Source organism: Ochotona curzoniae, unplaced genomic scaffold (assembly GCF_017591425.1).
Source record: "Ochotona curzoniae isolate NIBS_2020 unplaced genomic scaffold, NIBS_Ocur_1.0 contig_430, whole genome shotgun sequence".
Taxonomy (NCBI): Eukaryota; Metazoa; Chordata; class Mammalia; order Lagomorpha; family Ochotonidae; genus Ochotona; species Ochotona curzoniae.
In genome coordinates, this window is record NW_024466219.1 from 22289458 (window position 1) to 22361232 (window position 71775).

The 71775-nt window shown below is 42.1% G+C and overlaps 1 protein-coding gene across 1 annotated transcript; it reads left to right on the plus strand.

The window, feature by feature from the left end:
- Positions 1-4229: 4229 nt before the first annotated feature.
- On the plus strand, positions 4230-57312 carry CENPF (centromere protein F). The gene is made up of 19 exons (XM_040985674.1): positions 4230-4310; positions 7698-7895; positions 9528-9724; positions 12036-12142; positions 12578-12669; positions 15105-15384; positions 16974-17176; positions 21016-21141; positions 23330-23458; positions 26539-26661; positions 33726-33861; positions 36157-39503; positions 40640-42607; positions 43700-44572; positions 46332-46484; positions 46888-47050; positions 48027-48497; positions 50772-50950; positions 56421-57312. Exons 2-19 carry the CDS (start codon positions 7734-7736, stop codon positions 56622-56624), a joined length of 8913 nt encoding a protein of 2970 aa, XP_040841608.1. The 5' UTR covers positions 4230-4310; positions 7698-7733; the 3' UTR covers positions 56625-57312.
- The last annotated feature ends 14463 nt before the right edge of the window (positions 57313-71775 follow it).

A 71775-nucleotide genomic window follows, 5' to 3' on the forward strand; every position in this document is an offset into this window, starting at 1 on the left:
CGGATCGGCATAGCATCGGCCTGTTGCGCTCACTTGGGGAGTGAATCATCGGATGGAAGATCTTCCCCTCTGTCTCTCCTCTCTGTATATCTGCCTTTCCAATAAAAAAATAATAAAAATAAATCTTAAAAAAAAAAAAGAACCAGTGCTGTAGGCCAAGGCTCAACTTGCTGGACCACAGCACTGGCCCCAAGAAAGTATTTTCTTATGAAGAAAGATTTGTACAATTTAAATACTCCTAGGAAGGCCTAGACAAGTGGAAACAGCTAATGATTCTTGTTTGCAAGTGCATTATTTGGGCAGTGAAATTTCTGACAAGCAGGGTATCAGAATAATTCTCTACTTGAGATGCTGGCATTCCATACAGGTGCTGGTTCAAGTCCCAACTGCTCTACTTCCAATCCAGCTCCCTACTTGTGTCCTGGGAAAAGCAGAAGAAGACAGCCCAAGAGCCCAGCATGCACATGGATATTGGGACAGAACACAGCATGACTGATCTAGGAAGTGTCAGGGAAGACTTGGGTATAGATTTTGGTGGGTTTGTAAATTTGAGAGGCAGGAAGTTAAAGAAGTTCCTTTTGCAAGTCTTACGTCTGTGAACCAACAGGTCAGTTTTTCCTCTGAAAAAAGAGAATGTGGAAATGTTGCTTAGAGGTTAAATGCCTTCCAAAATTGAAAGAAGGGGCAAGGGACCCACCTGAAGGTCCTATTAGAAGTCATACATTTAATCCTGGAGCTTTGCTTCAGCCTCAGATGCAACAACAGTGCATCCAGGGAGGGTAGGGACAGTAGTATGCACACAGATCCAGGGAGACAGAGGGAACAAAGCACAAGGAAGCAACAGACCAATATCCATGATACATCTGCCAGTCAAAGTTGGAGAAGTCAAGTTGGGAAGTAAGAGCTCTGACTCTCAGACGGAAAGTGGAGATGGTGGAAGAACATTCTAGAGCCAAGTGACTGTTTTTCTATGGAGTGGACTGGTAGCAGGGGAACCGAGAGGTGAAAATGGGCTCTCAGAGGTCAGCTGCATTTGGTTTGGTGGGGATTCACGTTCTGCTCTCCTCCCCCATTCACCCAATAAGCAAGTCTGGCAAAAAAAAAAAAAAAATAGAGCTGGGGAAAGGAACCACACAATGGAAGCCACAGAAATATCCCAGAAATTAGTAGACTATGTTACACCACATGGCTGCCTTTTTCAAGAAGGAAATGGACTTCCTTAATGTTTATTATAAAAGTATATAGGGCAAGACATGGTTATACAAGATCGCTGAATAGACAAATGCCAAGTAATGAGTAAACAGAAAATGCAAATTTCTCACTAGAACCTTAAAAATTCCTCTAATGCCTTTTTTAAAATTTATTTTTATTGGAAAGGCAGATATACAGAGAGAAGGAGAGACAGTGAGGAAGATGGTTTGATGGTTAACTCTCCTAGTGGCCACAGGAGGAGCCTATCTTAAGCCAGGAGCCAGGAGTTCTTCCGGGGTTCCTAAGGCTTTGGGTCATCCTGGACTGCTTTCCCAGGCCACAAGCAGGGAACTGGAGCATCTGGGATTAGAACCGGCGCCCATGTGGGATCCTGGCGTGTGCAAGGTGAGGACTTCAGCCACTAGGCCACCACGCCGGGGGCCTCTAATGTCTTTCTATTGTATTTTCTGCTCATTGTCCAGAGGCAGTCAAGTTGGTGCATGGAGCCGGTAGCAAGTGCGGACTACCAACTGATGGTGAACCGCCGCAGCTTACCAACAGCATCAGACTTTAAAGGACTGAGGGTCAGGTAGGCACAAATGTAGAAGGTCTGCGGTATTTGCATCTCAACAGCAAGAAGGAATCTCCTAATATACAATTCGTTCCTCTGGCAGGTTCCTTTCCACAGTCCTGTGGGGGGTGGGGGGGTTGGGGGAGAAGCACCTCTCTTTGATTTGTTATCTAGATCTGCTGACCAGTGAGTCTCTTCCTGTTCATTTCCATATTGACTGCTCATGGGGCCTCCCTGGAGGAATTGCAACTAGCTCTGGTTCCACACTGGCAAAGATTCACAATGTCCTTCCACAATTTTCCTTGGATAGCTAATAAGTAGTTGAATAATTACTCTGGGAAGCAATAGACCAATCATTAGTGTTGGAGTCAGAATTTTGTTGAAATTCCAACCGCTAACCAGATCATGGCAGTGTTCACAAATGTTCTCCCTGGGCTGGCATTTGCATAGCTGTTAAGACACAGCTCAAGATGCCAGCAACCCTTTGTCAGAGGGCCAGTACACACCGTAGGAGTAGAGAGTGGCTCCAGTGCTTGGTTCCTTATCTTAAGTGGGACATCCTGATGTATCTACTGGCTGCAGTATGGCCCAGCTAATGTCAGCCTTTCGGGAGTTAAAGAAAAAGAAAACCAAAAAAAGATTTTCTTCATCTCTTTGGGCATTCAAGGGCAACTCAGCAAGGCCTGTCTCCAGAAGGCAGTTTTACCCCTCCCAGAATGATCTATTTTTAAAATGACTATGCGCTATTTAAAAAAAAAAAAGACTGAACAATGACTGGGTCAGTGACTCACGGGCAAGTGCCAATATCCCGTATCAGTACCAGTTCATGTCCCAGCTGTTCCACTTCAATGCAGCTCCATGCTTATGGACACGGGAAGCAGCAGAAGATGGCTCAAATTCTTGGTCCAGTACACCCACGTGCGAGACTTGGAAGAAGCTCCTGGCTCTGGATTGCATCAGCTCTGACCATTGTGGCCATTTGAGGAGTAAACCAGAAGGTGGAAGGTCTTCCTCTCTGTCTTTTGTCCTCTCTGTAGATATGCCTTTCAAATAAAAAAAAAATAATCTTTAATAAAAAATAAAATCACAATGTGCAGAATCACCACAGAATTATTAAGTATGGAAAGATGAACTACAGATTTTATTGTAAACGAGTTTTTTTTTTTTTAGCTTGATTGTAGACATGAATATAAGACATGGCAAAAATTCTAACAGGCAGCTTAAACCAAGTTGAAGGAAGCAGCTAGGGAATAACTACTCCTAAGCGGTGGTCTGAGTAAGGAGCTGTGATGAAGGCAGCAGCATCTGGATTGGGCACTGAAGCATTCACAAAAAAAGAAACACACACACACACACACACACACACACACACACACACACACGCGCACACACAAAACTTCAATGAAAGGGCAGGAATGATTAGGTTGCAGGAATAGTCTAGTGGCCATTGGAGAGAACAGTGTGGAGTTTGCGATCCCATCAGGACAGCACCAGAGGTCACTTTTCTCACAACTCCTGCCTGCAGAACTTTGTTTAAAATTGAACAGGGAGAGTCAAAGTGCGGTAGCTTAGTGGCTAAAGTCCTTGTTTTGCATGTACCAGGATCGCCCAAAAGGCACCGCTTCATATTATCCCAGCTGCTCCATTTCCCATCCAGCTCCCAGCTTGTGGCCTGGGAAGGCAGTTGAGTATGGCCCAAAGCCTTAGGATCCTGCATCTGTGTGGAAGAGCTGGAGAAGGCTCCTGGCTTTGGATCAGTTCTGCTCTGGCCATTGCAGCCACTTGGGGAGAGAAGCAGCAGACAGAAGAACGTCTGTCTCCCCTTCTGTCTCTGGCAGTTGAGACTATGAAGCTCGCCTAGGAAGAACTTAAATCTGACTTTCCAATTAAAAAAAAATCTTAAAAAAATGAACAAGGAGTTAGAGCATCTGGAGCCACCCTTAAACCACTTGCGCTGCAGCTGGCCGCCTAACTCTCTGGGATACAACGCTGGTCCCTACCCCCTTAACTTCTAAATATGATGGTAATGAACAATAATTTCTCCGAGGAGTTGTTGAGAATGACACTGAACTGCGTGCAAGACAAGCACAGTACTAGTATCAGTGTCTTAGTATACCAACGTGCAGCTAAGGAGTCTGAGGGCAAACGCCAGACGGCCGGCTGAAGGGGAGCGGCCTTGCCACCCCAGCCCGCCCGCCCGTTCCCAGGCTCGCGGGGTTCTCTCGGGGTTCTCTCGGGGTTCACGCGGTCTCCGGCGGCAGCTGGGCACGGCGGCGCCCTTGTCCACCACAACAAAGACCGGTCCAGGCCCCGGCGCGCCGCCCCTCCCTCAGTCAAGCTTCGTTTTTTTCAAATCCATCCAAAAGGGCCAATCCGAGGAGACCATCTGAGGACGAGGGTGCGGATTGGTTCACAGCTGCCTGGCGTACCCCAATAGGCGCGCGGCTGGGTCGGTCGGGACCGGAAGCGGGAGTTTTGAACCGGCAGCGCTCCGCCCCAGGAGGACGCTGGACTCGGACTTCCTCGCGGCGGACCGGCTGTTTCCAAGGTGAGCGTCCTACCTGGTCCCGGCCCCGACTGCGGGCTTGGGGTGCGAGGAGGAGGAGAGAGAGCCGCTGGCTCTCTGCCCGCGGGCCCAGGTCGGGGACGTCCCTGGGGTGGCGCCCCTTGATGTGCCTTGGTCATCTCCTCCTATGGGGTGCGAGCGGAGAAGCTGCCGCGGGTGGGGTGCTTAGGGGTGTCCCGGCACCTCTCTGCCCGCCCTGGTCGGTCGCTGAGGGTCGGTCGCGAACTCACGTTTTCTTTTTGAGTCAGGTGAAATGACTGGAGATGCCCGCGCGGCCTCTCAGAGGTGCCTAACAACTCCGGGCCTCCGCGGCACCCGGGGACACGCACCTGTCTCCTGGCTTGTTGGTCACTCCCTCCCCGTGCTACAAGAAGGGAGGCAGGATTATCCCCTTCGGGCGCAGCCGGGCGGCAGTGGGGAATATTTGTTATTTATTTATTTAAGTGAGAGGAAAATGATTATAAAAGGGAAAGCACTTTGGTTGTACCTGTAGTGGTGAGGTGGGTGGCGCATTTAGTGGGGATGGGTGAGTGATGGGGGCATGAAGAGTGTCCTCGTATTTAGGATAAAAGGAGTGCTTTCAAGCCCCCTTGCAGGAACCATCACATCCAGAGCGTGATGGATCTTCAATACCTCCTCCCAGTTTCCTTTGGAATTGTCCCGCACCCTGAATCTTTAGCTGAAGTCTTGTGATGAGGCAGGAGCTTGGAAACCACTCCGCCCCGCCCCCTAGGTGTTCCCTCCTGCCCACCTGTGATGCTCGCCTACCCTCACCTGGATCCCATAAGGCCCGTGATAGGGAAGGGTTCTCTTGGTCGTGTGCTTCCGTCCGTTGCTCGTACACTCCAATTCTTGGCCTCCCCAGTACCTGCTTGCTCTCTGGCTTCCCGCGGACAGACTCTGAGGGCAGGTAGCCCCTGAGCATGGTCCCTGTGTGTCTGTATTCCTCACCCCCTGTTCATGCTTGGGCGGGACAGTGAAGATAGCAATGCTAAGATGCTTTCTATTTCCAGTTTGTGCACTATCAGGAGTTGCAGGAGAAGTGAGGCCTAGCAGTAATGCAATGTGGGCAGAGAAACCAGGGAAAGGTGAATGTCTGCAGCTTTGTAAGTGTGTCTAGGTTGTTCCCTGCACGTCTCTTACGATAAATTATATTGCTGGGGAAGCTGGGACATAGGTCTTCAGCTTAACGGATGGACTTCAGGGTAATGACTGTTTGTTCCTCTTGGGGTTTCGACTGACTGGGTTGCTATGTGGATTTGTGGTTTACTGTTACTAGTGGGCCCTGTAATCACCAAGTTTGGTTAATACAGACTCCTTGCTACACCCTAGACTTGCCTGGTGTGATCTCGCTTGCACCCGGCAACAGTCTGAGCACGTTCATGTTGGCTTTGAGTTGGGGACACATTTGACTTGCCAGTCTTCTGTTTATTTCCCTGGTTTCCAGCATCCTAGTAAGGTTGCTGTGGCTTCTTGGTTGAATGCTTCCGGAGTCTGGCCAGACTGTGTATGGCAATGTCCTTGTGTGCCTTTGAGATTCTGGGTTCCCACTCTTGAACGAAGAAGCCAGAGGGATGGATGTTGGTTGTTCTGACTGGGAACGTTTGTCTTGTCAGTCGGGAGATGGGAGATTCCTCCCAGTGTTGTATTGTTTGGCAAATTAGAGTGGGGTGTAAGATGCTGTCTCCTATAACTAAGACTATCCCTCTCCACCACCCTGTCATAAAAAGCTAACAGCAGAAAACGGATTTTCTCTAACTTATATGTTGCCTAAGGTTTTTGCTTCATCTTCTAAAAATCTGTTTACCATTCTTAGTAAAACATGCTTTCTCACCCTGTTGCCAAAATAGTACAAAAAAAAAAAAAGATTTTTCTTTCATTTATCTTCAAAAGGCTGAGATAAAGAACAATTGTCATATTTTACTCTCAAATGATTTATTGCAAGATGTGTCTGGGTACCACAGCCTGAAACCTCTGAAGGTATTTTCAGTAACTAATGTAATGGATAATAGTTGTAGAAAACTCACAGGAGATACTGTTGGAAGAGGCTTTAAGAGGTACTTTACTGGTGTTTTAAAATGAGGCAATTGAGCCCCGCATGGTAGCCTAGTTGCTAATGTCTTCATCTTGCATGTGCCTGGATCCTATTTGGGCACCGGTTCGTGTCACTGCTGCTCTACTCCCATCCAGCCCCCTGCTTGTGTCCTGGGAAAGCAGTCAGGGATGGCCCAAAGCCTTGGGACCCTGCACCCACGTGGTTTACCCCCCTCCCCCGTGTGGGGGACCTGGAGGAGGTTCCTGGCTTCCTCAGCTCTGGCTGTCATGGCTACTTGAGGAATGAACCAGCGGATGGAAGGTCCTTCTCTGTGTCTCTTCTTTCTGTAAATCTGACTTTCCAAGAAAAAAAAAAATCTTAAGAAAATAATGAGGCAATTAAGGTACAAGCAGATGAATTATCTTGTGGGAAGTCACACATCTTGTAAGTGATCAGGCTGGGAGTTGAATCCTCTTTGAATTAGTAAGGCTGTTGACCTCCTTTCTGCTTTATGTCTGCCCAGAGCTTGGGTTTACCACTTTCTGGAATGGTTGCAGCAGTACTAATGGCCTTCATTCTTGGCTGTGTTTGCATTTAAGTGACCTTGGCTTGGAAGGGGGTGGGGACACTGGCAGGGAGTGCAGGAAGGCGGGCAGGATCTCTGGGGAGATATTCCAGAGGAAAAGGGACAGAGTACCAGTGGTGATGTGACAAGCATACAGAGGATTCGCTAAATGTCTTGTCATGCATCTAATTCCAAAAATTAGACCTATTTTACATGAACACTTTAGAACAACAATATTCATGTTTTTTATGAGAGAGAAAAAAAAAATCCAACTCTATGTATAGTATAAAGTAGGTAGGAAGTCAAAATAGAAACAAGAAAAAATAGTAAGGGGAAACCAAGCCAGGTATGTTACATCCTTTATGATGTTAGTATTGGTGGTTTCTCTTTTTAGGAAAAAAAAAGTGTTTGATATTTAATCACTTAAAAGCCAGAGAGAGATTTTCCATTTTTTGATTAATTCCTCAAACATCCTCGACATCCAGGCCTGGGTGTGTGTGAAGCCAGGAGCCAGGAACTTCATGTGACTCTTCCACTTGGGTGGTGGGAACCCAAACATGGCTGCATCCCAGGATGTGTTGACAGGATGCTGGCTTGAAAATTGGGCAGCCGGGACTCAAACGGGTAACTCCCAGCGGCTGCACGACAACCCTACTTCTCCTGAAATGGGATATTTTAGAACCTTCATGGCGGTGGTTAGGTAGACTGCTGAGCTTTCATGTTTGCTTTTATTGTAGCTGGACCAACAGTGTGTGGTTGTTCTTTGCAGTTTCTTTATAAATGTTGGAATAATAAAGAGAAGAAAATGAGCTGGGCTTTGGAAGAATGGAAGGAGGGCCTGTCTACGAGAGCTCTTCAGAAAATTCAAGAGCTGGAAGGGCAGCTGGATAAACTGAAGAAAGAGAAGCAGCAGAGGCAGTTTCAGCTTGAAACTCTGGAGGCCGCTCTGCAGAAGCAGAAGCAGAAGGTACGCTGGGAACACCTGCTCCCGGGGCCCCTGTCCGCTCCCCCATGCACAAAGTGCGGCAGCAACACCTGCTCCCTGGGCACTGCCCACTCCCCCGTTATGTGCTTTTGGACCTAACTCTTCACTTGCTTCTGTCTGTCTTCAGGTGATATCTTCTCTTTTTTTGTGTCATTTTTAACTGCCTAATTTTCTCCAACTTTTTTCCCTCTGTGCCTACTTACTAATCTAATTTTACTAATTCTAATCACATCTAGAACTATGAATTAGGAATGGAGTTTGCAACTAGGCCCAACCTTTTGGGTTCCCAATCTGGGGACTGCCTTTTTCAACTCAAATGGGCATCACTCTGAGAGGAGGCTCCCCACACCAGGGCTAGCACATGACAGTATAAACACCACTTTCTTGCCTCTGTTCTAACCAACAAAGTCATGATACAATTATGTTTTTAAATTGATTTTGTTTGTGGGAGGATTTTTCTTTAGAATAATCAGCTTTAGCAGCCGAATTTGAGAATGAATTACTAAGTGAGATTTAGACAGTTTATTTATTTACTTAATTAAAAAAAATTGTTTGAAAGTCAGAGGTAGGAAGAGAGAGTGGGTGCTCCCATCTGCTGGTTTATGCTATAAATGCCTGCCGTGGCTGGAGCCAAAGCCAGGAACTGGAAACTCGACCCAGTTCTCTTACCAGGTGGCAGAAATGTGATTGCTGAGTGATTACCAATACTTCCCATAGTTTTCATTGGCCTTTTGATTGATTACCATTTATTTCAAATGTGGAGAGAGGGAACTTTATGTGTTAGTTTACGTCCCAGTTGATCCCAACAGTCTAGAGCAAAACCAGTAGTCCAGAATTCAATCTGGTCCTTTCATGTGGATTGGTAGTGACCCCAAAATTGGATCCATTTCCTTGCTTCCTCACAAAGTATGCATTGTCAGGAAGCTGGATTAAGAGTGGAGTAGCTGAGACTTCAACCAGGCATTCCCCAAACTGGTGCAGGCATCCCAAATAGTGTCCTAACCATTTGCCTATCCCCGATTTTTTATTTTCTTAAATGGTATTAATTTTTTTTTATGTGTAAGGTGGTTATGCACAACCCTGTTGAAAAACTGAGTAATGCATGACTTTATAAAGCCTTTTTCTCTATAGACTTTTAAGTGTAGTCACTTGGAATTTCTGTGTTTAGAAAGCATTGTTAGAGCCCGGCACGATAGCCTAGTGGCTAAATCCTCACCTTGAATCTAATAGTTCGATGATTCACATCCCAGTTGCTCCACTTCCCATCCAGCTCCCTGCTTGTGGCCTGGGAAAGCATTCCAGGGTGGCCTCCAAAGCCTTTGGATCCTGCACCTGTGTGGGAGACCTGGAAGAAATTCCTAGCTTTTTGGATTGACTCAGTTCCAGCCATTTTGGGAGTGAACCAGCAGACAGAATATCTTATTCTGTATATCTCCTTTTCTCTGTAAATCTGCCTTTCCATTAAAAAAATAAACCAAAAAAAGACTGTTGACATCTTGATTATTCCAATCATACCTCAGAAAATTATTATTTGGTGTTAGAGTCAAATTTGCAAATAATACTTGGTAAATTCACAGAATCAGGACGTGTTTCCTTCTGAATGACCCCCGTTAGGTTGAAAATGAGAAGTCTGAGGGCACAAATCTGAAAAGGGAGAATCAAAGATTGATGGAAATATGTGAAAACCTGGAGAAAGCAAAGCAGAAGATTTCCCATGAACTTCAAGTCAAGGACTCGCAAGTAAATTTCCAGGAAGGGCAACTGAATTCAAGCAAAAAACAAGTGGAAAAACTAGAGCAGGAGCTTAAAAGGTAACTTTGGGGAATGTTACTAACTTGGATGTTGTCTGTGCCAATATATAGCATCGGATGTATTTATCTTTTCCTTCACTAGTGTGATTATTATGCATTGCACAGTTGTGTCTTTTTTCTGTCCCCCAGCGGTTGGAAGAAACAGTGATTTGATTATATTGGTGTTTGGTTCAGTCCTCTGAAAACTCCTCAAGTACTGATAGCAGCTACTCTGTCCCCAAGTGTTGATCACAAATGTCCCCAGGCGAAGCCCAGTGTCTGTTGGGAGGGCAGGTGGTTGAGAACCTTGGTGAGCCTGGCTTACACGTTTTCAGCAAGAACCCGCAGAGAAGTCAATTTGTACTTTTCTCTGAGTCCAGTCGAGGGTCCCTTCTGAAAGAAAACTGGTCATGTGGATCCCTTAGTTAACTTTCTTCCTCTGTAAGTTAGTGTCCCTCCTTTGTGGGTGTCTGAGATCCTCCTCTGTGAAATTGCTGATTTTCTCTTTGAAGTTGGCAAATACTTGTAATATTTGAATATTTTCCTCTTGAGTAGTGATAATAATTTGAATTCTACCTATGCATAAAACTATTTTTGAAGAAGTTAAAGTATTTGGGCCTGGTGTGATACCTAGTGGCCAACATCCTCACCTTGCATGCACCAGGATCCCAAATGGACTCCGGTTTGTGGAGTCCTGGCTGCTCCACTTCCCATCCAGCTCCCTGCTTGTGGCCTGGGAAAGCAGTCGAGGACGACCCAAAGACTTGGGACCCTGCACCCACATGGGAGAACTAGAAGAGGCTCTGGGCTCTTGCCTTTGGATCGGCTCAGCTCCAGCCATTGCAGCCACTTGGGGAGTGATTCAGCGAATGAAAGAACTGTCTCCTCTCTCTGTATATCTGCCTTTCCAATAGATACACAGAGAAGGAGAAGGAGAGACAGAGAAAGATCTTTGGTTCACTGATTTACTCCCCAAGTGGCCGCAAACAGCCAGAGCTGAGCTGATCATATTCGTGTTCATTTTATTTTTTCTGTTAAGCTGAAGTCAAAGACATTAGAGACTTGTAAGAATTGAATCCTAACGTGATTTGTTTGATTCTGAGAGGTTTTCCGGTTACTTGAAAGATAGGGATGTCGTGTGTGTGTGTATACTTATGTATATGACTTCTATTTCTTTTAACTGTTTCCAACTCTATTTTCTATTAATTTTTATGTTTGTTAATGTCATGCTGTTTATGATTTGTGTATCAAATATGCTTTTGAAATAATTGAGTTCTGAGTTCTTGTGTTTTGCCTGCCTGTTTCACTGACGTCAGTTTTGTCCTGTGTTCTGAGCTGCTGTGTATTTCTTTAGCTTAGAGTAGAGCATTGTCTTGATATATTCCCAGCCCTCCAAGTCTGTGGTGCCACCATTGTTACTACAAATTTCCATGATAGCCATTATTAGATGATAATTATTGGTTTATGTTTTGCCGGAGTCCAGCTCCAGCTGAGTTCGGAACTCGCGAAGGGTGCGTGGATGAGGCGCAAAGAGGAAAGAAAGACGGACCACTAGGATTTCATGATCATAATGGACAATGCGGGAAAGCTGTCCATTTTATTTATACAGAAACAGTCAAACTCTGGCTCAGACTTTTTACGTCATGGTCAAGTGGGTATTTTTAAGGATAATTCTGCCATTAGTTTTACCTAGAAATAATAGGAGTTCCTACTACAATTTTTATTCTACAACTTAATCTTGTATCACAAAGAAAAGGAGAACTTAAAGATCAAGGAAAGAATAAAAGCCAGAATATAGATCCCTTGATTAGCATAAAGTCAATGGGGACAGCCAAGACAGTAGGAATAATAGAAGGCCCTTTTGCAAGACATTATTATTGACATTAACCTCCAAGCTCACATTGAGTAAAAGGCCAGCCTCACAGTAGCAAAAAATGCCTGGATGGATGAGAATTCTCCCACAGGGTGGTCCGGTGTCCATGCAAAAGAAGGTGGAGCTGCATTCAGGTGGTTGTAGAGACCGCCTGGCCCTGCCAAACAACAGGAAGTTCCTTGCGGTCCTGCCTGCAATGGAACAATACTCTTCACACCTTTGTGTCCCCCACATCCACTGCACGGACCCCAACAATGTTTGTTTTTCTGACTAGTCTGAGTCCCTTTGAAGAAGAGGCCTGTGTTGATGTATTAAGATTGTATTCAGTATTTCTTGGGTAAATGAAATGTTGCAGAATTCTTACAAATAGTTTGCTTTGTGGGCTTACTCATCTTTGTGGGTTTCTGGCATTGGTATTCTATAGCCTTTACTCTAAACTGACTTGTTTACCTCTAACAGGTGTAAATCTGAACTTGAAAGAAGCCAGCAGGCAGCACAGTCTGCAGATGTCTCCTTGAACGCATGCAGTACACCACAAAAAATTTTTGCGACTCCACTCACCCCAAGTCAATATTACAGTGGTAAAGGATTTTTTTCCCCTTGGGGGGTGGATTTCAATTCTGTGAGAGAAATGAACTCGGCTTGATTATAACTTTAAAATGTTAAAAACCGGAATTGTTTATTACTTGTTCATTTGTATATCTGTTGAATTTTGTTGAGCCTCTGGGTTAAGCCTTCCACTTCTTAACTTAAATATTCTGTGTAGTATGTTTTAAAAGAAATTCGGTATCCGAGTGTTAAAAATTCCCATATTTAAAATATTTTAATATTTGCGTAATTTGATCAGTACATGTTTGGTAGGTTGTCTCAACAGAAGTAGTCTTTCTGCTCAGTGTCTATTTAAACGACACTCATTTCTAGACTGTGATAATCATTATCAATCTGTGAATTTTTTAATGAAATCAGTTAATTGAAATAAAGCTTTTTTTTTGTCTGTTTAGGTTCCAAGTATGAGGATCTAAAAGAAAAATATAATAAAGAAGTTGAAGAACGAAAAAGATTAGAGGCAGAGGTTAAGGCCTTGCAAGCTAAGGTAGGCCAATGGTGGGTTCTGTAAGAGTGGGCAGGTAGCCAAGGACTTTGATATAGAACAAGGTTAGGGAGAAATGTGTTTGACACAGAGCTGATGTGCTTCTCTTACAGTGAGAAAGGGCTCCTGGTTCCTCGACGGTGATGTCTTCTGACTTTTAGAACGAGGCAAGAATGAGTACGTTAGAGTGGGCTGGTTATTTCATTCCCAAATATTACATATTTATAGAATTCTAGGAAGGGGCCAGTGCCAGGGCATCATAAGTTAAACCTTGGCCTACAGAACTGACATCCGCTATGGGCACCAGTTAAAGTTCCAACTGCTCCACTTCCCATCTTGCTCCCTGCTAGTGGCCTGAGAAGCAGCAGAGGATGGCCCATGTGCCTGGGCTTCTGCACCCACACAGGAGACCCAGAACAAGCTCCTGGCTTCACACTGGCTCAGCTGCCACCTCTGCAACCGTTTGGGGAGCGAACTGGCGGGTGGAAGACCTGTCTGTCCTCCTCACTCTGTAACTCTGCCTTTCAAATAAATGTAAATAAATCCATGAAAAAAAAGAAGTAGAATTCTGTAGCATATAATCATTCCCTGTTAAGATCTAGGGGTCGAAAGTGTGACAAGGTCAGGACTGGTGGGCTTGTGCAGGTGCTCCTGGTGATGGTGTGACTCGGAGGGAACCGCTGCCCTTTCACTCCCCGAGAGCGCAGTGCTCATTCTCCGGGGATGTAGGGTTGGAGGATGGCCATTTAAGAAGTGCTGCTTTCAAAGCAGATGTGTTGTCAGCACAATCTCCTGGTTCTTTGGTAAGTTGCTGGCAACTGATACACAAGCAGAGAAGTAAGTCAAGGGATTTATCTACCTTCAACAACAAAAGCAAAATTCAGGTTTCTAAAATAAAATCCTTGCTTTTATTTACTTACGTTTTTTAAAAAATTCATTTATTTAAATAATAGAAAGGGAGACAGCTGTTCTATTTGCTGGTTCACTTCCAAAATGACCCCAACAGCCTGAGTTGGGCTGGTCTAATGTTAAGAGTCAGGGCCTGTGGATTGGGGGACTCTTCTCTGCTTCTTTCCTAGGCACATTAGCAGGACTGGAGTGAAGGTGGAGCAGTGGGGGTGTGAATCAGTGTGATGGGAGATGCTTGTGCCTCAGGCTGTGGCTTCACCTGCTACAGTGCTGGCCCCTGTTCACATGATGCTATTTTCGAACAAGAAGTTTGGTACATTTCTGCTAACCCTCCATAATCCTTGGGGGAAGTGGCACAATTCAGGCAGTTTAACACTGAATTTATAAGTGAATACCACAAATATTGAGGATCAAAAAGTGCATTTTCATCCCTTTAACCCTCATTTTAAGGTTGCCAGGATTTAGATAGTGGCAAAGGCCTTACTTATTAAGATGTTTAGAAATTATTTTGTGGTTTGTGTTAGATCTCTGTGCTTTGCTATTCAGTGCAGTCGTTGGTATTGATTTTGCCGTGTCAGTAATGCCTACAGTACTTTATGGAGAAAGTCCTCAAATGTTTTCATAAACCTCTTCCTATGGCTGGGAAAGTGCTTGTTCTAGAACATTCAATGCAGCCTCAAAAGCTGTCTTGGGATTTGTCAGAGTGGAGGCAGAGCAAGAACAGGATAAATAGTTCATTGCAGATGACCTACTCATTTATTTTGTATTTAACACCCTGTGAGACACTGTTTTTGGATGAAAACTGAGATTTTTGAAAGAGTTCTTTAAGGCTAGGACTTAATTTTGATGGGCTTTCTGCGTAGACGTTGCCAGGTGAAGCCAGAGGAAAGCCGGCGTTGGTACTCATGATCTCAGTGGATACAAGATGGTAGAAAACAAGATTGATGAATGTTAAATACTGTGATAGGCTGTTTTTATTCAAAAATTTAACTTATTGATTTTGGTTGAAAGACAGAAACAGATCTTTAAGTTTTCATTCACCAAATGCTTGTAACAGTTGAGGCCAGGCCAGGCTGAAAGCAGGAGCCTGGAACTCAATCCAGATCTTCCACTCGAGTGTGAGGATCTAGGTTTTTAAGCAGGCGTCTGCTTGTTCCCAGGGTATATGTTCACAGGGAGATGGGATGCAAAAACACAGCCTGGACACAAACTGGGAATTTTGAGATGGGGTGCAGGTGTCTCAGGAGGTGGTTTAACTTGCTGTGCTAAACACTTGCCTCAAGACAGCCCATTGAAAAAGGGTTGGGCCGCCCATGGGATTGGCCTACATCTGTGATGCTAAGAAGTCTGATCATTAGAAAATGCCATCATTGGATATTGGAAATTATTACTTGCCTTGACTTGCTGAATGTTCTTGATATACAACGCAGGGGCTAGCTTTTTAGAATTATGACTTTGTGTTTCATTTGGAAATACAAAAACTTGAGTGTTGAGACTTCCAAAAGACTGTGAAGAATCTGTTCTTACAGAATGCCAGCCAAGCTGTTCCCCAATCCACGATGAATCACCGAGACATTGCACGACACCACTCTTCGTCATCTGTGTTCTCCTGGCAGCAGGAGTGGACTCCAAGTCGACTTGCATCCAATGCTCAGAACACTCCCGCTAGAAGAGACTTCATGTTTGGGGAACAAGAGGTGACTCCAAGTAGAACAACTTTGCAAAGAGGGAAGAGAGATGCTAACAGCAGTTTTTGTGATAATTCTAACAGTTCCCATCTTTTGGATCAATTAAAAGCCCAGAATCAAGGTAATTTTTAAGTTGAATTAAGTTTAAGTTAGATTTTCTTGCGATAATTCTAGAGGTGCTTCCAATGTTTTTGATCTAGGAAGTGCTTACATTTTATTAGAAACAACAGTGGTCAACATCCCAGACCAGCTGTCTTTTTGATAATGATAGAAGACATCACATTTTAAAAAAGATATTTTATTTTTACTGGAAACTCAGATATACAGTGGGGAGGAGAGTCAGAGAAAGATCTTCCATCTGCTAGTTCACTCCTCAAATGGCTGCCATGGTCACAGCTGAGCCAGTCTGAAGCCAGGAGCTTCTTCCCGGTCTCCCATGCAGGTGCAAAGTCCCAAGGCTTTGTGCTGTTCTCTACTATTTTCCCAGGCCACAAGCAGGGGGATGGGAAGAGGAGCGGAAGGGATAAGTAATTTCATTTGAATTGAAAAGCTGTCTTTTTTTTTTTTTAATTTTTATTGGAAAGGCAAAGAAAGATCTGTTTGCTGGTTCACTCTCCATATGGCCACAATGGTTTTTGCTAAGCTGATCCAAAGCCAGGGGTCAGGAGCTTCTTCTGGGCTTCCCACATGGGTACAGAGTCCTAACATGTTGGGCTATTCTCTACTGTCCCCCTAGGCCGTAAGCAGGGACCTGGATGGGAAGTAGAGAAGCTGGGATACGAACCAGCATCCATATGGGATCCTGGTGCTTAGAGGCAGAGGGTTAGCCAATTGAGCCATGGCACTTGGCCCTATCCTGAAGTCTTTTAAAGTATGCTGTTAGACTTTGACTTAAGTTCCTAGAAGCAGGGTGAGTTGGTTGGTTCTGGTCTGCACTGTCCATGCTGCCCATCTGGCTGTTTTTGTCCTGACCAGCTTTGGCCAGAGGTGTGGCATGTGTCTGCAGAATAGCTTTGCTCTGCATTGCCAGGTTGTCCATGAGGGAGCAAACCTGTGACCTTGGCTTCCATGCCTTGCTGCAGCTGACAGCCAAGGGTACCAGGTGGTGTTTTGGAATCTGCTCTGTAGAATATGAAAATTTCCAGTGCTGTGATATATTGAGAGTCATCGTCAGCGTTCACTTGTGAGAGCTGTCACACTGCCAGTGCCATTGGAACCAACATTGTGTGTACGCAGGGAACAAGGTCTTTGTTAATTTTGGCAATAAAAACATTCACACTGTCTTGGTCTGTAGTGGAGGTAAAGCTATGTGAAAATATAGAAGGATAAACTTTCATCGCTTGATGATATTTTTGGACACAAAACAAATAATTTGTCAGTTTATAAAACCAAGTGTTAATCTTAACAAAGGGTGTTGAACATGAAGTGTTTTTTTTGCAGCCTAAAACTCTGATTTTAGAAAATTGTTTCATCTCTGTTTCTCTGAAAACATAAGAAAATACAGTAGTCTGCCTTTTGTAGGTTACTTGAATATAAATGACAGTGGACTGAACCATTGAAATGGAATCTCACTGTAGTAGCTTCTGTGTCTAGTATAAATCGTTTGTGTTTGTCTCCCCAAAGCTTTCAGAGTGGGGTTAGATAAGTCGTAAGTTCTGAATATTCTGTGAAAACGTGTATGTAAATTGGCGTATGTTTTTTGTTCTTAAGAGCTGAGAGGCAAGATGAATGAGTTGGAACAACGGCTGCAAGGACAAGAAAAAGAAATAAAAGGCCAAGTGAATAAATGTCAAGAGCTACACCTTCAAATGGAGAAAACAAAAGTGGAATTAATGGAAAAAGAGAAGGCTTTGAACAAAAGTAGGGACGAACTGTTGAGAACAACAGCGCAGTATGACCAGGCAGAGGCCAAGGTATTTGACTTTTCTGGAATTATGAAGGAATCTATGTTTTTATATAAGATTTGGGCAAGGTGTTATAAAATAAAGGCCATTCATGATCTTGGCTGATATGTACTTGGCAGTGTTGTTAGAGCTGGGCAGGGCTTGAATCACTCTTGGCTGCATCCATTCCCAGCCGAGGACCTCTCAGGAAGGTGTCTGTGGTTCAGGGCTAGTGGAGGAGAAGGAAGTGTACATACAGTTTTTGGTGCAGGACACCTTGCTTGGGAGAGGAAATAACTCAGCTTTAGTGGCGTTTAGGACACGTGACATGGTGTCTGTGCTCTACTTGGGGATCCGTTGTATATACTTCTGACATTGAACGTGAAGGCCTAGACTCTGAGCCATGTGCTTGAGGGTTTTCTGTTCTTGTTCCTTTGGCCCTGAGCCCTCTCTCCATGCTCCCGTGCTGTACCCTTTCCGTTCACTCACTCACTCATGTCACAATATTGTTTGGGTGTTGTCTCTAAGAGATTATTTTGTAGAGCTGGGCATGTGAGAAACAGATAAAAACCATTGCTCTCTGGAGCTTCATCTTAACAGGGAGAGGCAGAAATAACCAATGTCAACAAGAAACATGGGCAGTGCCGTCTGCCGTAACGTGTGGTCAAAGATGTGGTTCTTTCTGAGGCCAGCTGGTGGTCTGATCGTCATGTTTTGGTTGTGTTTATCTCAGCCTGGCGAGTGCCTCCTCTCCTCTCCCACTGTGGTGGGCCATGTCCCCCTATCCTCCTTTTGAACCTTCTATTGTTATTGTAGCTTTTTCATTGACACCTTGGACTTGGGGGGTGAGAATGACACATGACCTTGCAAAAATGAACTCTCTTGGAGCCCTGGTCTCCCACGTTGTGTGCAAGGACAGAAGTACCTGCGCCATCCTTCGTTAGCAGGGATTCGAATCAGCAGTGGAGTGGCCAGGACTTGAATCAGTGCGCACATGGGGTGCTGGCATCATAGGCAGTGGTTTAACCGACTACATCGCAGCACCAGCCCCCTAAAAAACACTTTGAGCAATATGACTTGTGTGAAGGAGCACTGCCCTGCTTTGGTCTGTGTAACTATTCTTGCTTTCTGAGTTTGTAAAGGGTTTTTGGTGTTTCAAGTTGTAAGGACTTGAATTTGAGCCCTGGGTTTCACCACATCCCACTTGTGTTGGTTGTGAAACTTTTTATTACTATTTGAACCTAATCAAAAATAACGTTAACAATATGTTTGTCACAGGGTTATTATAAAGACCGTAGTCATTTTGTAAAGGCCTTAGCATAATGTTTGCCAAATGGTGAACGTAAAGCAATATAGATGTTATTGTCGTGGCTTATTGTCAATTTCTTAGTTAAACTGATTTTGGTTAAATTTTAGTCAGGTTGCCATTCCTATGAAATAATACATTTTTTTTCTTGAATTTTACATTGTTTGGGTGACAAGGTCACCCACTCCTGGTTCTATCTGGTATATTTGATGAGGAATGTTCTTATCAGATCCTTTGTTGCGATGTTTGCCCAGACAGTGCTGGAAACAAAGCTTTGCCTGCCTTGCTGTTGAAGACACTCCTCCACATTCTTATGATGCCTGCTTGGTATTTTCTGGATTCCTTTTATCTCAATCAGCTACAGATTCACCCAACTGAAAACTGATATCCAACTTTTTCTCTCATGTGCCTTGTAGATTGTCAAATGTGTTGCTGAAATAGAATTCTGTTCTGTTTGTTTTCTGAACTACCATCACAAATTATATGTTAAATGAAATAGAGCTATACAGCAAGAAACCAATAGTGTGTTCTTTTTTAAATTTTTTTTTTTAAAAATGTATGATAACAATCCCATAGGCTCTGTCAATAGCTTATTCTTCAGTGAGTGAATATACTTTCAGGATTTTTCTCCTCCCAAATATTCGTAAACTATGTGGAGTGTAAAGCTTTAATTCATTGTTGAAGTTGGGCACACATATTTCACAGATGAAGAACTGAGGTTCAGAAAGTCTGAGTGTCCGGGGTCATATGCCATCAACTTTCTGGGACTTGAGCTTTGTACGCTTTATAAACATTATGGAGCAATCATGACCCCTAGTGGTGAGCTGTTCATGCTTAGGTTGTGCATAGCTGGTATCAGAATATCACCTAACACAATTTAAAATAAACACTTTCTAAAGGCTCTTTTCAAACCACCAGGAAAGCATTAATTGATTTGAGGTTGGCTTGGAAAATGTGTTGCAGTTTGGAGCAATGCCAGTAGAGGGCGCCTAGGGCTCATTGATATGCCTTGGCAGTATGTGGTTGGATTTTTTCCCTCCGTGAGATTTGTATGCCATCAAAATTTTGGATCATTTTTTGGATAATGACTTTTGCCTGAGTTGTTTACCACGTTGCTCCCAGTGCATAGAACAGTACTTGAAATATAGTAGGCTTTTACTAAACACCTGTTGAATTCATACCTCTGTATTTTTTTTTTCTTGGACATTTATTTAAAAAGGGAGAATATGGATAATTGCAAAGGTGTCTTAATGTCTAAAGGAGTGTATTAGTTTGAACCGCTGGCTTGAAAATTCACCTTTTTCAAAAAATTTTTGAGAGGGGGGAAGGAGGGAATAGCGAAAGGTCAGATGAGAAAGCGTGTGTGCACAACTCGTCCCGTGGTTGACGCTTAGAGGTTCACGACGCACAGGGCTGAGTCAGGCTGAAGCCAGGAGCCAGGAGCTCAATTAGAATGTCCTGCATGGGTGGCAGGGACCCACCTGCTCGAGCCATCACCTCTGCCAGCCGGGGTGCACGTGAGCCAGCAGCTAAAGTTGAGGGCGTGGCTGGCACTCAGATGCCAGCCCAAAGTACAGGCCAGATGCCCTCTAGAGAACACTGCCCTTTGGTACTTGCAAAGCTTAGTATTTGTAAAATAATTGATAATTGGTCAACATGTTTCTTCTCATTTTTTTTTAAATGATCAGTTTCTGACTGGTCTTCTCAGAAATTGTTATATAGTATTTCCATTTCCTCTGGACTTCAGTTAAATTCTTACAATTTCTAATAGTTGAAAATAGATCCTTTAGGGGAGCGATTTGCCAAATCAGGGCACACTTCATTTGGAGCAGGGGCTTTTCCCCCACCAACCTGAAGTTGATTTATTATTCCTTGGGTTTCCACAGGAGTTTCATAGGGAAGTTTTAGGATTGAACCCATGGGGACAACTGTGGAGTTGAGCATTAACAGCGTTTTGTGCCCACCTGACTTTAGAAGCGTGCCTCAGAATGACTTGGGGATTAGCCAGCCGTAGCTGCAGGCCGAGGACTGTTCAGCGTGGCCCGTGGCAGCTTCGTTACCAGTCACCGGGATGGTTTCTGAGCAGTGCTGGGAAATTTCGGAGGCTGAAGTTGTCATAGTGGCACCTTGGTGGGAAGAAAGATTTTAATATTTAAAATTTCTCATAAAACTCATTGCAATCCTCTGGTTGTGCAACAGCCCCTCAGTGCCCTAGGCCAGCACCACTGCCTTGCACCCCCCTCAGTCCAGTCCAGCCAAGTAGTGGGGCAGCTCCTAGGTAGCTGTCTGGCTTCACAGCACAGATTATGAAATTTCTAATATTGGGCTAATGTGTTACATCCTTGCTAATAGAAATGCACATTTTATATGTGCCTTACAAGTATAGTGGTTTCAGTAGTTAGCTAATCATTTTTAAGTCCGCTTTTGATAAAATAGAAATACAAAAACAGTGATAAACTTGGAACTAGATTGGGGACTAAGATTTTTTTTATTAAGCATGACATCTTTGCTCCTTTTCTTGAATAATTTTTGTTTTGTATTGGACATTTTGGTCTTCTTTTAGTGTACTGCATTGGAACAAAAACTGAAAAAACTGACTGAGGATTTGAGTTGTCAGCGACAAAATGCAGAAACTGCCAGGTGTTCTTTGGAACAGAAAATTAAGGGAAAAGAAAAGGAGTTTCACGAGGTAAGGTGAATGTATTCCTGAGGACTGCTGCGAGGGCCTGTCCAGGCATGGTAGAGCTTCATTGTCTAAATGGGACTGAGAAATTCTGTTAGCGGGGGATGGGCTGAGGGCTTTATTTTCCTTCCTATATTTTTGTGACTTTTTTTAGTTGGAGAAGGTAATTAGTGTGAATTTTCACTTGTTTGTGGTTTGACACTGAGTAGGAAAGGATCATGTTTCTGTTTTCACTTAGTCTGCTGTGATGGAAAATGAGTCAGGTCTCCTAGTTGTTCTTACTTATTTGTTTACTTTTTATTTTATGATACAGTTTCATAGGCTCTGGGATGTCCCTTCCCTGCCTCCTGCCTTACACTGCTTCTCCTGTTATAGTAGTATAGTCCCACATGAGTAGTCCTAAGACAACCCCAAAGGACAGATATCATATGTTCTCCCTGATATAAAACAACTGACCTGCGAAATATCAATAGCCCTTTCAATACTGTTTTCGCTACATCTCATGAATTTTGATTTTTTAAAAAAATTTTTCATTTCTTCACTGACTTATAGTAGCATTATTTGCTTCAAGAAGGTTTTTTATTTTCTTTCCTTTCGTCAGTGACACATTGGCCATTCAGTAGTGTGTTAGCTAACTTCATGTTGTTGTACATTTCCTATTTTTCTTCCTGTTGATTTTGTTTTATGACTTTTCGTGTAAGGGGATGTATAGTAACTGTAACAGAACTTTATCACATCTAGATGTGAAGATACAATACAGTAATGCATCTCTAATTCCAAATCAAAGATGGACTCCCAATGAAACTTCAATATGTCTTGACAATAGGGTGGTGGACTCTCTGCCACTGTCCATTCCTACAGTGTCAGGACAAATCGGATTGTTTTTAGAAGCTGAGTTGACTAACAAAATACATTGTACCATGGTGGGGAAAGAAATTGGTAGTGAATTGAAAGTGTGAAATCCTAAGTACTGCTGCCAGTTTGCTTTTTTTTTTTTTTTAAGATTTATTTATTTTTCTTGGAAAGTCAGATGTACAGAGAGGAGGAGAGACAGAGAGAAAGATCTTCTGTCCATTGATTCACTCCCCACGCCGCTATGCTGTTGCTAGACTTCTTTCAAATGTATTGGGCTGAAAGTGTGTCAGACTGATTAAGGGGCTGTACTCTCAAAGAATGACTGGAAATAACTGGGATTCTTCCATGACTATCATGGATCATCCACTCATTTCCTGTCCCAAATTTAAGACCATTGGAAATGGTTTGTAGTGTTGATATTTTTAAGTTTTGTTTTAAAAGATTTATTTATTTTTTATTGCAAAGTCAAATATATAAAGAGAGAAGGAGAGACAGAGAGGAAGATCTTCCATCTGATGATTCACTCCCCAAGTGACTGCGATGGCTGGAGCTGCGCTGATCCGAAGCCAGGAGCCTGAAGCCTCCTCCAGGTCTCCCACACGGGTGCAAGGTCCCAAGGCTTTGGGCTGCCCCTGACTACCCTCCCAGGTCACAAAGAGAGCTGGATGGGAAACGGGGCTGCCGGGATTAGAACTGGTGCCCACATGGGATCCCGGCATGTTCAAGGCGAGGACTTTAGCTGCTAGGCCGCCCTCTGGGCCCTTAAGTTTGTTTTTAACTGACACATTAGAAATCATGTGTACTTGAGGTACCATGTGATATTTGCACTTGTGTAGATGAATAGTGTTCACATCATGTTAAATACATCTTCTGAAACAATTTTCTTTCTGACAAGAACATTGAAAATCGTTTTTTACCTTTTTTTAAAAATGAAAATATGCAGTATGTTGTCATTCTCTGTGCAATGCCTGCTGGGTGTTACTGTTTTAAACCTTGTGTTGGAGTGCTTGTGACTGTTGCAGCTCGGCTCTTCTCGCCTGCTTCTGACCCTCCAAGTGGAGTTGAGTAAGGTGCAGGTGGGGTGAGGAGGGACAGGCTGTTCCCAGATACTCAGCTGATGATCTTCTCCCCCCAGTCCAGAACCCTGGGTTGGGTTACTGATCGCTGGAACCAGGGCTTGGCCTGATAACATTTATCATTTGGTAGAGAAGTTGGCTTGCCTGCCTTCCTGTTGTCTCCTGCTCTTTGATTATGTTGTGTCTTAGTAGGGTGTTTTTGTCGGACCCTGGAATTCCTGTGTTAGCTTGGTTGGTCTGTGCATGTGTCCTTTGTTTTGTAGGAGCTCTGTCGTCAACAGCGATCTTTCCAAACTCTGGATCAAGAATACACTCAGATGAAGGCGAAGCTTACCCAGGAGCTGCTGCAAGCCAAGAAGACATACAACCTCCTGCAGGCAGAACTGGAGAAAGTATGGCTCTCGCTTCACCTCTGTCTCCGCAATACTCCCCTCTTTGCTTTATACTTGTTGTTTTGGCACTGTAGCTGACCTGTGATACCTTCAAAAACAAAGAGCTCTGTCATTTCCCTTGCTTGTCAGAGGAGGGCAAGCACATTGCCTTTGGCTTTTGGTTTTCTCATCTTGGGCAAAGCAGGGTGTGAGTTAGGATTGCACATCTGGAAGACTGTAGAGGGTCTACCCTGTTCTGGTAAGAGCCAATGGGAACTGACCCTAGTAACTTATGCCTCCAAATAGTTAAAGCACTAAATAGCTACTTTATGTATTAAATATCTCAAAAACAATCCTCAGGCTTCACCTTTCATCCACATGATGACGAGAGCTGTTTACACCACCAGCCTGGGTGCTGGTGCTGAACTTCAGGCCTGTGGCCATGTACTTGGTATTGACTTTGCATAGAAGAGACTCCATAGACTTGGCATGCTAATGTGTTTCTCAAACCTACTTCTCTATTACTCTTCCTAAATCAAATAAATGGCAGTCCCATTCTCCGTTAACCTAAGGTCAAACTATCATGTCATTTTCAGTTTTTTTCTCTTATGCCTTAAGCTAGTACATTAAAACTGCTGGCTACCTTAATTTGTTCATACATGCACAGCTTTGTGTATGCATATGTGTATCTGTGTATGTGTGTGTATGTGAAGGTATTTCAGAATTTTCATGGGAGGACCAGCAGTGTGACCCAGCAAATCAAGCTGCCTCTGATGATACTAGAATCCCATAAAGAGTGCCAGTTTGAGTTCAGGCTGCTCTGCTTCCCACCTTTTTTTTTCTTTAAAGATTCATTTTATTTATTTGAAAGTCAGAGTGTTATAGAGGGAGAGAGAAAGGGGTCAAGCTATCATCTACCCACTTGCTCATCCCAAATGACTACCATAGCTAAGACGGAGTCAGGCAGGAGCTAGGAGCTCCATCCAGGGCTCTCGTGCGAGTGACGGGAACCCAGGTTGATGGGCTCTCATCTGCAGTCTCTGAGGCATGTTAGCAGGAAGCTGGATCTGAAGTGGAGGCACTAGAACTTGATCTGGTACTCAGGTATGAGTGAGGTATCCCAAGTGAGAGCTTAACCATTGCCACAGTACCTGCTTGCAACATGTAAGCACCACTGGATATAGCTTTTGTTTAAAAGGCAGAGTTACATGGAGAGAAAGGGAGAGTCTTACCCATTGCTTCACTCCCCAGATGGCTGCAACGGTTAGAGCTGGGCTGGCTCAAAGGAGCCAGGAGTTTCTTCTGGGTCTCCCACTTGAGTACAGGGATTTAAAAACTTGTGCCATCCTCTGCCTCTTTCCCAGGTGCGTTATTGAGGAGCTGAATCTAAGTGGAGCAGCTGGGACTTAAACCAACATCCATATGGGATGCTGGCATAGCAGGCAGGGGCTTTATATGATATGCCACGACACTGTGTTTTCCCCTTTTCCACATTGTTTTTTTTTAAGATTTATTTGAACTGTGGAGTTAGAGAAAGCATGAGAGACAGAGGGCTCATTCTTTTCTTCACTTGAATCACTTTGCTGTAGAGGGTGACACATTTCATAGTCCACCTCAGTATCCCAGGTATTCATCTGTTGTTGGAATTCCATTTATTTTCTTGTTTTTTTGTTTTACATTATAGAATTTAAGATTTACTGCATAGTCACTTTTTTAAAAAAGAATTTTCTTAGTTGAAAGGCAGTCACAGAGAAGAGAAACAGTGAGAAATCTTCCACCTGTTGCTTTAGTTCTCACACAGTCACAGTGGCCTGCATTGAGCCAAACTGAACTCGGGAGCTTGGATCTTCATCTGAGTCTTCCCTGCAGATGGCAGTGGCTTGGGTATCTGGACCATCTTTCACTACCTGCCCAGGTGCATCTAGTGGGGAACTGGATAGGAAGTGGAACAACTGGGGTTCAAAGCAGCACTTGTTTGGGCTGCTGGCATCTTGTAGGTGGCAGCCTAACGGGCTGTTTCACAACTCCAGCACTGAGTCTCTTTAAATTTCAAAATAGCACAGATAACACTGATGTTGGGTATGCATGATGCTCTACCTGGAGTGCTTGGGGCAAAACTGCTCATCTCTCCAAGCTGCTCAGAATCTCTCCAGCTCCTCACACAGGACAAAACACTAATCATTTCATGAGTTTCATCCAAAGCCTTTCACAAATAATATTTACAAATGTTCAAGTGCAATTGAAGCTTGGTTTTTTGCTGCATTCTCCAAATTAGAGTTATTGTTTTAGCTAAAAGGGAATGCAATTTTGGGTGAGGATTTTTGTGGTTTGTTCAGCCATTCCCCTACTGATGGCATTTAGGTTGGTGGTACTGGTTGACCGTAGCACTGCCATCCTGAGGATGCCGGCAGGTGTCTGGGTGTGCATTGGAGTTGGTACAGGACTCATCTCTGGAGGTGAAACTGCTGGTTACATGAACCATCTGTGTTGGACATTTGGCACATCCTGCTGGAGTTCTCTACAGGAGTTCTAGCAGTTTATTTTTCCACCATGTGAACGAGGAGTCCTGTCTGCATCCCATCCTGGTTTTACTAGCTCAAAAATCAAAGTTGTCCTTTTTTAGTTGATTCATCTTTGGAATAATTCCTTTTAGTAGTCGTTTGTAGTTTTTGCGTAGTTTTGTTGCTAAATACTGTTCCCTCTCACTTCTTGAATTGTTTTGTAAGTTGAATTCTAGATGTCCTTAATATATTGTTGCATTAATGGTTATGATACTTTTATTCTTTCATGGATACAGAAAATGTGTTTTCCCAGTCTGTTAACTTCTAGAGTATTGTTTCTTATTTAACTTTTTTAATGGGTACATTTTTTCCTTTGTAGCTTCCTCTCCAAACCCAGCCTCTTCCATCTCCCGTGCTATTGCAAAGTAATGTCATAGGCTCGCATTACCCTGTTTTTAAATTTGATATTCAGCTGTTACAAATTTGTCTTAAGCAAAATCTCCTTAATTCTTAAAATCCCATGTGCTTTTTATTAGTCATAAATCAGTATTCATTTAAAAAGTAACGAACATTAAATGGCACTTTTGTGTTTCTCCGTAGGGCACATCAGTAAAGCGGGAGCTGGAAAAGCAGCTGGGCGAGTTGCAGCAGAAGGTCCTGAGAACTGAGCAGGCGCTGCAGGCAAGTCAGAGTCAGGAGGGCGAGCTGAGGAGAAGCAGCGAGGTGAGTAAGGGCCGCCCGTGTGTCTCGGCCTCCTTCTTTGCAGCACCAAGCATGGGCGGTGAAGAATTCTCGCAGTTTGCCAGGCTGTGTGTCCTCCTCTGTTTCCCAGAAAAAAGTTGATATTAATATTACAAAGTGTTCTGTGCATTCCTATGGCATAGGATGTGTTTATTTTTCCACTCAGCATTCTAATACAGTTACTATTAACTGGTTAGTGGTTATAGGAAAGCATGGCTTGGATTAAGAGCACATGCTCCTTAGATTGTTTTAGACCATCAGAGAGGTGCAAGGATGGAAGAAAGAAAGAATTTTCTCATGATTGATGGGTGTATTATTTAAAACCCTTTTCTCATGGATTTCTTAAGACTTTGTTTTAATGAAAGTCAGATTTTACAGAGAAGTCTTCCATGTACTGGTTTAGTCCCCAAAGGGCCACAACAGCCAGAGCTGAGTTGATCCAAAGCCAGGAGCTTTTTCCAGGTCTCCCATGCAGGTACAGGGTCCAAAGGACTTGGGTCATCTTCCACTGTTTCCCAGGGCATAAGCAGGGAGCTGAATTCGAAGTAGTACAACCAGACACAGACTGGTAGCCACATGAAAGAGTCTTCAGGCAGGGCTTAACCTGCTCTGCCATAGCACCAGCTGCATGGGTTTATTTTTTTAGGGTCATTCAAAAGGCTTTTGTAAGTGAACAAGAGAATGACTTAGATCAAGGATTTCTAGATTTAAAATTCTTGTGAAACATCAGATATCTGCGATTCTGTTATTCTGGTTTCACCAGTGAGCACTAATATTGATGCTCTATGTGTGAAAGCCCTTGTGGCATGGTTTTTGTATATTAGTTTTTATTCTGCAAAATGTGAGAGGCGGTCTCTCAAACTGCATGGATCTGAGAGGGTGCCCTGCTACTTCTATTGATAAGATTGTACCCCTGGCATTTTACTCTGGCTTGTCTCAGCATTGGTTCAGTGGCCTGGAGTTGGTATTAAAGGGCTTAACCAAGTAGCATTAAAGGACAGTTAATAGACTGAAACAATTTCAATAAAACCATCAATCAGCACTGTAATTTAGGAAGGGGCCCAATGGAGGAACCATGCAAGTTTCTTCTCCATTATATATTGCATGAAAGAATATTTTCCCACTTTAAATATTCTGCAGTCACTTCTTAGACCGTAAAAATTAAAGACAGTAAGGATTAGAAAAAAATATTGTCGGCATTGTGTTAAGTAGGTTAAGGTGCTCTGTGCACTGCTAGCATCGTGTACAGGTACTGGTTCATGTCCCGGTGGCTCCACTTCTCATCTGACTCCCTGCTAATGGCCTAGGAAAAGCAGTGGAAGAGGAATCATGAGCTTGGGAGATCCAGATGAAAATCCTGGTTTTGACCTGGCCCGATTTTGGCCACTTTGGCTACCTGGAGAGTAAACCATTAGATGGATGATTTTTCTGCCTCTCCCCCAACCTCCATAACTCTTTCTAAATACATAAATCTTTAAAAATTCTCTATAAAATGCAGATATTTATCCATGTGAGGAATGGCTAAATGTTCATCCTCATTTCTTTGTAGAGCGTAGCATGCTTGGAAACCAAGCACATCTGTTGCTAGCATGAAGTTTATTGCAAAGGGAGCAGGCTGCACTGGGAGATTTAGGCTGGAGTCAGGGGCCACAGCTCTACAACCAAAGTGACTCCCATCAGATGACGGTTCCATCAGCAAACGTTTTTAAATGGAAGTGTTTGTTTTAGCAAAACAAATGTTTGCCTTTTGGCCAGTGGGGACCAACCAACAGATGCTTCTGCTAACATTTCCACAGGCAGACTGGCATCGAGCTCTTCCCTCTGTGAGCCTCCCTTTCAGCCAGGAGCTCTCCTGCCACTCGACTGGCTGCCTCGTAGAAACATTTTGTCAAACAATCATCTGGTTAAGAGGGTCCAAACACTTGTAAAATTGCTTGCCTCGCCAGGGCGCAGTAGTGACCTGGTCATCATCTTGCAGGTGCGTTTGAAGATCTGTTTATCCCCTCAAATTCTGGTTAATCAGCTGTAGGCTATCCAGTAACTCCAGTCTCCACTGGGTCTCAGTTTTCAAATGAAGGCAGTTGACGGTGTCCCCGGCACAGGGCTTGGGAATGAATTTAGTGTTTGTCTTGTTTATGTTTCTGTTTGCATGTTTATATATATTTTTGGGAATAACATCAGTATTTCAAAGGGTTTAGCTTGTTTTTGCATTTTATATTGGGGTCAGATAAGTGATTTACCCAGTTTAGTTTAGTGTTAAAATGGTGGTGGTAGTTGTAGAAGGCACGTTTGCATTGCTTTTCTGCTACCAACTTGCTGTATAATTTTGAGTCAGTGACTTTGAGGCTGCCCCTTATCTGCATCCAATGTTTTGAGTCAGTCCCTTATCTGCATCCAGGCACAAATAAAATTCCCTCTATTCCAAGACCATGTCAATTATTAAATTAAATACATGCATGAAGTGTTGGGCATGAGTTGGTTATTGCAGTGTAACTGTTCATTGCTTTGGTCTTGGCAGCTGTTAGGATATTTTGCTAGGAAGCATTACCTACTGTCACCTACAGATAGAAAGTCATGACAGGCCATTGCGGATGTTTTGGGTTTACAATTTTGCCCTACCACTTCTGCTATCTTTACCTAATACAGACACAATGTAAAAGTAAATATAAACAAGTTCAGCACACTTATAGGATTTGCCAAAATAATGTGACGGTTGTCCTTGACTGCGTGTGGTAAACTAGTGTACTGGTCACAGTAAAAAAACGATCGCTATTGAGAATGTGCTTTACAAGTCCAATCAAGGATAAAGTTTAACATTTAATACCAGAGTGAATGGCACATCTAGAAAAGCTGCTCCTCCGATGTCGAGTGCCAGCGCCTGTAGTGTTGGGGTTTGGCAGGGAAACACCATTATTTGATGGGCAGGATGAGGGAAAAACTTGCTTGGGGCTCTTTCCAAGAATAGGACTCCGTGCTGCACTAAGTGTTCTCCAGGACTTGGCCTGGCGGGCAGCAATGATGAGGTAGAAGGAGGAAAATGCCTCCTCTGCATCTACCCTTGTTCATGCGTATAGGCTTGGCCCCGGCAAGGGACATATTAAGCTATATTCATGGATGGGATCATGAAATGCCACACAGTATCTGAAATTTGTTTTGTCTGGCCCTAGGAAATGATGCCTCCCTTGCTGCCCCTAAACAGAAGCTGATCTGTGTGGAATTACTTGCTAAGCTCTAGTGCTGGCTTGTGGTAATAGGGATTTTTGTTGTGTTTTTTCCAGAGAAGTGCCCAGTTTCACAAATCATATGATGATGCAGGAGATGCCTAGGAGAATATATCTTTGTATGCTTAACTCATTGTTGATAATGAGCTACCCAATCAAGTCTTAAGTGGCTGTAGCTTTGTGGAAAACTAATTGCTGATGGACGAAAGCCTGCACATCCATTTTCAGATGTTAATTTTCTGAATTCTGGCCTTTAAAAATTCTTGGGTTGGTTATAACTGTGGCATTATAAGCCTGCTGGTCCCAGGGTTGGCTGAATATTTCTTCGTTAGAGACAAATATTTACGAAGCTAATGCCAGACTAGAGAACGATGTTAATCTTTCCATTGAGCTTTCCATCCATTGAAATATCCTGTTATGGACAGAGATGGATAGAGACCAACAGATTCATGAACATCAATTTCCCCTCCTTCCTGATTCCTTCATCCCTTTTCTCCTTTTTCTTATGTTTTTGTCTGCTGGGATAAACCCAGCTTTGCACACAGTGTCTTGCTAGTTTTGACTTGATAGTTTTTTTTAAAGGTCAGCATACTTCTTATACTGTAAAATGCAGCATACCAAGTTAACCCAGTTCCATTGTAGTTACTCTTTGATGTTCTCATTTGCCTGATCTTAGCATTGTTCCTGGAGATCTGGTTACTACTAAATTTTGGGAAGAAATGCCTTTATTAATGCTCCATTACTCTTGTTAAAGTACTTTAAAGGTGTTTTTATTTGTGATCTCATTTGAAAGGCTGTTTTTCTGGGCCTGAATAAAATAAAGTTTCTATAGTTTAATAGTGGTGATTTAAATCAATAGTACTGTGGTGCCTTTTGTGGTCTTTCCTTGCAAAATTTGACACTAGCTGGTGTGTTCGCCACTCAGTTTTGAGATCATCTGAAGAGGCCCTTTAGTTTTGATTGATATCTTAATTTGATAGAGCATGGGTTTAGCTGTGCAAGGGAGGAGGCAGGATCAGGACACAGGAGGCCGAGGAGTATAATAGCTACAACGGACTCTGTCTTCTTTTAATGATGAAACGAATGTATATACACGAACAGAGCAGCTGCCAGCAAGTTTTCAAGTACATTCTACCAGCCAGATTCTCCCTCTTCTTGAATTTGGCTTTGCTGCATCAGTACCCATCTGCCGGTAGTAACCAGACTGATAATTGAAGGCAGCCTTCCAACAAGCGATGCCAGGGCCATCTGTTTTCTAACAGTGCAGTAGCATTTTGGAGGATGGGTCTTAATTGTTTCTTTAAGATTTAACATTTTCCCTGTATTTCTCAGAGAGATACTTGTAGCATTTTTAAGGTGCAGTTTTAAAAATAGGTAGCTTTATACATTTGTTTCCCTTCAAAAATGTGATCCACTTGTTTTGTCAGTTTTCAGTCATGTGGGCCAGTTCTGTGTGGTCCAGAGTGGGGTATGTGATGTTTTTGAACTATTACTTATCGGTGACTAAAGTGAATGAAAGTTTTAAGTCTGGATAGAATGGTTGTGATGTTTAGTCTGGGAGGTTTATGTGGTTAATAAACACAAATTTTTATTTGGAATGTTTACATGGCTTGGTTTAAGATTCAGAAAAACTCAGATTTCTCTACTGAATATGATGGAATTGCATATATGTTTCTGCTGCTTTGTTGAGCACTGATGCCTGGGTGTGGACTTGATGTGGTACCTGCAGAACCCGTTTCTAAGTCTAGTAAGCCCAGATTTCACACCTAGAGTTAGTTCTGGCGCCTTGACCGCAGCACGCCTAGTGTCACCTTGGTATTTTGCACATCCTGGTGTGCACTAAGTGATTGCTATGTCGTCATCCCTTGCTGGGGGTAGGTATTTTGATGGCAATGATTCTGTCTTATTTATATTTAAAACTTGCTAGTATTTCATTGCTGGTTAAAAAAATGTTTATTTGAAAGGCAAAGTGATAGCAAAAGATCTCTCTCTGCTTGCTCACTCCCCAAATATCTACAACAGCCAAAGCTAAGGCCAGGTGAAGCCAGGAGCCAAAAACTCCACCCGATCTGCCTGAGAGGCAGAAAGCCACAATGTAGGCTGTAGTGTGCCGTGTCTCGGACGCACTGACAGGAAGCAGAGTCAAAAGTGTAGAGAACCCAGGAGCTCATCAGCTCGGGCACTTGGGCCGTCTTGTGCTTTCAGCAGTTAGTTCCTGGCTGATCTGCTCTCTGTGGATGTCTCAGACAGCAAACTAACTCTATGCACCACATCAACACTACCATTGTAGATTTCCATTGTAGGTGAAGCTGAGTTTGACCGTAAAGATACCCCATAACGACAAACCTTAAAGTGGTTTTGTAATAAAAAATAAAATCTTGACATTTTTTTTGTTGTTGTTAATACACCAAATCTTCCCAAGTTTATGTTATATCATTCAAATCTGATAGGAACTTGGGAGATTTTGTTGTTCCTATCTTATAAATACACTTTTTCTTCTGTGCCTTATTAATGGACATATGTACTGTCAGAAGGTTTGTTTTTTATTTTATTAAAAAAAATCATTTGAGGACCTGGTACAATAGCCTAGTGGCTAAATTGTTGCTTTGTATACCTGGGAGCTCATATGAACACTGGTTCATATCCAGGCTGGTCCACTTCCCATCCAGCTCCCTTCTTGACCCTTCACCCACAAGGGAGACCCAGAAGAGGTTCCTGGATACTGGCTTTGGATTGGCTCACCTCTGGCTGTTTGTGGCCACTTGTGGAATCGATTTTTCTGTATCCTCTCTCTGTATTTCTGTCTTTCCAATAAAAAAAAAACTTCTCTCTGTATATCTGTCTAATAAAAAAAATCTTTTTTTTTAAAAAAAGATTTATTTATTTATTGGAAAGTCAGATATACAGAGGGGAGGAGAGACAGAGAGAAAGATCTTCCATCTGATGATTCACTCCCCAAGTGAGCACAACGGCCAATGCTATGCCGATCTGAAGCCAGGATCCAGGAACTTCTTCCGGGTCTCCCACACAGGTGCAGGGTTCCAAAGCTTTGGGCTGTCCTCGACTGCTTTCCCAGGCCACAAGCAGGGAGCTAGATGGGAAGTGGAGCTGCCGGGATTAGAACCGGCGCCCGTATAGGATCCCGGCGCATTCCAGGCGAGGACTTTAGCCGCTAGGCCACGCCGCCAGGCCCAATAAATCTTTTTTTAAAAGGCATTTGAAAGGCAAAGTTACAGAGAGAAATGGAGAGTTAATCTTCCAGCTGCTGATTTGCTCCCCAATCGGCTCAGCTCTGGCTGTAGCAGGCATTTGGAGTGAACCAAGCAGTTGAAACAATTGGTTCCCACACCCCCCTTCTATCTCTTTCATTCAGATTTACTTTTATTTTAAAAACAGAGTAACAGAGGAGAGAAGGAGAAAGGTTAGTTCGCTTCTCACATGGCTGCAGTAGCCAGAACTGACCTGATCCGAAGAGAAGAGATGGAACTTCTTCTGGGTCTCCTACATTGAGGCAGGGACCTGAGCTTATGGTTGCTTTCCAAGGCCATAAGCAAGGAGCTGGATCAGAAGTGGAACAGCCCAGATATGAACTGCCACCGAAACGGGACGTTGGTGCTGCAGACAGGCGAAGCCCACTGTGCCATGGCCCAGCTCCACTTTTTCTCTCCATTTCAAATCAATAAATGAAGAACAGTAACAAGAGAAAGGGACTGTGTGATCCTTCCCCTAATGAGATGTATAAACAGTTTTGCCAGGAACCCTTGTGAAGCCAGAATTTGTAGTTTGGTGAGCATTTGATTGTAACCAGTCTGAATGTTTTTTCAGGACTTGAAGAAGGAAAATGGGCTGCTGAAGAGCCAGTCTGAGCTGCAGGCGCGAGAAGCCTGCCACCTCGAGGAGGAGCTCAGGAAGGTCAAGCAGTGTTTAAACCAGAGCCAGAATTTGGTCGAAGAGATCAAAGGTGCGAAAACTTAGTGTTTCCGAGTTAACTGTGAGTTCTTCCCCAGGAGGGAAGGCGATGGCATCAGCACGAAAGAGAACGTAACTTGAATTCTCCACAGATTCACCCACAAGGACATTTGAAGTTGATGTGGAGTTCTCCCTCTTCCACACTTTAGTTTCCATCGTGATAGTTGGACATATTTTAATTGGAACATATTGAGTCCCCAAATGCCTGGTTTGCAGCACTTTGAAACCAGAGGGTAAATATTTTCCACACAAAGCAAAATTGTCATTCTGTCTCTCACCCGGGAGTGCTGTTCTTTGGGTCTCAAGTGTGTGTGTTGGGTATATCCAGACTGCTCATCCTGCTTGTTATTGTCTGCTTTATAATGGAAAAACCCTATATTAAATGCATGTTTTTTAGGCGCTTAATGGCCATTGCTTGTGGGTGACTTGCTTGACTGAGTGATTTTATTACCTTACTTTATTTCCAGAGAATTATGCTATGTGCACCAGATGACTCTACCATTTGTCCCATATTTATTTATTTGTGCCATATGTCTTTATCTTACATTGATTTTTCTTTCCTTGGGCATTTGCACATCCAGAGTGTCCTTTTTTTTTTTTTTGATTTAGAATGTCTTAATTCTGGCCTGTGAAGTGTGTGCCACACTTCCCTTATTTTGCTTTAAAAATTCCAGTCTCCCTTAGATAGCTTTGCATTTTTCCATGGCAACAGTTAAAAATGCCTGTATTTAGTCTCTGGAGGGAAACTGTAAGAGAAGGATTCAGTGTTGGTTACAAGTGTCATTGTTCGGGATCCTTGAAAGCAAAGTAAATTAAAGCCCCAGTGGCAGCGTGTCATTAAGTCTTCAGCTCTCAGTAGTGGACTGGGATGATTGGATTAGAAGCATGTACTGTTTTCATTGTTTGTGACATCTGAGATCATCACACATCCCACCCAGGTCATCTGTGGTTGGTGTTGTCAACTTGTCTTCTCTACTTGAAGGATATGAAGCCTTCCCCTCACTGTTGAATGCAAATGGTGTGGTTATTCCTGACAGGGAGGATCTGGTGGGTACAGGAGAGTTGTTGAGTAGAAAACCATTGGTTTGTGGTATTTGAGGAAATTTCAGATTTTCCTATTCAGACATCATCCCCACTCGAGGGGGTGAGATGATGGATGCTGTTGCTCCTCAAGAATATTCAAATGCAGACCTGAAGAGCTACTGTTAATATAACATCCTGGGTTTTTGGCTAAACTGATGAAAGAGCTGTTTCGTTTTCTGAGACGTGGGAATTTTCCAGAGGTTGGGCTGGCATTTGGCCTGTGAATTATCATGCCCATATCTCATGTTGGAGTGCCTGGTGTGAGTCCTGGTCCCACTTCCAATTCTTCCTGCTAGTGCTTACTCTGGAAGGTAGCAGGTGACGGCTCTGAGAGTTGAGTCCACGCCATCTGTGGAGGACATCTGGACTAATTCCTGAATCCCAGATATTTGAGGAGGGAACCAGTTCATGGGAACTGTCTGTCTGCTTTCAAATGCATGAAGAAAGAAAAAAAATCTTGTGAAAAATTACGATGGAGACAAGTGGGATATTCTCACTTCAGTGATGTTCTTGTCCTAGTTTTCTCTTTTTGAGTAAATATTCCCAAAGAATGGAAAAATGCACAAATGTAAGCATATACTAAGAGAGGAAAAATTCAAATGCTTAGGAAAAGAATCTCTTGGTATTTTATATGATAACATCTAAGCTTCTAAGAAGAAAATTAACCAATATGTTACTTCCTGAAAGTTACCGTTTTTAAATTTAAAACATTATAACTTTGTGTTTCAAATACATATTTTTTAAAGAGAAACAGAGATTTTGTATCTACTGATTCACCTCTCAAATGCTACAGCGGTTGAAGCTGGGCCAGGCTGAAGCCAGGAGCCAGCCCATCCTGGTCTGTCCACATGGGTGGTAGGGGGACAAGTACTCCGACCATTTTCTGCTTTCCCAGGTACAGTTGCAGGAAGCTAGGTTGGAAGCAGAGCCCTGGGATTCAAACTAGTGATCATATGCTATACTGGCATTGCAGGTAGCAACTGAATGTGCTGCACCGCAACATGGCCCCAAAGTAACCATTTTTTTTATTGTCTGTAAGTGCATGTAGTCAGGTGATCCCAGGGGCATCCTAGCAACCATGCTGATTTTACAGACAGCGCTACAGGAGCTGTTAGTTTGTTGGCATTTTCTTTTTTCTTTATTTTATTTCGAGAATTTATAATTCTCATACATTAAGTATTTAAAATTTTTTGTTTTTCAATAGCCAAAAATGCCTCTCAGGAAACCACAATAAGAAATCTTCAGGAAAAAGTAAATCAGCAAGAAAACTGTTTGACTTTGGATAAACTGAAGCTTACCCTGGCTGACCTGGAAAAGCAGCGAGATTGTTCTCAGGATCTCTTGCGGAAACGAGAGCATCACATTGAACAACTGAACGATAAGTTAGCCAAGATCGAGGAGGAGTCTCAAGCTTTACTGAGAGCTTTGGAGTTAAAAAAGAAAGAAAATGAAGACTTGAAACAGGAGAAAATAGTTTTCTCTAGTTGGAAAAGTGAACATGAGAAACTTGTCAGTCAGATGGAATCAGAAAGGGAAAGCTTGCAGAGTAAAATCAATCACTTAGAAAGCTGCGTCAAGACTCAGCAAATAAAAAGTGATGAGTATAATGAGAAAGTCAGAACACTGGAGATGGAGAGAGAAAACCTAAACGTTGAGATCAGAAACCTTCACAATGTGATAGACAGCAAGTCTATGGAGATAGAGGCTCAGAAGCAAGCTTATGTGGAACTACAGCAGAAAGCTGAGTTTTCAGATCAGAAGCATAAGAAAGAAATAGAAAATATGTGCATGAAGACATCTCAGCTTACTGGACAAGTTGAAGCTCTGGAACACAAACTTCAGTTATTTTCAAGTGAGATGAAGGCTGATGGCCAGTGCTACCAGCGCATGTGTGATGAGTATGAGAGCCTTCAGGATCCTTCGTTGGCAATAAGTGAGGATCATCGGATAAGTCTTCTAGCATTGGAACAACGTCCTGCAGTGAATAAGTCCTTTGAAAAGGTATTGGGAGAACGAAGAACTGTGCCTTCTGAAAAACATGAATGCCATTTAGAAGCAGAACAAAGTCCTAAAAATTCATCCTGCTTACAAAATAAAGTTATTTCACTTGAATTTTCATTAGAGTCTCAAAAGCAGATGAACTCAGATCTGCAGAAGCATTGTGAGGAGTTGGTGCACATCAAGGGAGAGATAGAAGAAAACCTCAGTAAAGCAGAACAGATGCATCAGAGCTTTGTGGCTGAAACAAGTCAGCGCATTAGTAGATTGCAAGAAGACACTTCCGCTCACCAGAATGCTGTGGCAGAAACTTTGGTCGCTCTCGCCAACAAGGAAAAAGAGCTGCAACTTTTGAATGACAAATTAGAAAGGGAGGAAGCAGAGATGGAAGAGTTGAAAAAGAGTAATCATTTACTTGAAGACTCTCTAAAGGAGCTGCAGCTCTTATCTGAATCCCTCACCTCAGAGAAAAAGGAAATGAATTCTGTCATTTCTCTAAATAAAAAAGAAATCGAAGTGCTGACCCAGGAGAATCAGACCCTCAAGGAAATTAATGTAACCTTGAGTCAAGAGAAGATAATCTTGTTCCAAAAAAGTGAGAATTTGTCAAACTGTTTAGAGGAAAGAGAGAAAACTCTGTCAGAGTTAGCTGCTCAGTACCAGCAAGAAAGACTTACTTTATTACAAAGGTGTGAAGAAACTGGAAATGCCTTTGAAGATCTTAGTGTAAAATACAAAGCAGCACAAGAAAAGAACTTGAAATTAGAATCCTTGTTAAATGAATGCACCATTGTCTGTGACAGCAGAAAACACGAGTTGGAACAGCTGAAGGACACATTTACAAAGGAACACCAAGAAATCTTGACACAATTGGCTTCTGCTGAAGAACAAAACCAGAAACTGATACTGGAATTGGAGATGGTGGAGCGGCAGCTGAGATCTGAGATGACAGATCTCCAAAACCGTTCTAAGAACGAGGCTGATGGATTGAAACAAGAAATTACGAGCTTAAGGGACAGACAGAGTCAGATGCAAAAGGAAGTTAATGACTTACTACAGGAGAATGAGCGATTGAGTAAGTTAAAACCTCTGCATGAGCATCAAAATTTGGAATTGGTCCCCGTTAGGGATTCTGTGAAAGAGAGAGAGAATGAAGTAGATAGCTGTGGTTTCCAACTTCCAATGGATCTTGAACTTAAAGACATTCCCCCAAACAGTGTGGACAGTTATAACACACAAATGATTCAGTTAGAAACTATTATAAGAAATCCAGATTTTGAGCTTCAGCAAAGTGAAAAGGAACAACAGTGCTTACAGCATGAATTACAGACAGTTAGAGGACCAGTAGAAACTGAGAATGTGCAGGGCTGTCAGTCACGAGAAATGAGTGACCTTCAAGACTGTGAAGTAAATGCAGAAGGAAAGTATATTTCAGTGCTCCATGAGTTGTCAACAAGTCAAAGTGGCAATCTAGACTTGCATTGCTCTCTGCAGACAGCAATGGACAAGCCAGGGAAGCTGGAAAAAATGAATGACATGCTGGTTGAGAAACATGAACTGTTATCAGAGCTGAATGATTCAAGATCGGAATGTGTCACAGCAACTACTGAAATGGCAGAAGAGACAGAGAAACCAGTAAATGAAGATAACATATTAAATGATGTAAATGGTTTTCTTCAAGATGAGTTAGTGCAAAAAAGGCCAGAAGGTGAGTTGAGTGATCAACCAAAGGAGCAGAATTGTATGTGCTTGAATCCTTTGGATAATTCCTTTGAGAACATGACATCGTCCAGCAAAGAAGTTCCAATACACTTTGCTGAATTACAGGATATATTCTCATCGCCGGAAAGGGAACGCAGAATTTCACATGGTCAGAACCGTCAAATGAGCTCTGAGATGTCAGAGCTCCAGTCCTGTGTTGACTGCTCAAAGACAGAAAGTTTGTTGCCAGTGAATCTGAGAAACTTTCAAGATAACTTGACAGAAGAGATGAAGTTGGGACCTAAGGAGAGGTCATTCTTTGGCCATAGCCCCAGGCTTAGCAATTTTGGAGAATTGTCTTTTTGTGAAGAACAGACAGGACAGTCATTTCATTTGAATAACTTGGATGGCAGTGTTTCAGCAAACCAGTTTAATGTGGATGAGGTATCCTGCTGCAGTGTGCAGGAGAACCTGACCAAGGGAGAAGCCCCTCTTGCCCCAGTGAAGACCGTGGAAGAGCTTGAAACTCTTTGTCACTTGCACTTGCAGTCCCTCAAGAATCTTGAAGGGAAAATCAAAAGTCAAGGGGTTATGGAAAATAAGGATATTCAAGAGCTTGAACAGTTACTGAGGGCTGAAAGGAAAGGACTTGCCTGCCTTAGGAAGCAGTGTCTGTCAGAAAATGAGCAGTGGCAACAGAAGCTGACCACTGTGACTTTGGAGATGGAGGCCAAACTGCTGGCAGAAAGGAAGCAAACGGAACACTTGTCCCTTGAACTTGAAGTTGCACGGCTTGAGCTACAAAGACTGGACTTGAGTTCTCGGTCTTTGCTTGGTACCGACCTAGAAGAAGTAAGTGCCTAAGATTAATGTGCTGTTTTTTCTGTTTACACATCTAGTGTATGTACTCAACACATGTTGAATTGAAATCCATATGAAACCTAAAATAGAGTATTTTTAGTGTTTAAGGAAATAAAAGGAAAACAAATCAAAACAACTTTTTCCCAAAGTAAACCAGAACTTTGGGGAAATAAATAATGTGATTTGAGGAATAAACTTTTTTTTATAGTAATCACATTTAAATGCTGTTATATGTACACTTCTTATGATATTTTCAAATTTTGGAGAAAATTTTATTGTGGAGTCAGAAGGTCTTTAGAATAGGTGTAGGTTCTTATTCTGGGTTAGTTTATGAATGATAATATGTTTTCAGGTTTTGTGTAATATTATAGTTACGAAATTGCAAGCTATATATTGAGTAATTTTATAATGATTGTGGTTTAGTTTGTGATTTAATATAAGTCATTTACAGAAAGTTTTTTTTTGCTTGAATATGTGATGAGTTGCTTATATAACTTTTTCATTTCTGATCCATCAGCTTAACTGGTAGTGATAATATTAATAATACTTGGCCATATTTGAGTTCCACTTGGTCCCCCTTGTCTACTGCAGTGGCAGTCTCACCCGCAAATCCCTGTTTACAGATGAGAAGAAAGTGAGACTCAAATATATAATTTTCCAAGAATGTACATAAATGCTGTGATGTCCCTGCATTGAGAATGTGGTCCTTCAATGTTACTACCTTCCTTAAGGCTGTTGTCATGAGTGTGATTACTGAAAATGGAAGATAAATGTTTCATGCAGAATTTGTTGGACTCCTATTTGGTAGTCATGAGATATTTCCTGTGTAGACTGATAACAATATTTCTATTAAGGAAGAAAATATGAGGAATATGTTACAATTTGGTTAACAAAATAATGGCAGGATTATCTTAATGATAAATCCTTTACCCAGTGCCTTGCATATGGGAGAGACCTACTGAATGTTTAATTGTGTTGAATGTCTGAGCAATGAGGATGGAGTAAGGATGCCATTTGAAAAGATAGTTTAACAGAGACCAGATGTCAGTTCTTTAATAATTAAGACATTTCTATCTTGATTCCTCTTAAAAAATGAAATACATTCTTACTGCATGTTATTTTTACAGGCTCTTCAAGGCCAAAGCAATAGCTGTGACATAAAAGAATCAGAAAAGAATAATCCTGAAACTATAGAAAGAATACCTAAGCAAAACACTCCTACTTGTGATCAAGATGGTCAGCAGGACCCAAGCCTAGAGACTGAGAAATTCCCTGGGACTGGTGTGGTCAGGCGTACACAGGAGTGGCCTGGGGAGCAGTCCTCAGGAGTCAGTTACGAGGCTCCAGGGGAAGACAACGCCCAGGACAGCTCAGGATGCGTTTCTGAATCCTCACTTTCTGTTCATGATGCTCTGGTACCTATGGATTTCCTAGAGAATCAGGTGACCATTGAGACCCTCCAACTGCAGATTACGGAGGTATCAAATGAGAATGTGAGATTACTTCATACCATAGAGGACCAAGACAAAAATGCTGAAAGTTTGATGAATGAAATTAAAGATTTAAATTCAAAGCTCAATTTGCAGGAAATACAACTAACAACCAATATTGAAACATGTACCCAATTGGAAAAAGTCGTTGAGGAACTCAAGAAAGAAAAGTCAGATTTAAGTGAAAAATTGAAATCCTTATCTTACAACCACGAGTTACCCCAGAGGGCAGAGACTTCTGAAGACCTCTGTTCTGATTTAGAAATAGGCACAGATAAGTCTTCACATGAAGTTATTGGAGATAAGGTGACTGTGGGCAGTAACTGGAAGGAGAAATGTTTTGATGCAGAAAATAAGCTGAACATGATTAAGGCTGAGAAAGTTAGCATTGAGCAGCAGGCCCTCTCGGTGAAAATGGACTTAGAAGTAGCTCAAGCAGAGAAGCTACAGTTAGAGAAAGATAATGACAGTAAACAGAAAGTTATTGTGTGTCTTAAAGAAGAACTCACTGTGGTCACTAGTGAGAGAAACCGGTTTCATGGAGAATTAGAAACTGTGCTGAAAGAAAAGAAAGCATTGGATCAGACGTCTGAAAAGATGAGGGAGAAAATGCAAGAACTGGAGGCTCACCATGCAGAGTGTCTCCACCCCATTCAGGTGGAGAAGGCCGAGGTCCAAGTCAAAACTGGCTGTGTTCCAACGTTGTCCTCTGACGAGAGTGAGTGGTTGAAAGATAAAGCTCATCTCCAGGAGCAGCTGCAGAGTTCAGAAAAAGGCTTACAGGCACTGTCTTTGATAAAGTGTGAGCTGGAACACCAAATTGGGCTTTTAGATAAAGAGAAAGAATCACTGGTCAGGGAATCTGAAAGCATGCAGGCCAAACTGAGTGAAGTAGAACAGGAAAAGCTGACTGCCTCCAAGGCCTTGGAGGTTGCTTTAATGGAGAAAGGTGAGTTCGCAATGAGGCTGAGCTCCACTCAAGAGGAAGTATATCAGCTGAGAAGAGGCATCGAGAAGCTGAGAGTCCGCATTGAGGCAGACGAAAGTAAGCACCTTCATGTCACAGAGAAACTGAAAGAAAGTGAACGCGAGAATGATTTGCTTAAGGATAAAGTTGAGAACCTTGAAAGGGAATTGCAGATGTCTGAAGAAAACCAGGAGCTGGTGATTCTTGATGCCGAGAATTCCAAAGCAGAGGTAGAGAACCTAAAAGCACAAATGGAAGAAATGTCTAGAAGCCTGAAAGCTTTAGAATTAGATCTTGTTTTAGTAAGGCGTGATAAAGACAGTCTCACAGAACAAGTGCAGGTAAAACAAGGTGAAGTGTCAGAATTAGGCAATTTGCTCTCTTCATTTAAAAGCCTGTTAGCAGAAAAGGAGCAAGCAGAAATAGAAATAAAAGAAGAGTCTAAAGCTAAAATGGAGATACTTCAGACACAATTCAAAGAGATCAGTGAAGAAGTGGCAGGCTTGTGTCATGACCAAGAGTCTTGGGAGGCTCAAGCACAAGGCCTGGACTCACCAAGGGAGGCAGTACAGCAGCTGAAGAGTTACATGGGAAAGCTGAAAGTACAAATAGAAGCTGGTGAAAAGAAACAACTTCAGGTCCTGGAACAACTGAAAGAGAGGGAGCTTCACATTGATTTGCTTAAGGGTCAGGTTGAGAACCTAGAGAAAGAGCTAGAGCTGTCAGCCAAAAATCAAGAGCTTGTGCTTCTTGAGGTCAAGAATTCCAAAGCAGAGGCCGAGGCCCTAACAGCCAAAGTAGAAGAGATGGCCTCAGAGCTGAGAGATTTGGAATCAGATCTTGTCCGTACAAGATCAGAAAAAGAAAGCTTGACCAAAGCATTAGAGAAGGAACAAGAGCGAGTATCAGAATTGGAAACACTCAACTCTTCCTTTGAAAATGCTTTGCAAGCAAAGGAGCAAGAAAAAACACAGCTTAAGGAAAAGTCTGAAATTGCATTGGAGATGCTACAGACACAATTCAAAGAGCTCAATGAGGAAGTGGCAGGCTTGTGTCATGACCAAGAAACTTGGGAGGCTCAAGCACAAGGCCTGGACTCACCAAAGGAGGCAGTACAGCAGCTGAAAAGTTACATGGGAAAGCTGAAAGTACAAATAGAAGCTGGTGAAAAGAAACAACTTCAGGTCCTGGAACAACTGAAAGAGAGGGAGCTTCACACTGATTTGCTTAAGGGTCAGGTTGAGAACCTAGAGAAAGAGCTAGAGCTGTCAGCCAAAAATCAAGAGCTTGTGCTTCTTGAGGTCAAGAATTCCAAAGCAGAGGCCGAGGCCCTAACAGCCAAAGTAGAAGAGATGGCCTCAGAGCTGAGAGATTTGGAATCAGATCTTGTCCGTACAAGATCAGAAAAAGAAAGCTTGACCAAAGCATTAGAGAAGGAACAAGAGCGAGTATCAGAATTGGAAACACTCAACTCTTCCTTTGAAAATGCTTTGCAAGCAAAGGAGCAAGAAAAAACACAGCTTAAGGAAAAGTCTGAAATTGCATTGGAGATGCTACAGACACAATTCAAAGAGCTCAATGAGGAAGTGGCAGGCTTGTGTCATGACCAAGAAACTTGGGAGGCTCAAGCACAAGGCCTGGACTCACCAAAGGAGGCAGTACAGCAGCTGAAAAGTTACATGGGAAAGCTGAAAGTACAAATAGAAGCTGGTGAAAAGAAACAACTTCAGGTCCTGGAACAACTGAAAGAGAGGGAGCTTCACACTGATTTGCTTAAGGGTCAGGTTGAGAACCTAGAGAAAGAGCTAGAGCTGTCAGCCAAAAATCAAGAGCTTGTGCTTCTTGAGGTCAAGAATTCCAAAGCAGAGGCCGAGGCCCTAACAGCCAAAGTAGAAGAGATGGCCTCAGAGCTGAGAGATTTGGAATCAGATCTTGTCCGTACAAGATCAGAAAAAGAAAGCTTGACCAAAGCATTAGAGAAGGAACAAGAGCGAGTATCAGAATTGGAAACACTCAACTCTTCCTTTGAAAATGCTTTGCAAGCAAAGGAGCAAGAAAAAACACAGCTTAAGGAAAAGTCTGAAATTGCATTGGAGATGCTACAGACACAATTCAAAGAGCTCAATGAGAAAATGGTAGGCTTGTGTCATGACCGAGACACATTGAAGACCAAAGGACAGAATCTGAGTAGCCAAGTAGACTCTCTGGAACTTGAGAAAACTCGGTTGTTACAAGACCTTGATGAGAGCAAAAATAATTACGTTATTTTGCAGTCTTCTGTGAATGGTCTCATGCAAAAGGTAGATGATAATGAACAGACACTGGGGAAGAAGGATCAAGAAATCAGGAAGCTAAAAGATCAAATTCAGGACCAGGAGCGGCTTGCCTCCAAGCTGGCCCAGGCGGAAAGAGAACAACAACTTCTGATAGAGCAAAAGATGGAAATCGAGACTCTCACAGGGGAGCTGGAGCAGAAGACCCACATGCTGCAATGCAAAAGTGACACTCTGCAAAACTCCTTGGAAGCACAGCAGAACTCCTACAAAGAGCTGGAGAAGGAACTGGAAATGGCAAGGATGGAAAAAATGTCCTTTGCTGAAAAAGTAAGTGGCTTTTTAAATTTGCATTTAAATGTATTGCCATGAGCATAGCACATCAGGTTATGAATTGTGTTTCCTTCTAGGCAGTGTCTGGCACACCAGGTCAGATGCTTAGGAAGGCTTTAGGCTTGTGGGGTCTTGAACTGAGAACTCCTACTCAAGCTCTGGTAGTAACCGCTCCGTCACAGTTTGCGATATTTTCATTGGTTAGACAATTTTTTAATTGTTTCTTTATTGAAGGGGGGAAGGCAGCGTTTTTAAAGATTTTCTTTGAAGAGCAGAGACAAAAAAGATGACTTATCTGCTAATTTTTTTTTCCCCAAATGCTTGCAATAGTTGGCACTTAACCAGGTCAAACCATGGACCTAGAATCCAGAACCCAATCTGGGTCACCCATGTTGTCAGGCCCTAAGGTAAAAAAGCTGTAATGTGCTGGCCTGCAGAGTGTGTTTTAACCTGTGTGCCAAATGCTTTCTCCAGATATCAGATTTTAGTCTTGATGTCGATATTGGTTAGTGAGCTGGCATGGTGGCATAGCAAGCTAATCCTCTGCCTGCTAGTGCCAGTTTTCCGTATGGCCACCAGTTCTAGTCCTGGCTGTCCCACTTTCTGTCCAGCCCTCTGTCTGTAACCTGGGAAAGAACTGGAAGATGGCCCAAAGCCTTGGGACCCTGATCCCAGATGGGAGCCAGCTCAGCTCTGGCTATTTCCACCATTTGGTAAGCGAATCAGTGGGTGGAAGATGTAGCTCTCCTCTCTGTGACTCTAAATCTAAAAAATAAATAAACCCTTAAAAACATGCTTTGGATTATATAGCATTCCTGGTTTTAATTATTTCCTTCTCTTGCAGTATATCAGAATAGTAACCTCTTCCTCTGTGGTTGAATCCTACTACTGTCAGCAGTATAATGGGCATCAATTTGGTCAGGAAGGATCCCTCTGTACCACTCTACTCCTTTCTCCTTTGGGAGAACCCTTGTAAAGTTACTAAGTGATTTTAGCTGACGGTGGCCATGGAGTCCTGAAGTGCTTGAGGATTTTGTGCCTTGTATTGTGTGATATGTGCATCTTCTCTTTTCATGGTCTCTTATTTTGTTAGAGGCTCACTTATTAACGATTGAATTTTGGCCCAATATATTTATTGATGTAGGAAAGGTTATTTCAAATTATTTTATCATTAATTTCCCAGTGAAGGAATAATAAGATTCAGAAAATACAATTTATCTTCATGGTATTTTTTGAGAATTTAAGATTTCACACATGTTCAAGAGATGGCGGTGAGTGTAGGGATGAGATAAACTAAGCTAGGCTTTTTCAACTTCAAGGAATAAATGCAGACAATAGGACTTCACCTGAGTTTGACTAATCTTTGGCATGTTTCCTATAGATTAGTATGGCAGTAGGGGATTTATAGAGGTCCAAGCACTGATAAAAACTTAATTCTGTCTCATACAATATTCTCATGTTTAAGTTTAACTCAAATTAATAGCTTGATGAAAGATGTTAAGAATTAGTAATATTATCTGTGCTTATTATTCATTTGCTGATAGCTGTGTGTCACTAGATCATTGCTGAGAAGAAAGATAAGCTTACTGGTTCTGAGAATATTCGTTGAGTGGATTAGTAGTAGAGGGGATTAGCCAGGCTGCACGTTATTACTGAAGGTGGAGGTAAATGTCCTGAACACGCTGTTGTAGCGGAGTGGTCAATTTGATCAAAGCAAGCAGCCAAAAGCATGTCCTAATGAAAGTTTCAATTTCAGGTAAGCACAATGACCCTGAGGGAAGCTGAGCAGCAGAGGGAGATTCAGGAGCTGGTCCAGAAAACGACAGAGCTGAAAGAAGGTTTCATTGCAGAGAAGGAGAAACTAACGGAAGAATTAAAAACACTGTTGGAGGAAGCACAAACCAACAAAGTAAGATTTCATTATGCTGCAGTGACTGGGTGCAGAGGATCTCCTTGTTGATTTTGTATGATCTTCTGTGGTGCACTAAACTTTCACCAGCTTTGGGAGGAATGAAGCTGAGCTTATGTCATGGTCAGAATCCCTGTCCTCTCTAGCATTTAGTACTATCGGGAACCCGTAGGAACCATGGGATGTTTTCTTAAGGACTGTGTTACACTCACAGCACTTAAGACAAAATCCACACTGTCTATTAGGGAGACTTTGGAAACAGAATTGTTTTGTGTATTTAAAGAAGTTCTGAATAGAATAATTTTTAAGTTTCCAGTTTATGATTCCCGGTTACAACTCAATTGTTTTTTCCATATGCTTAGATGGAGAAATTGAAAGCTTAAATGGAATTACTTTTGTCTAGGTGAATAATCAGAAATGTGTAAATCAATTGAAGAAGGAAAATGAACATGCCCAGGGGAAGATAAAGTTGTTGCTCAAATCCTGTAAGCAGCTGGAGGAGGAAAAGAAAATGTTGCAGAAAGAACTTTCTCAACTTGAAGCTACACGGGAGAAGCACAAATCAGGTACTGTTAGCTGGGTCCCACTAGCCAAGCTGTTCTCTGATAGTGAGGTAATATGCTTAGGGTGTATTCTGTCACTGAACGCTGATATTTGGTGGTTATCTGGTGCCAGTTTCTGAATTTTGTGCTTATATTTGGTATCAATTTCTGAAGTTGGTACTTGGCCATGCCATTATTACAAAATTTGGGATAAAACCTGTTTTTTTAAGTAGAATGGTCACTCCTCTGTTCTAAGAGACAAATAGCTAATGGCAGTTTTTCTAGTGAGCTGATCTGAGAAGATTTTTTTCATGGTGATGTGCTTTTTTGGTAATTTATCCATCAACATCAGATTGGCATCTCAATTGGCATCCAGAATTTGTAACTAGTTGATTCTGCATTGATTTTTGTCCATTTTCATAGTTGGCGAGATGGAAGGAGTGTGATGCCGTTTTGGAGCTAGGTCTTGGGTGTGCAGGCTGAGTCAAACAAGAATTAGTAATTAGTGGCTAGTTTTAAAGCCAGCCATGCCAGATAGAAGGTGTCATCTTAACCTTATTTTGCAAATCTCTTACCTTGCCTGCACTAGTTGAGTTACGTATTTGGGCTTGCCTTGTCACAGGTTCCATCTTGTCTCCTGAACTCATACAGCAGAGATTTTATACTCTTGTCTGAACTCTGTTTGTTCACTTATACTAGAATGTATGGGAGAAAGAATGGATGTTGTAAAATAAAGGATCATTTCATTTAATTTCATAAAGCAAATTCTAAAGTTGAATGGGTTAGGTAAAAATATGAATTTGACATTTGAGTGTATTTTTATTTAAACTAACATGTGTTCTAGAAAAAGTAACTTGATAAGCCACCTGCCAAATAACAGTCGTTTAAACTATAAGAATATGTGCATAAAGAACAAATCAAAAATTGTCTACTTGAAAATGACTAATGTTGTGTGTATGAGCATCAAGTTACATGTGATATGTCACTTTTTTGTGGACAGATACTATTGTAGATGTTAATGTGGATGAATTAATGACTGAGATGAAAGAACTGAAAGAAACTCTTGAAGAAAAAACCAAGGAGGCAGATGAATATTTGGACAAATACTGTTCTCTGCTTATAACTCATGAAAAGTTGGAGCAAGCCAAAGAGATGCTGGAGACACAGGTTGCTCGTCTGACTTCACAGCAACCTAGACCCAGTCTCCGAAGGTCTCCTTTGCTAAATGCAGTTGTCCCGGCACCGTCTCCAGTCCCCTCTGTTGATGAAAAGAAGTTATCTAGCCAGAAGAAAGCTTCAGGCAAGAGGCAAAGGTCCAGTGGGATCTGGGAGTCTGGGGGAGGATCAACACCTTCCACCCCAGAGATGTCTTCTAAGAAAAGTCGGAAAGTTGCAAAAAGGATTCACCCTGTAGCGGACACAGAACACACCGAGTTTGAGCCTGAAGGACTTCCAGAAGTTGTTAAAAAAGGTAGGCCCAACTTAAAAACATCTGTGCTCTTTTGAAGTACTATACACAAATTCACATATAAGCCATTTAATTTTTCTGTTAAAATTTATTTTTTATTAGCAAGTTAGATTTTACAGCGAGAAAGACGGAAAGGTTTTCCATCTGCTGGTTTACTTTGCAAGTAACCTGCAACAGCTGGAATTGACCTCATCTGAGGCCAGGAGCCAGGAGCATCTTCCAGATCTCCCATGTGGGGGCAGGGTCCCAGGGTGTTGGGCCATCTTTAACTGCTTTCCCAGACTACAAGCAGGGAGCTGGATGGGAAGTGGAGCTGCTGGGATTAGAACCGGCCCCCAAAAGAGATCCTGATGCATATAAGGCGAGGATTTACCCATTGAACCATCGTGGCAGGCTCAGAAACATTTACTGTTTAGATTATTGTGTAACACTTCCAGTTGATCTTCAGAAACCATGGGCCACCTTTAAATTGCCAATGTATGCTTTCATTTCTGTTCTGAAAAAATGACTAGGATTGAGCTACTTCTGTTACACTGTGAAAAGAGCTGGTGTGTTTGAAAAATGACTATCAACCCATTTTAGGATTTGATGTTTCCATTCTGAAGAATCCCAAAGCAAGGGCATCCTTCGTACTTTTCCACTTTGAGCCTTGCCTATCCCAGTATAAGTGAGCTGGAAAGGGATGCAGTATCACTGGTACCCTGGTTCCCTGGCTCGGGCAACTGACCAGACATATTTTTTTTTTTAACTCGGTGCTATCCCAAGTGTGACTAGAGTAGTGCCAATCTATGAATTGATTATTACTGGTAAAAGATTAAAAAAATATATTCAGAAGCTTTAAGTAAAAAATGTAGAAATCTTCCAAGCAATTTAACATTTAACATCAAAGCAATAGGTAAACATGGAATCTTTTGGTTCCTCTGTTTCCTCGTTTTCTGTTCTATAAAAATCATTCTTTCATTTTTTGTTAGATTGGAGCTCATCCTCCTCTATCAAAAATCAAAACTGGTTCTTTGCCATAGTTTGCTAGAGTAGCACTCTAACTGTAGCCCCAAAATAGTTACATGTGTCTCATCGATGCATTTTATTTGTGTTAATGGATTAAAAAAAATACAGCTTTGGTTAGCCTTGAGTGCCCTTCTGGAGTGTACGCGATTGCTGGCTTAATGTGCCGGGCTTTGCCTTTTTTCTTTTGGCTGTCAAGTCATGTCAGTGCCTGTTGTGGAGGGGAATGATGGGAGTGATTGAGAAACCACGCTCCGGAAGGCCAGTCTCCAGCCTGGGCTTACGTGACAGTGGTTGCCTGAAGTAGCTGTCACCACTTTGTTTTCTTCCTTTACATATCTGGCCTGCTGGCCCTGCGGGACAGCCTAGGAGCTAAATCCTTACCTTGCATGCATCAGATCCCAATGGGAAATATCCCAGCTGCTCAACTTCCCATTCAGCTGCCTGCTTTGGGCCTGGGAAAGCAGTAGCAGATGCCCCAAAGCCTGGGGACCCTGCACCTGTGTGGGAGAGCTGGAGGAAGCTCCTGGCTCTTGGCTTCAGATTAACTCAGCTCTGGCCATTGTAGCCACTTGGGGAATGAACCAATGAGGCAGAGCTTTCTATCTCTCCTTCTCTCTGTATGTCTGCCTTTCCAATAAAAAATTGATCTTGAAAAAAAAATCTGGCCTGGTTTTATTTTTTCTTTCACATTGTTTAAAAATTGCGTCGTACTATCCATATTTTTATTTAACTTTAAGAAACTATTTGGAAGCCAGAGCTGCAGAGAGAGAGGGAGAGACAGAGATCTTTCATCCACTTGTTCAATCTTCAGATGGCTACAGCATCTGGGATTGGGCCAGGACAGAGACAGGTGCTTCCTCAGGGTCTCTTGTATCACTTGGGCCACCCACTGCCTTTCCCAGGCCATTAGGAGGTAGTTGTGTCAGAAGTGGAGCGGCTTCACGTCACAGGTTGTAGCTTTCCCTACTTTGCTGCAGCACTGACCCCTTCTTTGCCATTTTATTCTTTTCCAATTCAAGCTTTACAATAAAGCCTGCTGATGTGCTTTGCATTGTCAAAAAATACAAGGTAAAACATATTCACGCTGAAGAAGCATCAGTAGGAAAGATGTTTCTCTTCCCATTTTGCCTATTATGTGTATTTGTGTTTTTTTTTAAATAACTTCTATAGGGTTGTTTTGGAATTACCTTGTGTTTGTTTTAAATTTACATAGTGAAGGTCATTTCCATTGGACCTGGCAGAATTGACAGTCAGCTTTTCTGTCCTCAGGGTTTGCAGACATCCCAACAGGAAAGACCAGCCCATATATCCTGCGGAGAACAACCATGGCTACCAGGACAAGCCCCCGCCTTGCTGTGCAAAAGCCCGCACTGTTCCCTGGAAGTGAAGGCAAAGAAAATCTTACAGAGTCCTCTAAATCGACAGCTGGTGGCAGCAGATCACAAAAGGTATATTTTAGTATGTGTTTATCCACTGTGAGATCCAGGAAGTTGCAGCATGATCTGGGAGAGTTGGATGCTATCTCTCAGCAATTCTTAAGGTGCAAATTATTCATTAGGATTTGGATACCAAAATGCAGAAACGTTGGTGACGAGTTGCAACAAAACAACAATGTATTTGTATATTTGTTTTGTTGGTATATGAGACCTAAAACATTAAAGAATTATACCTGATATATAAGTTTATTCATAATTTTGTAATATAACAAATGTTTTATTAACTTAGTCAAGGAAGATCTGTCATTGAAATGGACCTATTCATTACTTGTATTAGAAATACTGCATCATTTTATGTGAATTTTTTTCCTCTTATATCTGCCCTCCCCTACCATTCTTTGCACCTTATTATCCCGCTTCCAACCACTTGCATCCTGAAAGTGAAGCTAGCAAGCCTTACTAAGGCCGTTACCCATAAGATAACCTACTGCACTGCTGTACAGGAAGAGTTAAGTCTAAGATCCTGGTATGGACTGTGCCATATCCTGGTGGAGTCCTAAGAACCACCTCTTTCTTCACATCCAAAAGTAATATCCATGCCTGTTTGTCTTACACTTACAGAGATCAAAAGATAGATTTGTCTGGGTCTGTAAAAGCCATGAATGTTGCTGGAGCTCTGTCCTCCCATTATCTTAAGGCAGCCTCCTTTTTTTTCTGACTTGCCTCATCTGTTAACTATGTCTAAGATACTGATGCATTCAGCAAATCCATGTTGAATGGATGGAACTGTGGATGCTGTCCTGAAGTGACTGCAACAATAGAAGTTGTTTTAAGGGATTTAAGGAAGCCATCTTTATGAAATCACTACTTGTGTCTTTTTCCCCTTGCTTTTATGAGGGACTGACGATAGAGCAGTTTGGATCAGCATTATTGTGTAGGAAAAAGAGCTTTGCGCACTAGGGGGCCTGCTCTCCACACTGCTGCTGGACCTGCTGGCAGACGGGTAACCATGGTTTCCTGCAGATCTGTGCTCAGTGCATTAGCTCCATGCAGCTAGGAATCTCTAAGCAGTTTTGTGTACGTGCAAATGAATGGCGGAGAGCCCTCTTGAGAGATCACAGGAGACTTCAAGAGTAGGCTCAAAGTCTTCAAACCCTATGCTTACATTTTGTAATTCAGTTCAATGTTTTCTGAGATGTCTCATAAAATACTCGCCTCGTCTGTTCAGCTTATTTCACCATTTAGCTTCAAAAATACAGAACAGGATCTGACTTGCTAAAGCGAATGCTTTGCCCTTCAGGATTAGGAGCTGTCTCCTAAACTGACTAGCTTACTTCTAAGAGAGGCACTGGGAAGAATCAAGATGGCAGAATAGAGTAAGGACACGTTTAAACAGATGGAGAAATACTAGTCAGTGTAAAGCAGAGAGAGCACATTCCAGGAAATGGGAGAGGACAGAATGACAGCAGAGGGGCACCTGGAGACTGACAGACACAGGAAAGACAGGAAAGCGGCAGACACAACGGTGTAGCGTTGCAGTGACTGATAATCCAGCAGAATTCAACGAACGGTAATGTGAACTGCAGTGGCAGCCGGAACTCCACCAGCAACAAGGGAAAATAATACTGACTTTAGCATCCTATGGGTCAAAATAGGTCCTTGTGGCCGTCAGACCTAATGGCCAGCAGGTTCCAGCAAGATCAGCACCACAACCAACTTAGCTATATAGAACACCTGGTGTCTCCTTAAGCCTGGGACCTGTTCCAACCAGAAGTGGGAGAAAGGTTGTACAGACAACGGTGCAGCTTCAGCATGGTATCACAGGAAGTAGAGACTGGTGAGCCAGGAGCTGGGGCTACAGAGACCATGGATCGAGGAGTTTACTATTGAGACAGTGCATTTGTAACTGTCTCAGCTAGGAACCCAGACCTGGAACTGGCTGGAGGGAGTGACACAGTTACTGTAAGCAAACAGCCATGTGACAACTGCAATAAATAAAATCGAATTGTAGACCTGTGGGAGACACAGCTTAGAAACTTGCCCCAAGGAGAGGAATCTGATAACCAGAAGTGCAACAACCAAGAGCAAAAGAAGAGAAAAAGACACAATGAATATTGCTGGAGACTCCCCTGCAAAGGAGCAAAACCTTTGCCAATCTCAGAGTTCACTGAGGAAGACATCAAGAAAATGGGGGATATGGAATTCAGAAAACTTGTCATAAAACTTATGAACAATGAGAACCAGGTAAATCAGGCGTTCAAGGAATTTAAGGAATATGTCACACTGGAAATGAATCAAATGAAAGCTGATGTATCAGAAATGAAGAATACAATGGAGCAAATAAAAAATACAGTGGAAAGTCTCAAAAATAGAATGAAGGAAGCAGAAAGAATCTCAGAATTGAAAAATATTTCCTGTCACCAGGGGGAAACAAAAAACTAGAAGCAGAGCTGGGTCAAGCTAAAAAAAAGTATTCTGAAATTTAGAAAAACTATTGAAAGACCTAATTTAAGAGTTATGGCAGGCACAGAAGGTGCAGAAGGATTTACAGAAGGGTTTACAAATGTATTTAATGGAATAATAACGGAAGATTTCCCTAATGTAGAGAAAGAATGGGGAAACAAGATCCAGGAGGGGCACAGAACTCCCAACAGGCTTGACCAAAAGCAATCTTCACCATGATACATGATATTCAAGCTCTCTTCAATCCAACATAAGGAAAACATCCTTAAATGTGAAAAAGAATCAATTGACAGATGAAAGAATGCCAATTAAATTCACCTTTCGCAGGAAACTCTACAGGACAGAAGAGAATGGAACAACTAGAAGCAAAGTATTGACAGCCTGGGATGGCGTGCCCAGCAAAACTTGTCTGTTTACTAAATCACTGGGGAGAAGAAGCCCAAAAGCTCATTTCTGGGAACGAGGGGGCCGGTGATGGGATTGGTCTGAGTGTGGACTTGGAGGTCAGTGTTGCTGAATTGTGACGCTCATCATGGCTGTTGGGCCGGTGCCGTCAGACTAGCATCCAGCGGGAAGTGGGTGACTTGATTTTTTTTCACGAGTGAGGTTTATTACCACAGAGCCATCTTGCACTGCTTCCCGCTGTGGCTGAGGACATCATATCTGAGACAGTTACAAATGCACTGTCTTAATAGTAAACTCCTCGATCCGGAATTGTAGGGATATAGCTGCTGTTTGTGTTGGTTTCCCATGTGAGCACTGGTGGAGCCCTGCATGCTCCATTTTCTTTCTTTCCTTTTTTTTTTTTCCAAAGAATTATTTTTATTTTGGAAAGGCAGGTTTATCAAGGCAAAGATAGACAGAAAGGTCCTCCATCCACTGGTTCATTCCCCATGTGAACTCTACAACTGGAGCTGAGCCAGTCCAAAACCAGGATCCAGGAGCTCCCAGATTTCTCATGTAGGTGCAGGGTCCCATGGCTGTCCTCTGCTGTTTTTCCTGTCCACAAACAGGGAGCTGAATGGGAAGTTGGAGCAGCCATGACAAAAACTGGAGCCCACATGGGCGCCTGCAAAGCAAGATTCTAGTTATTCAGCCATTGCACTGGGCCCTAAATGCTCCACTTTGAATCCAGTGCCTGCTAAAGAACCTGGAAAAGCAGCAGATGTTGGCACCAGTGCTTTGGGCTATGCCATCCATGTATAGACCTACATGGACTATCAGGCTCCTGGCTTTGGCTTGGCCCAGCACTCTTTGTAGCTCTGTTTCAGGAATGCATTGGAGGATAGAAGATATCTCTCTGTGCCTTCAGATAAAAGAAATTAATGATCTTAAAAAAAATACTTGATTAGTGTAAACCTAATGAATAGGACATTGATTGGCATGTCCACAACCCATATCCGAGTACCTGGGTTCAATATTGGGCATTGGCTCCTGATTCAGACTTTCTGCTAATGTATACCTTGAGGGGTAGTGGTAATGCTTCAAGTGATGGGGTTCCTGTTCCCATGTGGGAATCCTGATTTGCATTTCTAGTTCCTACCCTCAGCCCTGCTGTAGCCCTGGCTGTTTTAGATGTTTAGAGAATGAACCAGCAGAGGGAGCTCTCTCTCTATCTCTGCCTCAAGAAAAGTATAACATGTAGACAGTTTGGTGAGTTTTACCACATCTAGTCCTGGATCATTTTGAGATTTCCTAACAGGAAGATCAAATTGAAGGTTTAAGCTGCTTACTGAATATACTTTTCACAATTCAAGAGTGAGTCTGAATGGCAACCAAGAAAATGTGCTACCAGCTCGCCTCTGTTCTCTGATTTCTCTGTCTCATAGTGGCCTAGGGATTCGACTCTTCATTGTCTGGTGTGTCTCAGGGAAGCACTTGTCTTTGCTTTCAGTGTTGAACCGTTTTTAGAAAAAGATGTTTCCAGTAAATTCTATTTATTTTCCCCTTCAACGTTTCAAGGATGGTAATATTCCGTGAAGTCCTGATTTTTCAGGGCTGCTCTCCACTGTCCTTCATTTTATCTGAAGTAAAAGCAAGCTTTCCGGAAATTTGATCTGTTAGCCAGATTTACCATGTTTTCTGTAGTGAGAAGTATTTAACTGCCTGTTAAAACCACATACTTCCTATGGAAAGAATATAAATGGAAAAATAATTTCCATTCTGCATTCTTTATTCCATTCTCAGTTCCTTCTCACCATCTGTCCTGAGTGTGGGTCACTGCTTGTCGAGAGTTTTCCTCCTTTTAAGATCTCCCTGAATCTTCCACTCTGGTGTGTAGTTTTGATAGTGAAGTTCTCTTCTGTTTTTCTTGCTCTTTATTTTTTCTGATTTAATATTCTTTCCACTACAGTATAAATCTTAAAAAAAATTTTTACTTGCCTGGGTATCCAAACTCTCATTAGCTTCATAAAGTATTACTTTAGAAAAAAACTATTAAAAGTAGAATATCAGGATGTTTAAGGCCTCTGGACATTGTTAGATAGCACTTGCCATTCTGTTATAACTTATATTCAACATGGAAGCAAGCTACAATAAAGGGAGAATGAGTAAAATGTTTTTATTTGGAATGTAGGTCCTAGGACTTCTAAATGTTACAGAAGAAGCTTCCATCTTGTGATGGTAGTGTCACTCATTTGGGTTATTCTTGTTTGAAGAGACAGCACTGGTTCAGTGAGGACAAATTCACTCTGGAATTTATTGGATGTTTACAAATGTAAGCCTTGTGGTCATTAGGGGTGTATGGGTAGCAAGAAGGAAGCGTTGTCCTGGAAGAGCTTATCAGTGGACTGAAAATGTCAGCTTTGCCTTGGGAGCAAATGTGTGAATCTCAGAAGTAATGTCTCCATTTTGATGACTTGTTAGGGGCTGTAGGCAGCATCTGTCCAGCTGTTAGGTGGGGCCTATGAGAAGAATAAGTACTAAATTACATCTAATTTCAAACTCGGTGACATAGTGCTTTATTTTTCATGTTGGGAAATCTGCATGTAATTTAAATCTTTAAAACTTTGTGCCACAGGTCAAGACTGCTCAACAGAGCCCAGCAGGTTCAATTACTGCCTTCCCAGAACCCACCAAGAAACCTGCGTCTGTCCACAGTCTTCCCAGGAGAAGTTCTCCAGACAGCTCCACGGAAGGCCCCCGGGCCAGGCAAGGCCAGCCTAGCTGGAGCCCAGAAGCTGGAGCCGAAACCAAGAGCAGTGACAACTGTCAGGTCCAGTAAGAGGCTCATGAGTCATGACCCTGGGACGTGGTGCCAGTTGAACTGGCAGGGTCTGTCTGTTGAGAGCATTTTGTCAACACCTTAGAAATCTAAATATATTGTTTCATCTCCCGTGTGTAAATATTGCGAAGATTTGAAAGCACTGGTTGATCTCTTCATCAATATTCCTCTACCTTACTGTAAATAGTCCTGTGTAAAGCCTCACAGTTCAGTAGCAAATGTTCTATAACTTTGTGTACTTTATACGAAAATATGCAAGACACTTCCAAAAATAAGAAACTGACAGCTCACAAGAAAATGTAAACTTTTAAAAATATTTTTTTCCCATATGTGTACAGGTAGGTATGAGCTAGATTGAGAATGTCATTGAGCTGAGAACAATGAAAGAAAACAATTTTGTATGTTTTTAAGGAAAATGTGAATACAGAATGTGCATATCAGGGTGTTTATCTTTCCATGTCCCGTGTGTTTGAGAACTCTGTGCTTGTATGACCTGTACATACGTGTGTGTAGGTGGTGGAGGGGCTGTTTGCTTCCAGCTGGCATGCTGGAGGATGTGTAGACGTGTGCTACATCATGCTTTCTGTCATTGTGTTTGCTTTTGAAGACCAGTACCATTCTTTGTTATGTGTTTTCTTATCTTGTAATGTTCTATTAAAACATAGTCCTTTCTTCCCTAATAAAATAATCATCCTTGCTTTCTGTGGAAATCATTCTTAAATATAAAAGTTGTGAATATTGGCACTATTTTTGGATAATTACTACAGCCTCATATAATACTAGAAACATTTAATCAACTGATCTAGATAATTGAACAAATAACATTTAAATATTTAACATTTTAATATTTAATGAACATCTTCAGTTATATAAAAGACATGATTATGAATGTGGGTCATAAATATTAGGTGGAATCTAATGTCCAGCCTGGGACCTACTGTTGTAGAGTGGACCTGTTAAATCTTAAGGATGCAAGTGTTTGTGCTCCTTTTTTTTTAAGATTTATTTTTCTTGGAAAGGCATATATACAGGAAGAAGAAGAGACAGAAACATCCTTCATTCACTGCATCATTTCCCAAATGTCCACAATGACCATAACTGAGCTGATCTGATGCCAGAAGCCAGGAACTTCCTCTGGGTTTCCTGTGCTGGTGTAGGGTCCCAATGCTTTGGGCCATCCTCTGCTGCCCTCCCAAACCACAAGCAGGGAATTGAATGGGAAGTGGAGTAGTTGGGAAGTGAACTGGTGCCCATATGGGATCCTGGTGCGTACAAGCGGATGATTAGCCAATTGGGCCATCTCGCTGGGCCCAATATTTGGGGTACTTTACATCTCATTTATTGATGATAACTTTTGGAAATACCCAGGCATTTACAAAGGCATTTGAACAAACCCTTGCATCCTTGAATCAAGATAAAGCTTTCTGAATTGTTTGGCTTTTAGTTCAGATTAATACACAAACCTTGATAAATCTGATAATTTATATTTTTAAATTGTCCTTTGCAGGGTGGCCTCTATTGTTGCATAATCGTTCAATAACATTAAGCTGCTTGGTAGTCCTTTGCTGAAAGTGATATCTTGCCTTTTCCTTTTGTTTTTTTAGTTGCTTGGGGTTATGGCCTGGTTCGGTGACATCCTGGTCATAAATAACCCCAAGGCAAGCATGTGCTCAAGGGCATGGCCCTCAGTCGACATTGTTGGGCTCAAGCCAGCAGCTTGATGATTGGCTGTCTCAGGTGACTGGAAGATTCCATCAGCAGTGCTTGCTGGGTACATTTTTGGGTCTTTGAGAATGTCCTTGTCATATTTTAGGTATGCATAATGGAGACTTCCGTTGCATGTTCCATTTTTAAAAAAATTTCATTTCGAGTTTATTTAACATTTCATCCAGTTGAACTGAAATAATACATCGACTTTAATGATGGCAAGATACTGTGCTAATACTGAAATAAAAATGGCCAGTCAGGCAAATTCAATCCTAAGTCTTTGAATCCTGTCCACAGAAGTATGAACCACAATTTACCTTCCCAAGCCTACTGCACTTCATATGGATGTTATTTTTTCATTCCAGAAAAGGTATTTCTAAATGGTTTGCAAAGATTTCCAACCTGGCTTCATTTGTTCTTTTTTTCATAAGCGATGATAAAATTGTACAATTAATATTTCTATACAAAGGCATTAAGAGTCTGAAGCATCAATAAGCAACATTTAAAAAGATGCTTTGATCACCTCTTTCTGGTGTTAAGATGGTCAGTTCATTATTCCTCTCACCCATCAAGACCTGCTCACTTAAGGTTAACATTCTCAATTGGAGCTACAAAGTTGCCAGGTGCTCAGGGCTCTCCTCCAGCTGCCAGGTGGGGCGGGCCTCCAGGACTTCACTTTTTAGGAACACGGAGCTTTGTATGGCATGGCAGGGGTGACCACTTTTTTTGAAAGAGAAGCCTCCTTGCAAATACAGCATGTCCTAGGGCATAAATGTCAAGTGGTTTAAGACAAGAAGTCTAAGTGAGAAGATGCTGGCAGCATCCAGAAAGGTCTACAGCTTCTGCTCCGTGAATCCTTCTGGAGACAAGAGAAACAGACACAAGGCACAGCATGGCACATGTGAAATTGTCTGATCACATTGTCAGAAAAAAAGAAGAGTGGCTCAAACTCTCTGAATTACATGGATCTCAGTGGAATGACTGTCCAGACCTGACACACAATATCTGGTGAAGTTACTAGGGATGGTACCAACAATGACAGTTTCCTTAATTGTAAAATGGAATACACCTAAAAGTCTCCTAGATGGACTCATCTAGACGTCATATTTGCATCTTTCTGAAAAGTTGGAGATCTATAAGAAAAGGCATGTTGGTAACTGGAACAGATGTCTCAGTATAGAACAGAATCCAACAGTTGAGGTTGAACCTGGTAACAAAGCATTGGCAAAATATGACAATTCAGTTATTCAAAGATGGTGAGAGCAAGGAGAAATGAACATAAGCAAGACAAGTCAGCTGAGACGATCCAGCACTGATACGCACGTGTGTCATTGCTGACGGCAGGGATGGCAGACAGCACTGACACTACAAACCCTAAAACTTCATCTGTTCGGGCCTTCTCACTGCCCAACCTGGGAGCACTCTGCTTTTGTTACTTACCCATATGCTTTCTCAGTTTAGCCTCCAAGTTTTCTGTATTTCTCTCAGCACAGCACTGGGAATTTTCTGATTTGCAATGTGAGTGAGAAGCAAAATTCAGGAAAATTGTAGACAGATGACCTTTATACGAATCCCCTCCTCTGCCTAGCACTGCTTTTTAGAATCCTAGTGGAGGGCTGGGATATTAACTTTGAGAAACAATTATGATAGAAAGGCCAAGAGGAGGGTATTTCAACAGAAGGGTACCAGTGGGTGTCAGGCACCTGGCCTGTACCAGGTGTTGTGCAGGAAGTAACAGCAGCGTCATTCTAAAGGGCTAGCGTGGACCTTTCCTCTGAGAGCATCCAGGCCCAATGGGGAGTTTATCCTCACATGGCTCCACTAAGCTTACAGACAGCAGGAAGGAGCTGTGGAGCTGTCTCTCCCTACTTTACAATCCTTTATTGAAGTACATGTTCCATGATTTAGGACGGGACTCCTGGATCAGGGCCTGCAGCTCTGCCTCCAAGCTGGTCACAGGCATGGAACCCTCTGGGGAAACATTTTGTTACATGTTTCATCAAAAAAAAAATTTGTTGGAAGGGCAGATATACAGAAAGGACAGACAGATCTTCTGTCTGCTAATTCACTCCCCCAGTGGTTGCAATGACCAGAGCTGAGCTGATCTGAAGCCTGGAGCCAGAAGATCTGGGTCTCCCTTGCAAGTGCAGTGCCTGTAGGCTTTGGGCCATCCTTGATTGCCCTCTCAGGCCACAAGCAGGGAGCTGGATGGGAAACAGGCTGGCCAGGACAGGAGCTGGCATCCCTAATGGGATCCCGGGTGTAAGGTGACGACTTTAGCCACTGGTCTACTGCACCAGGCCTTACGTGTTCCATTTTTATAATCAAAAAGTTAAGATTTTATAAATGGCCAATCAAACCTTAAATATTCTTTCTTTGAGATAATAGTATCCTATATTACACTGTGAGCTTAGCTGCTCTTGCGATGTCAGCTTTTAAGTACCTTATGTTCTCAATAAGATCCTTGAAAGAAAATCAAACAAGAAATGGGCCACGTCCAGAGATCTTGGAATCGGTTTTCCCGCCTGTACAGGGGCGGGCCTAGTAGAAAGGATTCCTGTCTCAGTGGTACCAGAACTGAACTGACCCTTAATATCATGCAAATTGTCAGGAGTTGAGAGTGATTGCATCTTCAGTAAGAAGGGAATGAAACCAGCCTCTCAGTGCAGCCTAACTCCTAACCTCACATGCTCGCCTCCTTAGACGTTTTTCTCACTTGACTCCAAGTTATTTATTTTATTAGAAATAACAAAGTTGCATAGATTTTTGAATCTGGACAGAACTCTGAGTCCCCCAACAACCTGGGGCTTGGGGAAGGCACTCTCATTTTCCAGTTTTCTGTAGAGGGCTTATAAGTACCCAAGAGTGGCTCAGAACATTGATTTAGAAATTAGAGCCAAAATTGGTTAGAATTTCCAGGTTCTCCCAAAGCCAGGCCATGGCAATATGTCACTGAAGACAATGAAGTAGGAGAGAAACTGAGACCAGTATTTCAGGTCAGATTTATTGGATCTGGCAGAAGTTGAGTTGATTAGCATGGTTTCCATCATTCTCTTGGGAAGGAAAAGGAGGTATTATTGTCTCTTGAATAGGTCTTAAGTATCTGACAGTGGCCATTGCCAATTAGCAGTTGCTGGTTGTTAGCTGTGTGTTCTGTCACTTCTGTTTGTGCAAAGCTGCTTCCCTTTGGAGGACAGTCTCTGCTTAAGCAGACACTAGAACCCTGAGTGCTTCAGGAAAACCCAGGCTGAGGCCTTCAAGCTAGCACACTGAACCCCAGGCACAGCTGTGCGTTTGATGCCTTAATATCTAAGGTAATGTGCGTCTAATGTTCTCCACACTTTATAAGCTGTTTGCATGTGTTTGCTCAAACCTCACACCTCGGCCCGATGAGGTAGCCTAGTGGCTGGAGTCCTTGCCTTGCATACATCAGGATCCCATATGGGCACTCGTGGTTCATATCCTGGCAGCCTCACTTCCCTTCCAGCTTCCTATGTGTGGCCTGGGAGGGCAGTCGAGGATGGTCCAAATCCTTGGGACCCTGTTAGCTGCATGAGATACCTGGAGGAGGCTCCTGGCCCCTGGCTTCAGATCAGCTCAGCTCTGGCCATTGTGTTCACTTGGAGACTGAATCAGCAGATGGAACATCTTCCTCTCTGTCTCTTCTTCTCCCTGAATATCTGCTTTTCCAATAAAATCAAATCTAAAAAAGAAAAATCCTCACACTTTTGTGAGGGAGACGTTAGCATCTTCATTTTGTGGGCTGAAATTGAGAGACGGTAAAACTTCTGGTTCAGGTCTTGAGATCTCTTGTTTAGCAAATAAACAGTTTTGCTGAGTAAAGTGTCTTCAATTAAAGGAGAAAGAAGCTGAGTTGAGATATTTTGTCCAAGAAGTAGCAGAGTTCAGTTTGGTACTAAATTTTTCTCATTTGTCTTGCTATTTATCTAGAGTCTAGTGGACTGTTCCAGAATAATTCTGGTATTATAACAGATGATATAAGTGGCCTTTTCCTTTTTTACTTGATAGAAATATCTGAATTCCTGGGTGGTTAAATCAGAGTTGCATCCAATTATCTTGTAAAATTTTCAAAAATGTAAAATGCAAAGTTATAGAGAGGCGGGGGGTGGGGGCTCTTCCATTAGCTGGCAATCTCCACAAATGACTGCAATATTGAGTCTTGACAGGCCAATATTGGGAACCAGGAGCTCTGGTTGGCAGGGGCCCATTGCCTTTCCAGGTAAATTAGCAGGAAGCCTGATGGAAAGTGGGAGTTGGGACTTGAACTGTCACTTACATGGTATGCTGGCATTACAGACAGTGTCTTAGTATTATGCTCCACAACTCTGGCCTTATTTCCATAAACACAATTTAAAAAAATTATTTGAAAGGCAGAAAAATGGCTTTGGCATTGGCAGCTGGGCCGGGCTAACGTGGGGAACCAAGAACTCCATCTATGTCTCTGTGGCGGGAGGGGTCCAAGCACCTGATGAGTCTTCTGCTGTTGCTCTCCTAGAACTGGAAGAGCAGCAAGGACTCTAACCAGCTCTCCACTATTGGATGCTGGATGCAAATGACAGCTTAACTAGCTATGCCACGAACCAGTAAGACAAATCCTTCAAACCCTTGCTGGAAAACTAAAGGTTTTTTAAGCTTTTAATATAAAAGCTTACTGTGTTACAAAGATTAAAATTGACAGATGTTAAATACCTGAGGACCTCTGACAAATGACTTAGTTTTCTGTGTCTCTGTTTATTCATCAGGAAAATTGGGTATAGCAGTAATACTTCAGAGTCCTCACAATAATAAAATTATTTACAATTTTTCAACTCAAAACATTGGCTATTTGGTATACAGCTAATCATAAAAATAGAGTTTGCAGTTGATAAGTAAATATGTTCAACCAATAGAACACATTGATTTCAGGTCAGGTCCTGTCCTACACAATTTTCATTAATCTCTGTGCCACTAGTTCTTATTTTGCATATATGTTTAATTACCATATACTTATACATTCAGTTGCTGAGTTTGCAGATGAACCACTCACTGGTTTCTGGTTTTGGATGGATTGTTTGGATAATAAAAAATGCCCGAGAAGACAGTAACTGCAGTTGTATGTACTAATAGGTTGTGCTCCTGAAGTTCACATACAAACTGCTCGTTTGGGACTTTGAGTGTATTTCTTTGTAGAAACAGCATTGCCAGTTGTGTTTAAAGTTAAGCTCAGAAAGCCAATTTAGCTCTTACCATGGTAAAATTGCAATTAGACTTGCTTCAAGTATAAAGAATTTTCATTCATAATATTTCTCTAGAAAAATATAGTTGGAATTTGCCCAAAACTCCTCTTTCTTTTTTAAAGGTTTATTTATTTGCTTAAAAGGGGGAGGGAGAGGCACAGGTAGAGATCTTCCATCTTCTGGCTCACATCCCAAATGGCCTCAACGGCCAAGGCCGCATGTAAACCAGGCACCAGAAGCTTTATTTGAGTGTCTGACGTGAGTATAGCGACCCAAGCACCTGGGTCATTCTCTGTTTCCCAGGCTCATGGGTAGGAAGAGGGGTTGGAAGCAGAGCAGCCAATAGACCAAGCACCTTCTGGGATGCTGGTGCCGCAGGTGGCAGTTAACTGTACCACACTGCCAGCTCTCAAAATTAATTTTTCTACCACTTGCTCCTCTTTCTGATGTGTCCTACCCTTCCTGCCCCATTTTACAGGACCAGTCAGGAGTTACTCAGCTGGTGTTCTCTGGATGGAAAAAAGGTAGTCATGGATTCCATCTTTGGAATAGCAACTGCTTCTGGTCTGAAAGGGAGAGTCTTATTTTTGGTTTGAAAATTGCAGACAAGGTCAGTTTGGGGTTAATGTCGGTATATTTATTGGTATAAATTTATATTTTCCTATTGATACTCTAGGGAATCACAAAGCATCACCTATTTGCTAACTGCACATTTCTGTTGACTTGCAGTTTGACATCCAGCCTGCACTGGTCTTCCTCAATACAAAGAAGTGCCAGAGGAAGGTTGTTGTACTTTGCTCTCCTCTCTGCTCTAGGACATGTTGAGGGGGACCAGAAGTAATGCAGAAACTATCATATTTGCTACCCCAAGTCCTTCCAATTTCAAGTGCTATGTCTTGTTTGAAATTTGCTAATCCTGTGAAGTGAATCCTACTTAACCATTCAAGAAGAGCACCAAAGAGGTTGATTTGCATAACAAGATGGAGTTTTCTAGTCATGATCTGCAGTCCAAGGCTCTTCATCTATTACCAGTCCTCTCCCCAGCAGACAGTAAAGGGATTTAGTTAGTTGACAAGCTGCCTACCAGCCCAGCAGGTTCCTTTTCAAATCTCAGTCTGTACTCAGTGGAGTATGTTTGCTTGTAGGAGTGAGGGAAACTTCTTTCTGCTACAGCCATTTGGATATTTATAGATCATTTATGAGCCTGCTGTAGATGTATTGATTTTTGAGTCCCTCCTATGGTTACCTTGGCAGGATCAGACTTATTTCTTGGGCCTTGTACAGCCTGTGGGCAAGACATTCCTCGCCCTTGACAGGACAGCTCCACAGCTAAAGAAATTTCCCTTTTTAATTTCATTTGCTCTTTTGATACAGTTGGGGATTTGGCATCCAAATATCCAGGGAAAATGGCCTTGTTAGTATGGATAGCTCAGATGATTTCTTCCACTTTCAGTTTCTCCAATGCTGCTTTTGTGGGCAGCTTTCCACAGTTGCAGAGTTTGTGTGAATATTGGCATATTCCTGCATTTTACATACAAACAGATCCACTTGATATTGAAATCACAGCCATACCTCCTAACAGGGCATTTTTCAGGCCAAATGCCCATCCCTTCCTGCTAGACTTTGACTCCTTGGGCAGTCCACATGAGGGTGTTCCTTGTCCTGGATACCATCTGTTTGTTGTTCTAATGGGCATCTTCTTGGGCTTAGGCCTCTAGATGGTCATACAGCTGCTGTGTGTTGGCCACAGTGCTTCGTTCTTCTGCTATTTATGGGCTGCCTAATTGTATGTCTCTAATGGGTTTGATAAGCACTTTTCCTTGGGACAATTGACCTACAGGGAAGGAAAGAAGTGCTATTGCTCTTATAAATGGGTGTGGGGAGGGTGGAGACTAATTTTCCTTCCGACATAGTTAAGATTGCGCTGATAGGTGAGCTACCTTTTGGCTTTGATGAACTGTGCTTTTTCTGAGGTTGGGCCATCAACCTGAGAATTAGAGGCTTTCTCCATGTGGAAATACCAGATGTTCACTTCCCTATAACCTATTTTGATCACAGAACTAATAAGTGAAGGATTCCTAAAATTTAAATTCTAAATTCTCACCTGTAAATCTTGATACAAAAACTGAAAGCCCAAATCAGCAAAATCTGGTCCCAACATGTCTAACACAATTAGACTAGCTCCTCCTTAGAGTTTGTCATAAGCTCATTGAAGGGGGCAATATGTTGATTTGAAAGAGTCTCACATTGATTCTCCAATATGGCATAGTCTTTGAAGAGAGAGTTTTAAAACCAAGTTAAGCCTCTTTTTTTTTTCTTTTTGTTTCAAGACAGAACATTTTTAATATTGTTGCAGAGACAGCAATTGCCCATCCAAACACTACTTCTAATTTACTTCTTGTCATCAGAGCTCTGTTTTTGCTCAGATACTGGGCAGCAAATTGCTCAGGAAGTCTGGGCCCATCCTCAGGGAAGGAAGGGTAATTAGCATAGGCCAATCCATGGTCAACCCATTCTTTTCAGCAGTGATTGGTTTTGCTCACCTCCTAGCAGCAATCTTGAGGCATTTCCAAAGCCCTGATGATGCCAGGTCAGAAAGAGACTGTGTCCTTGATAATATTGTCAAGCTTTGAAGTCAGTTGTAGCTTGTTGTGTAGAAAAAAACTAAAAAAAAAATTTTTTTTTTTAAATTGAAACATCATTGAGATTTGGAAAAGGAGGTGGAAAGGAAGTGCCAGAGAGAAAAAGAGAGAAAGAGAGCAAAAGAAAAAGATGTCTTCATTGGCTAAGTCATTAATGGCATTAGTTGACTAGCAAGTTGGAATCCCATCAAGAAAACTAAATTTGGGTTCTATGCTGATCCATCATTTGCCTACTACTTCCCGCCTTAGAACCCAGGAGCTGGTAGTAGAGAAGCAGTGATGACACTGCCAGCTGAATGTCCATTGTCTCCAAATAGAGCATACCTGAGAACCCCAGCACAGTGCCCTGCATGGGAAAAATTTCAATAAACGGCTATTGATCAACCAGTAGCTGCATTATTAATTAAAGAAAAAAACACCCTGAAATTGCTCAATGTCTAAGTCTAGCTTTTTAGAAGTAGAAAATAAAAAATGAGATTGTGGTGTGTTAGACCATAACATTGTACATTCTCCAAAAAGAAAACTCCGAAGTGTCGTGTGTCTCATTTCAAAGTTGCAATAGTACATTTCATCAAACCTTAGATTAAATATTGACTCTCAGCAAGTATGTGGTTTATTCTTCCCTATCCTCACATTGTTGTTACTACTTATCACTCATTTTCACCAGTCCCTGGGCAACTTCTAGATTCTGCTTGACCCCCCAATACCCACTGAAATCTGCACGTCTTGGTTATAACCTCATGCTAAGATGCCTTGGTGGCCTCCCATTTGGTTATCATTTCAATCATAGCAATGTAACATATGTGATATATCTTTGTGTATTTTGCCTTCCCCATCTGAATTAGAATACTTTTGTCCTATACACGTTATAATCTCAGTTCAAGCACAGGGCCCAAATATAAATGTTTACTGATGACTATTAGGTTACTGGTAGTTGTCTTCTCTCTTTTACTCTAACGCAAGAGAGGTGCAGGTAACTCAACTTTAACCCCAGCTGGTAGTATGAGCCACCTTCTAAAGTATGCTTTTATAAAAGGCCAGACCAAATAACTATTAGAAAACAACCTGCTTCAATGGATGGATTGAGTGAACATCTCATGAAAAATTCCCATGTGAGTAAAATCATTCTTACAATCTGTACAGCTTTTCTCATTACTCTCTGGAGAATGGCAGACAGACAGGAACTTTCCTCCCACTTGTTTGCTATTTGCTTGCTATTCAGTGCAACCTGTTCTTAATATTTATTTGCAATGGAATGTAGTCCAAGGATCCAATCATTGAAAGGTCAAGAAATTAAACCCCAGGAAGTTTGGAGGGACTTGATTTCTTAGCCTTTTCCTAAGATTACCTTAAATGACTCAACAAGTGGAGTAGGAACTAATGTAGCCATTCTTCATAGATTCGGAATTTGTGAACAGAAAACTCTTAGATACTCTAGATGGATTGCCATATGTCTTTGTAATTACCTAGGAAGAATAGGTTTTCCAAATGAAGGAAAGTTCAGCCTACTTAGATTTAAAGATTTAAAAAACAATATTCTTTGCTTTAGAAAGCTTTCCTCTTTTGTTGATGGTACTTTATAAAACACCATTTATAGAAGCTATTTTTTGCACCTTTCCGTACTTGCTTGTGAATTAAACTATATTTACTCTTTGTGATTTGGGTCCTGGCTTTCTCAGTAATGAGACCGCTGAGGGTCTCAGAAGTCGGAAGAAGGAGTAGCTCTTTCCTGTTTGATTTCCGTAAGCGTCACCCTTTGCCTCACTTCTTAACTTTGGTGTGGGGGTAGCTGATTTCAGTAGCAGCATCTGGTTTCAGTTTATGATTTCCCCAGCGGTGGTCAACCTCATCTTATTCCCTCGGAGCCAAAAAGGCGAAATCCTTCAAGATTTCAGTTTTAATGATGTCAACCTATTGTTTTGTTCTTCTGGTTGTAACAATAACAACTGCTTCTTTTTAAAATTTGAATAAATTTTTTTTTTTCAGAATATAGTTCCATAGGTTCAGGAATTTCTTCTTGCACCCTTCTTATTCCTCTTGCATGTCTCCATTTTACACTTCCTCTAGGTGAATCAGTGTTTGTATATGTTTGCCTATGTATCTCTTGATCTTGTATTTTGCATGAAGTTTGCCTTATAGCAGAGAGAATATATGTGACCTTTCGTGATTGGCTTATTTCGCTCGGCAGAGTGGTTTCTAGTTGGGACAATTTTGTTGCAAATGGTAAAATGTCATTGCTTTTAATGGCTGAGTAGTATTCCATGAAGTAGATGTACCATGGTTTCTTCATCCACTCCTCTTTCAATGAGCATCAGGATTGTTTCAATATCTTGGTTAATGTGGATTGTGCTGCTGTAAATAGGCTTACAGGAAACACTTTGTTAAAGGCTTAGAAAAGTTACCAAAAACACAGAGTCAAAGCCAAAATAAGCAAATGGGACTACATCAAACTAAGAAGCTTCTGTACAGCAAAGGAGATAATCAAACAAATGAAAAGGCAACCAACAGAATGAGAGAAACTCTGCACACTACACAACTGATAAGGGACTAATATCCAGGATTTACACAGAGCTTGAGAAACTCAATGACAGCAAAACAAAACAAAACAAAACACCCTGCAAAGACATGGGTAAAGGAAATGAGCAAGCTTTTCTCAAAGGAACAAATTAAAATGGCTAGTAGACATGTGGAAAAGTGCACAGGCTCTCTAGCTGTCAGGAAAACACAAATAAAACCACATTATATCTCCACCTAACTAATAGATTGGCCTATATTTAGAAATCTACTAATAACAGCTGCTGGCATGGAGAGAATGTATCCTACTTTGCTGTTGGAGGGAGTGTAGGGTAGTAGTGCTGCTATGAAGGTCAGTATGGAGAGTGCTAAGACAACTGAAAGTAGATCCACCATATGACCCAGCTAACCCACTCTTGGATAGATATTCAAAGGAAATGAAATCTGCATTCTCTTCTGCTTCTTGTAGCTGCAACTTGTGCAACCTTATCATTCCTTTGTGATCCTTTTCTTCTTGGTTGTTTCTGTTTTAGGTCTTCTTTATCTTGTCAACAGATCCTTGCTCTTTGTATAAATTGCCCCTGTCATTCTCAATATCTTATATGGAGGTAAAAAAAAGTTGTACATAAACCTTCAATCCATAAATTGCACCCATTAAAATTTCTACCAAAAGTGTTGGAGTTCTTGACATAGTCTAGAAACCACTTCTCCCTCTGCAATAACCTACATAACAGGCTGGAAGCTGATACTTTAATACTTAGAAAGTGCAAAATTTTCCATTTGTAGTAACAATTGACATTGTTTTCCATTGCCGGACCCGTCATTGTCCCAGGTTTGTAGCAGAAATGCCTGAGTCAGCTGCCTGTTGTGGCACTTCCACACCACAGGAGTAGCGCCACAGGGCTCTGATCATCCCACTCCCAGGAGGCTGTTGACCCTGGGCCCTTCTTGCTTGTGCCAGAGGGAGCAGTAACCCTTGAGGGAGCAGCACAATTGATCCAAACATTCCTTTCCACATTGCTTCCATGAGTACTAATAGAGGTTAGGGACTGATGCTCTGACTTTGACGTTGACTGTTCTGAGGTCAGAGGAACACTTCTTGGGAATGAGTTCAGACGTGGTGCTGCTTTCTCTGACTCATTTGCTAACCACTTCTGGGTCACTATCAGGTAGTCACTTGTCTTTAACTCCTTCATGACGTTAATTCTGTGAAGCAGCTCTTACCATTCCACATATTTTGCAGATAATGAAAATGGAGCTCATTGATAGAATTTAAGTGACCCACCTCCTCAGTGATGGATGCACTGCTTAAGTGCAGGTTTTCTGTCTACTCTGTGACATCTGTGTAGGTTGGGGTGAGGGGAAGAATTGGACTGAATAATTTGTAAAGGTTTTCCTAGCTGGAAGATTATTTGGAATGCTGAAGGAGACTATGAACCTTGTCCACAATCTAGTAATCCATTCATTTCCCTAAATAGACTGTGCTTTTCAGAATCGTTTTTAGATTGAAAAAATAAATTGAGGTGCTAGCACAAAGCATTCCCATGTACTCCACAGCTAGTTTCCTTTAATTAGTAACATCAGATATTAGTATGGAATATTTATTAAAAGTGATGAACTGGTATTGATACATTATACTAACTGCAACCTGTGTTCAGCTTTTCTTTTCTTTTTCTTTATTTATTCTTAGCTTTGCTTAAATTTTGCACAATGACCACTTTTTGTGTTGCAGGTTCCATCTGATTTGTTTCCATTCAACTTGCTGTCATGGCTCCTCAGGCTTTTGTGGTCCATTGCTGTTTTGCAGCCTTTCTTTGCTTTTGGTGACTGGCAGCTTGATAGTTTTGAGGAGTACTGGTATTTTGCTCCATGTCTCCATGTTTTTGGTAGGTATCATTATTTTATTTGAAAGGCAGAGTTAGAGCAAGAGAGGAAGAGGGGAGGAAAGAGAAAGAGATCTTTCATCTACTGGTGTACTTCCCAAATGGCTGCCACAGCTGGGACTGGGCCAGGTTGAAGCCAGGAGCTTGGAACTCTGAGTCTCTTGGGGCCCATCATGCCTATCATGTTCTGCTGCTATTCCCATGTGCATCAGCAAGGAGCTGGATCGGAAGCTGAAGTTCAGACTCTAATCAGGGCTCACATGGGAGTTGGCATTGCAGGTGGTGGCTTAATCCACTGTGCCACTATGCCAGACTCTGTCATTTTTCTCATGTTTAGACTGAGTTTATATTTTTGGGAAAGAAGATCACCACAGTGATATTTTCCTTGTGTTGTGTGAAGGGTAAATATTAACATTGTGTTTGTTGGCTCCTGATGTTGACATTGATCCACTTACTAGGGTTCTATCCAGTTTCTGCGCTGTGAGATCACTGCCCCAGCCATTTCCACAGCTGCCTCTTTGAAAGGAATACACTGTATGCAGCCATGCTTAGAGACCAAGATTCTTCTTGCTCCTGGAGGCTAAGTGTAAGCAAATTACTTAAATTCTGCCAAGGAGATTTGTTTCTTATGCCCCGTTTGTTTACTTACCTAGTAATTTATGTGTATCAGTATGGACTGAAGAATATTCTCTACTGTATACATGCCACAATAGAAAAAAGAATTTGTACCTTAAAAGAAATATTATGACACCAGCTTGACTCATCTGGCATTTCTCTCTTGAGTGATGACTCCTTAAGTCAGCTGCTCTTGGGAATTTCAAGCAAAGAAAAACTAACTTACCTTTCACTCCACTGGATCTGACTGGCAACATTTAATTTTGATTTGCCCATGGACACATTTCCTTGTTCTTGAAAGAGGAGAAAATGAGACCTGGAGACCTTTTTATTTCCTTTGAGATATTTTTCTTCTCCTTTTCTCATTTGGCTAAAAGAGCAAAGATGAATGTGAGTGTTATGAAATAATCTCTTGTTATAAAGAGCTGATTAGGATTGGGGCCCTGTCAACAATCATTGCTTGCCAGACTCTTGGCAGAGCTCTGGTCACGTTCGATCTAGGGTAATCAATTTATTCTAATACAAACCATATTGGATGATGGAAATTTTATGC

Excerpts from the sequence above, each read along its gene's own strand:
- CENPF (XM_040985674.1), top strand. The coding sequence starts at position 7,734 with ATGAGCTGGGCTTTGGAAGAATGGAAGGAGGGCCTGTCTACGAGAGCT. Across the intron at positions 9,725-12,035 it reads CTAGAGCAGGAGCTTAAAAG|GTGTAAATCTGAACTTGAAA; the intron begins GTAACTTTGGGG and ends TACCTCTAACAG. Across the intron at positions 23,459-26,538 it reads TGCAGGCAGAACTGGAGAAA|GGCACATCAGTAAAGCGGGA; the intron begins GTATGGCTCTCG and ends GTTTCTCCGTAG.